Source organism: Ptychodera flava, chromosome 20 (assembly GCF_041260155.1).
Source record: "Ptychodera flava strain L36383 chromosome 20, AS_Pfla_20210202, whole genome shotgun sequence".
Taxonomy (NCBI): Eukaryota; Metazoa; Hemichordata; class Enteropneusta; family Ptychoderidae; genus Ptychodera; species Ptychodera flava.
Genome location: NC_091947.1, coordinates 28,332,754 through 28,404,842, shown reverse-complemented (window position 1 = coordinate 28,404,842; position 72,089 = coordinate 28,332,754). Strand labels below are relative to the sequence as shown.

The window sequence follows — 72,089 nt, the reverse complement described above, 5'->3', positions numbered from 1 at the left end:
TGCGTGCAGTGTGGATTACCTTCAGAATGTATGTTGATTTTCCAATCTACCACCCTAGACGCCCTGCAAATTATCCCGCCATCGTCTTATCACCACCTTGTTATCATATCATGCATATTAGACAAAAGATGAAAACACTGAACAATGCACTCTTCGGCATATAAGAACTTGAGTAGAATTTCTTTGAAATTCAGAAGTTCATGCCTATATTAAACAGATAAAAAACAGCAATGCACCTGTCGATAACACAGATCATACAGATAATGAATTTGAGATTTCCACACACTTGTTTGTAGAAGAGCTTTGACTATTTCATTTCTTCTTGAACTACAATGCCACAGAACAGACAAGGAGACACATTTACACTGTAGTTTTACTTTTTGATTGAGAAATCTCTTTTCTGAAACCTTCTCTACGCTATGAACATGTCGAACAGATTTAGATTACAAGATGCTATTACTTCTCATAATTGCACTCTACAGAGATCAATGCATGTAGAACACTGAATAACACTGATTTTACGATTAACACAATCATAATACTTTGTTGTTTAAGCCACCTGTCTCATTCCCTAGTCTCCCAACCTGGACCCTGTAATCATATGCTTGGACTTAGATAAACTACAGAACCATCCTAAGTTTAAATCTTAAATGAAATATCTAGCGATACTGAAAATGCACCTTACAAAATGTTATAATTCAGACTTCACACTGCACCTAGTGTACATATTCTGCAGGAAATGACATGAATATTTCCGCTTAGAATGGAGCAATAGTCGCCATTGTACTCTTGACAAATCAAATACAGACAAGAAGACGTCTTACTCTATCCAAAGGGTAGTTTAACTTGTAACATACATTTTGTAAACTTTGTAAAGTTTAGAACTGATGAAGGTTAGAGATGCTATCATTTAATAATTTGACCGCTGAGTCCTTAGTATTCCCTTTACAGTATCCTTGCCTTCCATAGCCCTGATGGTCTACTGAAGTGTATTGCTATTTCCTCCCACCCTTCCATAGATCACATGGTTCTCCCCAAGTGGTAAAATTATAAGCATGTTGTGTCTTTGTTAGTAAATTTCTTGTGACTAATAGCTCTTGAAATAGTCGCATGAGACATACCGGTACAATTCTCAAAAAAAGTAATTTGTAAATTTCAGTACGAACTTTGTGTTGATCACGAAATCAGTGTTTAATTACCACCTGCCTATATCTGTTAATATGCACCTGTATATACTGCAATAATTAACTGATAGCATCTCTAATCTCAATCGGTTCTAAACTTAACAAAGTTTAGAAAATACTTATGACAAAGTAAAGCTAACATTATGTGTCTTCTGGTCTGTTCAATATTATGGCTGAAATTGGTGATTGGTAGCAAGATACTTTCTTGGACATTTACAAGTATTGACACTTATGTTAGAGACAGGAAATCAACAATCCTTGACACCTTCAAATTCATCAGATGGCAGTCCTATCATCACAAAACCACTTTGATCGATTCAATATACCACATCATTAACCAAGGTAGAAAACGATGTGTGAAGTTGCACTCATTTTCCTTTATTTTGAAATCATCAGCTCCTAGAAATCTTGTTATTGTTGGAAGGACTAAAAGAAAGTATTTCAGGGATGGCCAAGAACAAATTGGTGGCATAGGCATTTTTCACCTCTCTGAACCCTGTCTTAAATCCTGTGATAGTTTCTTTCTACCCATCTCTGGTCACAGTTCCTGATTAAACCGATAGAATGTCCAGGTGCACAATACAGTTCATCCACTATACTAAAGTTCATGTAATTGATTAAATTATGTAATGCCTGTTGTCTGGGGTCCCACGCTTAGCTTACATTCATATATAGTCTAATGTTGCAGTCTGAAGTCCATCCTGTTGCTATGACGATGACAGTCTATTCAAATAGGAAAGCTATTTTACTCTCAGAATTTTTCCAGACGATCCTCCCTGGGTAGCAGTAATTGATTGGATGATAAACTGATACTGACACAAACATCTCCTTGGCTCTCCACATACAATCAGGGCACACGATAGTGATTCTTGATAGAATCACCCTGTACAAGTGTAACTGGTGGGTTAAAATTATCACATCATCACATAATGCTGATTGACTTGCCACAGTTCAGTGAGTGATTGGTAGCAACTTGAGGTACTTTCTTGAACATTTATTGACTGTTATGTTCGAGACAGGAAATATTCAATGAATTGAACTCTCTGCATCCTGGCTATCAAAAATCTATGACACCTGCACATTTATCAGATGGCGGTCTTATCATCACCATGTCGTATTACACAAGAGATGATAAAGACTTAAATGACACACGATTGTAAAATAAAAAGTCCTGCACTGTAGATCAGAATATCATGCAAAAATTACTCTTTGAAGGAAGATGGTCACAAATTTATCTCGATGAAATGCATAAGCAAGTCTGCATAATTTAGAAAAGGTACCTTGCAAAATGTTATAATTCAGACTTTACTCTGCAGGAAATGAAATAAACATTTCTGCTTAGAGTGGAGCAATGATCTCCATTTTAATCTTTCTGAATCACATTATTAAACATACAAGAATACGTTTTATTTTGTAATGTATCTTTTCTAAACTATGTAATTAGACATGCTATCATTTAATTATTTCAGTATATACCAGAGTGCATATTACCGATTTAGACAGGTGGAAAAACACTGATTTCGTGATTAACAGACGTTTGTACTAAAGATTTGTATCAGGTACTCTTTAAGAATTATCAGTCATACAAAACTGTTACAAGGGCTGATTGTCATAAGATACGTTGCTATACTAAGGGTTGGACCATTTGATATTCCGTTGGGCCTTGGAACATTGACCCTGGGATGTTTATTTTTTTGTCCCTGCTTAACCAGGAATTTTTTTTTGACTGTGTATATGTGAATTTGGGCAGGATTTTTTTTCTTGTGCACATGGGCGATTTAAAGTGACAATATTTGCTATTCTTTCTGTTAAGATGTTGTTCTTCATATGACATGAAAAAGAGTACTGGGAGAGAACTTTAAACCAGCACAAAGTTTACATGGAAATATAGGCAAACAGCATCTGCTTCAGAATGCTGGAAAGTTGGAAAGAAAACAGAAGCATCCTTTAACACAGCAAAATTACTGAGGGAGATAATAAAAAGTCACCGAGGTCTCAATCTGTAAGAAAACTACAACCTGCTGTTAGTAATAAGGTTTGTTCCGGGTAGCATGCTAAAAGCATGTCATGGCATATGGACATTGAAAGATACTATAAAATTGGTGCACCCAAGGCATGCCAAAAATTACAAATATTATAAAATGCTGTGCCAAATATTTTAAGCAGAAACTTGAGACTTAAAGTAACTGTATGTGCATAATTTTTTCCTTCGTAGCTGCTAGCAATCTATTTTATTTTTCTGCAATTCTTGGTAGGAATTTTTTTTTAAAACGCAACCTCTCGTGATAATTTTCCCCCCAAATCTTCCAAGCCCTCCCCCCAAGGATATCAAATGGTCTACCCTTAACAAAGATACCACACACACAGAGAACTATTCAAAGGGGAGAACCATGTGATTTGCAGAAGGGTAGGGAGGAAATATTATGTGAACAAGTTTTTTTCCCAATCATGGTAGGTTTGTGTTTCCAAAGTCTTAGTCAGCCTGTTTTCTTGATGTAAAATTCAACTGCTGGAACTTTCAGGTTTAAAATATGCAAAATCAATAAATTTTTGCTCTTTGAGTGATTAAAACATTTTCATTCTCTGAATCCCCACCTCCAAACCAAATGGTTCTTACCTAAACAGTACGAATGACCACTCTGCCCCTTAGAAAGCCTGTCAACATGAATTAACTGTAAATGCCGATCAAGCAATAGCTTTGCAACAACAACATCTACTTTTCAAAATTCTACAAATTTTGGAGAAGCCCCCTTTTTCAATTGTGACATCTGTACTGGAAATTCCAATTTGGAATTTCCAATTTGGAATTTCCAATTTGGAATCATTCCAATTTGGAACCATTCCACTCCAATTTGGAACCATTCCATTCCAATTTGGAACCATTCCAAAATGGAATGGTTCCATTCCATTCCAGGTATTATCACATGCCGTTTGGAAACTATTAGTATGTGTACTAAGTAATATATTGTCTCTTCCAACCTTCACCGCTCCTTCTGATTGTGTGGTCACCGCAACCTGTAGTAATTCATTGTAAAATATGCATATTACCTGAAAGTTCAAATTATCAGTGACTGTAGCTTTTATATATATACGGTATATCTGCAGCTGATTTTTTTCAATGACGCAACATCATCACAAACAGACCACAGAATCGGCAAAATGAAGTTGTTGAAAACAGCCTTTTTGACTGGGAAAAGGAAAAACAATTAGCAAACAAAGGAAATCAGAATCATTTTAAATCAGCCAATGTACTTGAACAAATGGTACCATTTAGAAACATAGTAGTGCCACAAACTGATGATGTCATACCTGCTATAGACAAAAGCACTGTAGTCCATAATGGCAGGACTATATCTACAATGTATTGTGAGTTCCACTTCTGTATATATTGGTGCTTAACAAATTTCTAAATCCCTTTGTAAAGGCTTAAATGACTGATTTTGGCAATTACATAGTCATGTTTGGGATGTTATTGGTACCTTATATAGTCCAAGCATAAACCAACCTGTGTGCCCATCTTCAACGATACTATGATAGCATGGTATAATTTTAGTTTCATGCAGTGAGTGAGAGAGAGAGAGAGAGAGTAGGTCAGAGTTCTCTCATGCATTTTAGTATGAACACAAAGTTTCATGACCTTTTATCAGCACACACTGGACCCCAAGTGTCTGCAAAGTCACCTCTGCAGGCATATTAATGTACGATTTGTTGGAGTAAAATGAGTAATAGTGTATTCAATACCCTTTAGGAAATAATGAGATAACATCACATCCCTTACAAAAATATCCTATACCAGTCCTATAGGGTAGAGGCATGTAGGGTCTTATAGGACATCAGGCAGTAGTAGTCTTACAGGATTTTGGAACGCAGTCTTACAGGGAACCCTATAGGGAGCCCTATAGGGGGTCTTATAGGGAACCCTATAGGGGGTCTTATAGGGGCCCTATAGGGGGTCTTATAGGGAACCCTATAGTGGTCTTACAGGGAGCCCTATAGGGGGTCTTGTAGGCAGCCCTATAGGGGTCTTATAGGGAACCCTATAGGGGGTCTTGTAGGCAGCCCTATAGGGTACAGAATATGCTTTACATATTGTTATCATACTTTCTAAGAGATTGAACTCACACAAGGCAAACAAACTTCTGTAAAAGAGTGCAGAAATTTTGTTAAGTAAGGAATAACTCCTTCTGATTTTGCTATTGGTACCAATGCAATGAATAACTGCAAAACTCACAAAAAGTCAGTCAACTTACAAAACAAGTAATTATAAACATGTAGTTTATTTCTAAAGGAATAAAGATTAACAATCAATCAAAACAGAAATCAATGCAACATACAGGGACTACAAAATATAAAGCAACCTATACATATGAATGCAAGGCCTACCTTTGACTTGTCACCTCAGCCAAGTGCATTATTAACTGAATAGATGTGTATCTTAACTCACGTAATTAAGAGGTCAGTTCAGCTGATGCTGCAATGTCGATTCTTACAGTTGTGACATATTAGTGAGCTCCCTTCTCCATAACACTGTTAGAATCTTGGTAATGGACCTTGGATCCTAATGTTCCATGCAATTTGGAGTTGAACTTTAGTACTTTTCATAAGAGCCATGTGCACTGTGGACTGCTTCAAGTTCAAATGAATAATGCGTGGCTGTACTATTATGTAATCAGCCCATTGTAAATGCAGGAAACTATTTACATAACAAAGCAAAGGCACAGGTCAGCTCACTTGACCTTGGATCTAACAAAGAGAGTCTTTGTCTGTGTACAGCCATGACATGTACAAATGGCAAAAGGAATATGGTATGTTCCTGGCATGTGTGTGTAAATAGAAATAGCTTTTGAGAAAGGGTATATGAGAATGTGTGAAATTCTACAGACTATTTTCGTAAGGGAATAATTATAATTATAAACATTACTCAAACATTACTTGTTCAGTTTTACAGTCCTAAAAGTCAGGCAGAATCATCTTGTAGGGTGTCCTATAGGGCACAAATATGAGCCTATAGGACTAGTACGAACCCATAAGACATGACACATAAATCCTACAGCACAGGTGTTGTCCTATAGGACGAGTGCTATAGGATGGAGGTAGCCCTATAGGACTCCTGCAGGGATCCTTGGGTCCTACAGGGATCCTGTAGGACTTTTTTGTAAGGGATATAGATAATTGCATTATTAAGTATTTGGATCAATTATTGTACACATATGAGCTCCCACACTTATATGTACATAACATATTCAATTTATCTTGTTATTTTCCAGAGTTCTCTGATCATCATCATGGCTGCATCACCAGAATTTGAAGAAAATCTGTTGACCAACATTGATGACAAGGTACTGCAATGTGCTATTTGTATGGAACGTTTCAAGTCACCGAAAATATTACCATGTCAACACACGTTCTGTGAGCTCTGTCTGACAAAATGGGTCAAATCAAACAATGGCCAGCTAATCTGCCCAACATGTAAGAGGACATGGCCTTGCCCTCTGGAGGAGTACCTGCCATCACCAACAATCGATTTATGAATGACCTGATGCAGGTTATCAGTGATATCGGCCAACAGGATAGAAGTAAGGCAAAGTGCGATGGATGTCAGAAACACGCCATGCAACTGGTGTGGGCGATTGTGGTGGCCATTTTTACTGCAGTGTTTGTATCAACACTCACAGGACTGTGACAATCTTAAAAGCTCACAAACCAATGACAGTTGAAGAACAATAAGATGTCAATGCAGCAGTTCAGAATGGTACAACCACGATTCTGTGACAATCACCCTGATGCTAAATTAGAATTCTATTGTGATACTTGTCAAGTTCCAACATGTCAAAAGTGTGCACTGGTTGAACACAAATTAACACATCATGAAATAATGTCACTGGAGTCAGCCTTAGAGAAGCACCTGCCAACTATGAAGGCAAATACTGTGAAAATTTCTGAGAAAATCAGAGACTTAAAACACAGGAAGCAAATGTTATCGCCACCAAAAGGAATTGGTGCAAAACAAAGAAGGGGCCGAATTACAAATTAAAAAATTGTCTGAACAGGCTATCGCTGAAATAAAGAAGCAAGAAATGAAATTGCTTGGTGATGTTGCTAATATGTACAAACCAAAATGTAAACAAATTGATTCCAAGATTGAACTTCTTGAACACAAAATTGCCAGTGCAGAGAGTATCCATCATATTTAAATCATCTCCTGAACTTTGGTGGAAACGTAGACATCATGACAGCACAGAAACAACAGCTATCATGAAGACCTGACCAATGTACAATGTGATGATATTAACAGTGAATTAGTTTCATGGAAAATCCTGACTGTCTAGAGATTGTCCTTGGCATTGTCAAAGGAAATAACTCAATCCAAAGAGGTGTGCATTTTCTATTTTTGAAACTTTAAATTTAATGATCATATCAAGCGCTGCATCTCACATTTGTGACCTTCAGGGAATTTGTCAGTATAGTTTTATTAGCTAGTCCCCTATGACACCGTCCGGGGGGGGGGGGGGGGGGGGGGGGGGTCACTTACAGGTTTGTGCTGTCCATGCGTGCGTCCATCCGTCCGTCCGTTCACGCAGATATCTCAGAGATGCCTGGAGCGATTTCAAACTTGGTACAAGGATTACTTCATATGTCATATATGCACGTGATTCAATGTTTTGTGATATGATCCAATAGGTCACCATGTGGCCATTTTATTATGATTTTTTCATGTACAGAGCCATAACTCAGACATGTTTCAGCCGATTTTATTCAAAATTGACCGGTACAAGGACATTAACCTATATAGTCATATATATGCACGTTAATTTGTTAGTCCCCATGGACACCGTCCGGGGGGACTTATAGGTTTGGTCATGTCCGTGCGTGCGTCTGGCGTCGTCTGTGCGTCCGTCCGTCCGTTCACGCAGATATCTCAGATACGCCTGGAGCGATTTCATTCAAACTTGGTACATAGATTACTTCATATGTCATACATATGCACGTCGATTTGTTTTTTGATACGATCCAATATGGCCGCCAGGCGGCCATTTTATTACAATTTTTCATGTACAGAGCCATAACTCAGGCATATCTAAACCGATTTTATTCAAATTTGGTACAAGGACATTGACCTATGTCATACATATGCACGTTGATTTGTTTTGTGATACGATCCAATATGGCTGCCAGGCGGCCATTTTATTACGATTTTTTCATGTACAGAGCCATAACTCACACATGTTTCAACCGATTTTATTCAAAGTTGGTACAAGGACATTGACCAATGTCATAGACATGCACGTCAATTTGGTTTGTGATACGATCCAATATGGCCGCCAGGCGGCCATTTTGTTACGATTTTTTCATGTACAGAGCCATAACTCAGGCATATCTCAACCAATTTTACTCAAAGTTGGTACAAGGACATCGACCTATGTAATATATATGAACATTGATTTGTTTTGTGAAACGATCCAATATGGTTGCTGTGTGGCCATTTTGTTACGTTTTTTTCATGTACAGAACCATAACACAGACATGTATCAAGCAAATTTATTCAAAGTTGGTACAAGGAGATTGACTTATGTCATATATATGCACGTCAATTTGTTTGTGATACGATCCAATATGGCTGCCGTGTGGCCATTTTGTTATGATTTTTTCATGTACAGAGCCATAACTCAGGCATATCTCAACCGATTTTATTCAAAGTTGGTACAAGGACATTAACCTATGTCATACATATGTAAGTCAATTTGTTTCATGATATGATCCAATATGGCTGCATGGCAGCCATTTTGTTACAATTTTTTCATGTCTTTAGCCAAAACTAGGGCACGTCTCAACCGATTTTATTCACCGATTTTATTCAAACTTAGTAAAAGGACATCACAGACCAAATTCATGAAGAGGACTCTATCCTCTCTGAGGGCTTGTAATCAAAGTACCCATTAACAAGTGGGGACTGTGTCATCTACGATGACTTGTTTCATAATATGATCCAATATGGCTGCATGGCAGCCATTTTGTTACAATTTTTTCATGTCCTTAGCCAAAACTCGGGCACGTCTCGACTGATTTTATTCAAACTTGGTACAAGGACATTGATTGACCTATGTCCTACATATGCACATTGATTTGTTTTGTGATACAATCCAATATGGCCGCCACGTGGTGGCATTTTGTTATGATTTTGTTACGTCCAGAACCATAACTCAGACATGTATCAAGCGAATTTATTCAAAGTTGGTACAAGGACATTGACTTATGTTATACATATGTACGTCGATTTGTTTCACGATATGGTCCAATATGGCCACATGGTGGCAATTTTGTTATGGTTTTTTTCATGTCGAGAGCCATAACTCTGGCAAGTCTCAACTGATTTTATTCAAAGTTGGTACATGGACATTGACTTATGTCATACATATGCATATTGATTTTTTAGACAGTAAGATCAAATATGGCTGCATGGCGGCGATTTTGTTACGATTTTCTCATGTACAGAGCCATAACTCAGACATATTTTGTGGAAGACAACTGCATTTACCTCATTTCTTTACTTGCCGCAAAATAACGCTGATATATCACGTTTCATTAAAACATTCGGGCCAATCAGTAAGAAACATTCACATGATGTATGACATCATTGGGCCACTGTGGACTCTTAGTCTTAGATTTGATGTAAACAATAATGGCGGTCTCAAGGTCTCACACGTGTGGTAGAAGTCGCTTTGGTCAGGTGGTGTTTTTCTTCCAGTATACTATTTATCTTCAAATTACTGTGACAAGTGTAACATTGGTGAATGTAGCTGTAAAATTGTAAACTTTGCTGTGGTTGAACAATTGGAAGCATGCAGGATGCAAAGCAATTTTAACAATTTCCATACTACCACTGTAAACATAAATGGTGGGAACACAGCTGTTATTCCCATCAGTGGTATAAGGGAAAAGTGTATGTTTATGCAAACAGGTGCAGATGAGCCCCTTGCTTATGTAAGTAAATTTCCAAATACATGTGAAAGAGACTAGGACAGCCAAGTTTTGTAAAACTAATGAATCTGTATTGTAGGTGACAAATTCACCTACCATTGACATTTATAATCTGAATGGAGTTTAAATGATATATGGTTCAGTATTAAAATTCCCCTGTTCAAAATATTGTAAGAAAAGACCTGAAAATATTTCTGTAGCATGACTTAAGTCTCTATTTCTTTAATGATTCTGAAAAGAATACGATTTTTGACTAAATATTTTGCTGCAACTATAGGTTCATGAATATTACTGGATGACTCTTGAAGGGTGAACAATTACTATTATAGTAATAAGTATTTTTTGCCGAAAATGTTATTGTGTTTTCTGTCATTCAATTCTGTGTTACAAAAGACAGAACATTTCAAGAAATTAGTAAAAATACCTTAGGCCTTTTAGCAAAACATGTTTTACAGTTGAAGTCTGTCAGTATCAATCTTGTCGATGTATTATTTTGCCAGCTCGCTGATGATCTTTTATTGTGAACTTTGTACAAGGCACACACGTCATTATATAATACGTCTTGCCTGAATATCATACAAGCCAGATGGACTTTGTGCAAGGATTGTACAAGGTAGCCAGATTCTTGTAGATTTCGCGGTGAGGGTTTTTACAAAGATTGGCAACTTCTAAGTCAGTATCAGGCAGTTTGTCAAGGATATGTCACAAAGTCAATGCTATATACATTGCAGTTTGTTGGGGCAACCTTGCAAGTTTCATACGGGATATTTCAAGAGTAATATCCTGAAGGCCAAAACATGTCTTTTCACATAGAGGGAACAGCAAAATATGAGAAAATTAACAAAATGCCAAAGCAAGAATGTCGAGTTCTTAATAGAGCAAAAACAATCAGAGCTTTCTTTTGACACAGAGAAGTTGGAGGTCGACTCTTACACATGACCATGTCTTTCAGTCTATATGATGCCAAAAAAAAGACCACAACCAGATCAGAATTTGAAATACAAAACTTGCATTAATTATCCAAGACTTCATGTTGCTTTGGATTATCAGACTATATGCATGTCCACCATGTGTACATTCTTAGACAAGATTGTACAACGTTGTTAAGCTTATAATTCATACACTAAACAATGTCCCAATATTTTCCACCCTTTCCAGAAAAAAATCCTGGCAATTTTATTGTTTCTCTCTTATAGAACATTTTTAAGGCACTTAATTTTGCTGATTATAAGATCACCTACAATGTTTCCCCTCACATGTGCCAGGTACAACACACTTTACCGACAAAACTCCACCAAATAGCACCTGGAATATAAGGTCATATAAAATCATGGCTAGAATGAACTGAAAAATCCACACACTGTTCTAGTGTGGATATATCCATATGGTCATGAAAGACTGTTGATGACAAATAGTTCTTTTTCACAGACTTTCACAGCTTACATTTTTAGTGGCTTCATGATGAGTGCATGCTGAATTATAGACATGCCAAGTTTCGCTCAATTCACCAGCTCCTTCCCAAGTGTTAGACAATGGAATCTTTGCATGGTCAGCACCAAGTGACAGACCACTTGATCCAAAATCAATTTTGTTACACATGTTCAGCCTGCTTGGAAGATGCCCTCTGTTGATAGGCTTTCTGTTAGCAGATTCTCTTTTTCTTGCCCAACACTTTGTTGGACTGTGTCATCAATGATGACTTTTATTTTCCAAGAGTCAGGGACCAGCCACTTTTATGTCCACAAAAATCCCCTCGACAACCCAACCCCCCCCCCCCCCCCCCCGGCCAAAAAACTTACCTTTTAATACCAATAACTTTGGAACTTGCAATTTTTCCCCAGATACTTCAGCACACCTACATCAACAAGTTCTTCAGCAAGAGCCAATGACTTTACATTTTTCTAGGCAAACATCTCCACTAGCAAATCAACCAATGAATGCCATGGCATCTGATCATGTGATGGTCTCTCAATCAGCAAAGCAACCGATTAATTTCACTGGAGCAGCTCAGATGATATCTCAATCAACAACTCAACAAGGCTCTTTGGCAGAGTACTCAGTGATAGTACAAGGTGTACCGCAAGACATATGCCTTGAAACCGCACGACAAAAGTTAACCACTCATTTTCAGAAGATCCATATCAGGAGGAGACGAAATCAAACTTGTTGAAGCAGTTGATGAACTTTCCAGACACCTAGTGCCAGTGGCAAAATTCTCAAATCTCGTATTTTCGTTGTTGTGTTTAAATCATACAAAGGTAACTGCGAGTTAGGTTACTCTTCCACTTTGATGCAAATATGGGTGAAGTTAATCAACTTTACCATCTGAAGATGCCTCTTCCAACGTGTGCAATGTATCGAATTGTGGAAAGGGCCCAACTGATATACTATGTCAAAACGTGGAGGCAAAACCCTCAGAAGTTTGTAATTATAACCTGTCCATAATAATTTCTGCATGGTACCCCAACCTATGGAAGTTACATATGAAATAGCTAGTCGCCTTAGGACTACTGATGAACCATTAACTAAGAAGTCTTTTAATGATCATGGTCATACCTTGCTAACTTTCATCATTGAAATAAATAATAATCCTCATAATATCATATTTCTTTAAGACCATCTTGTTACAATATGTAGACAACCTACACAGATCTGATGTATTTTTTCACTTGCTAAAGGACTATTCCTGATAAGGAATATGCAAATTTATGTCCAAAAGTATTACGAATAAATACATACATTACTACAAATATGTATTTGTCTGTATGTTTTGGCAAGACATGTGCCTTTCAAAGAGTATGAAGAGTAATATATATATATATATATATTATATATATATATATATATATATATATATATATATATATATATATATATATATATATATATATATATATATATATAGGGACTGAGAAAAGTGTTCAGAAAATTGAATTGGAAAAGGGTTCAATGAAGAGTAGGTTTCTAGTGAAGACAGATTTCACTGTGTGTGTATATATATAAATATATAAATATATATATATATATAATATATATATATATATATTTATATTTATATATATACATATATACATATTCATGTCTTTCAAAGAGTATGAAGAGTAATATATACATATACCAGTATATATATATATATATATATATATATATATATATATATATATATATATATATATATTTGTATAAATATGTATATATATATGTATTTGGTATAAATATGTATCACTCTATAATGTTTCAGGCCAGTCTCTCTGCAGAATCAATTAAAAGTCAAATACTATGTTGCTTGGAACTTCTCCCCTTGATAGTCCCACCGTGTTTTAGATTTTTGATAAAGATAGTCCATACAGCTGTATAATTGTTATGTTATTTTTTTAACAGACGCAGTAGCCAGTGCTCTTTCAGCAGAACGAAAAGCCCTCAAGATTAAATTTAAAGAAGGTGGACAAAAAGTCAAGCTTACTGTGAAACCATGTTCACCAGAATTAGAGGCCGCCATTTTGAAAACCAGGGGCCATGATGAAAGTAATCCTTATCGTACAAATGAGGTCAGATAAAAGTTCTGTTCTATTGAAATTGAATCCTTACTTCTCAACATAATATTAATTCCTAAATCAAAATTCTTGATAGAATTCAAGATTAAGCTAACCATGACAATTTCCTAATAGTGGTTCATCAGTTCTGTTTTCCTTTACAGAATCCACTCATTATGCTGTAACAATAATTTCAGTTTGCTTTTCTGTAGTCTATCACTGTACTCTTCCAGGAAGTAGTTAAAATGAAAGAAAAACATGCAGCTCGATTTAACCAGAGACTTGCCCATTTTACAGTACCATGTAATCTTCTTCACGATGATACTGGTGAAACCTAATGTGATTCAAAAGTCACAGATTTCAGGGCCAGTATATGTTAACGTTGTGATATTTTTCTTAATTGTGATTTTGTATATCAATTGAAAGTTCTTTTTCTACTCCCCAAAGAATCTTGAAACACTCACTATTTAGCTTGTCAACTTAGAGTAGGGTATATATATATAAAATGCATTGCTTTTGTTTACACTAATTCTAGGTTGTCAGAACCAGCAATCACTTTTCAACACTAACAATGCAGTTTACTCATGTACTGGCTCAGGTGACAAGCTGAACACGGTGTATATCAATATGCCTTGTTGAGGAGAACAAGGGACAAATATTGTGAAAAAAATATCAAAAGTTAGCATTATTGGCCCTGTAATGGACACCATTTTCATTACACTACTTAAAGTAGTGATTTCAAATGACTTATTTTCTACATTCTTGTCTTTTGTGGAATTTAAAGTTGCAATATGGGTCAGAATTGACCTTTATATTTCAGCAGTTTAACTTTATACAAAAATCTGTAACAATTTTATTTGCAGATTTGACCATTTAGAGGAACACTGGAATTGAAATGATAATCTAGTAAGTAAATTTCCTTGCAAGACAATCTGATACTGACATGTATGGCCTTTAAGTTCAGACATAATGATAATTAACATTTAATGTAATGATATACTGAGTCAGCTTCGTGCAGACAATTGAATGGTATTGACCAGACCCTACCAAATTGCAAACCAAACAGAACATATAGGAAATGCCTTTGACCATGATTTTCTTTCATTTCAGGAGAAGCCTAGCAAAAACAGGAATGGGGAAGTGAATGAAACAGAAACTCAAAACATATCAACAGGAAATGATCAAGCTGGCTTGATAGACAAACAATACAATGTAACCAGTAACAGTTGACCCAACTCAACCACTGGGTGATCTGAGATCTACTCTTGCCATGACATCTCAACAGATTTTGCTAATAAATGTCTCTTCTTACATGACCATGGGTCAATCAGCAATTCAACCAATGAATGCCAGTGGGGCTGCTCAGATAATAACAGCTCAATCAGCAAATCAACCGATGAATTCTTTATTTCTCAATCTGTACCACAAGTGATACTGATCTCCTTGGTCTTCGGCAAATTTGGGATCAATCTGATCAGCAGAATTCACAGGCACTGATAAGTCACAGCAACCAACAAATAAAAGGAGAAAACAGTTTCAAAGGAGACAATTTAGTACCACTTGGATTTAGGAGAATTAATGGACATTGGGATGCACATTTTCCAACAACTGATTACATGAAAAAATTCATGCAGATTTTAAGCATTGAACAGTGGCAACTCCTTATGGATACTGCTGAAAAAAAAACCAAATTTTCAGGAGGGTCAGCATTCCAGTCTCCAAGCTCAGTATGAAAGTCTGAATCAGAAGCAACATCTAAGCCAGATTGAATGCTTTAGCTTTTAAGTGGGGCATTATATGTTTTATAACATACCAGTACCATATGCTCATGCTCTTACTCTCAGTAGTGTTCTTTAATGCAGTGATGACAATGATGTGTCCCGTGATGCCCACAAGATATTTCAATGAAAGTCATTAGTTTATCAATATCCTGCTCTTCTCACACTCCTGTGAATCACATCAAATTGTTTGAACTTGGTGCAGGTCTACTTATACAGAAGGAGAGATCTTCAAGATTTGGAATGCATTCGCTTGGTAAGGTAGAAATTGGTTCACCTTCAACTATCATAGCAAATTAATAAGTAATGCAAACTGCACATGTAAAAGTGATGTCTGCAAGTGTATTATGGTTTAATCTTGGGGAAATAGAGAAAAAGCGCTACCAAAGCATGCAAAGAAAAATGTTTTAATTCTGAAATTTGTCATTTGTGTGACAATTTCACCACAAAGACATTGTAGTTTAATTTAGTTTATAGGAATTGTATCAATGCCCATATTTATTGACACATACAACATCAAAAACAGCTGAAAATTAAAGAAAATATAATAGTTATTTCTATGCTGTTATTCTTTGTAAAACTTTTGCAGCACTCACAAATTTTACAACAAAATCTATTTTGTGGACTGGAAACGTCTTTCCATATCACTGTTGCCTGTGCCATCTTTTGAAAAGTATAAGTTTCTGAGTACAAAATGACTGAGGAATGTCAAAAAAAGAGAGTTTATATACTGTATTTAAAGTCTAACTAGGACACAAATGTCTTTATGGAGGGTGATTAAAATAGGTGATATATACACAATTAGATTAAAAGGGGTTGGTATGTCTCTATTCAAGATGTTTTAACCCTGCTGGATGAGCCATCATCACATGTTATGATGTTATCACGGAAATTACAGCCCTACTAAGCCTTCGCCGCTAGACTTATGGTTTATCTCAGTTGTTTTAAAAAGGTTGGTTGGACCTGTATACTGAGAGATGGAGTGAAAGGGTAGAACTTGATGGAAAGGAATAACACTGCACCTTGTCAAAGTACAACTCAGGCAAGTAGGTTATGCACCCTACTCCACTCATATTCTCTGGATGGGTAGGATGAAATATCATTGCAAACTAAGCAGAGGGAAAAAGATCATGAAAAAGGTACATGACAGTCATTAAATCAGATGGGTTGAGTAAAGAACAATTGTACTAAGTATCCACATAAATAAATTACCAAGTTTTAAAAACTTCTAGACAGTTGAAAAAAAAATAATCCATGAATTCGCATAGACTTTCAAAACTGTGACAGCAAATAGTAAAAAAATATCCCCATCAGGGATTATTTTTGATGTCTATTAACAAGATTTAAATAGGTGATAATCGAATTTCAAAAACCATCAGAAGAGAAGGTCTCTTGCTTGCTTTTCAGAATGATTGTAAAAGGCAATATGTCCGATTTGTGAGTGAATGTTGTGTTAAACAGTACTGATCTATCACTACACTGTGGCATAATTTAAAAGAACATAAGCTGTAACATGTGGCAAGTTTTCAGTATTCTGCTTCTGTATATCAACTGCCGTGTCTGACCTTAATTCGTTTGTCATGCTGAAATTTCGAGTATTATTTTTGTCAACACAGCTTGTATGTGTGTAATGATCATTGTTTATTGTTTACAAATGAATTCTAGGCAGGACTTCAATGCAATTATCAACAATAACAATGTATATTATACTCATATAGGTTATGTTGATATGCTAAATACTTGGCATTAAATACAGTTTAGGGGTTCAATGCAGAAAGTGTAGGGAAACCACAAAACAAGAGTTCTGAAAAAATAACCAAAAGATACAGCTTATGGAGCTTTAATCACGGTCTTTGTGGAGGGACCGTGCTTTAATGTAGCAGAGACACAATTTATCTTGATACTGACGACAAAACGAAAATGATTTTAAGAATGTCAGTCTTTGAGTAAAAGGTCAGTCTTACCCTAGTGTAAGAAATCAACATGGCAGTTCCAAGTTACAAAATTGTAAATATTGAAACTTCAGCATATAAAACCCTGTTTGGCTGTACTAAGTGTCTGTTGTACCGGCTAACTAAATATTGACTATTCTGGTTTTACGCCTGGTTGAGCTTGAATTGTTCGCCTTTGTGTCTCTTTTTGGATTCCGTTTGATGTCCCCTTTCTATTTGAGATTAGAGGTGATAAGAAATCAACAAAACAGTGATAGTTTTCGTCAAGCTCACGTTGGTATTCACGCTGATCTGCTCCAATGAGGCTCCTGCTCTTACGGATTGAATCACCACACCTGCAACAAGGAAAACATAAAGAAGTGCCAGGTTATATTCTGACTACAGGGCATGAACTATCTTAGACATATCGAACGATCCACTTACACCATACATAATATACTGACATCGATATTCAATATGTGTTTGGAGCACAAGCCATTTCTACAGCCGTCACCTATGATGATGTTTGCTCTGCTTTTGATAAAAGTTACTAAACAGTGAAAATGTTCTGGGAACTTATCAACCAAACAGAATCTGATTATGATATATTTTACTGGTAGCGCTTAATCAGAAATTCTGAATGACGATGTAAACAGTTACTGTTCTCATCATTTGCTGATTCCTGATTTCCTGTGCAACTCATTATTGTTGATTTTCACTGAATTATAAAGAAAATAATGACAAGGATATTTTAACCCTTTTTACAGTTCTGTGATAATACTTCCTACAAACATAGTCAAAATTCTTTTCTATTTGCTTGCGCCTTGAACATTGCACATTGATTCACCTCGTACTATCTGATGACAGTATAGCTGTGGGTCCATAGCTGTGGTGTTTTCAGACGGGATTCATGCCTTTTACGGGCCGGTTTTGACTTTTCCGATTTTTAACCCCGCCACCACAGCTATGGGATATTCCATAGACTAGCGTCCAAATCCGCCGCAAGCACCCTTTGCGCAAGTTTGCTCGACGATATTTCGAAAAATTTTCCATCCAAATTACAAATTGCCAACACTCATCGACAGCTTGGTTATTAGGGACTCACCAGACCAGAAATCCGCTCAAAATTCACTGAAATATCGCCTTTTTTCTAAGTTTGCGCGACATGACTACACGTAGACCGCCATTTTGCTAGCGTAAAACTGTTGGTCGAGGATCCCTGCAGTACGTCACTACAGTGACGTAGGGCCGTGACCTCTCAACTTCTAAACACAAACTGAGAGATTCATCGTGTGATATCGATGACCATCGTTCGTCTTATGGACATTCCCAGTCTCAACAAACTGAAACCAAACTTTTACTTTGGGAAAAAAGTTCAGTCCTAGGGTCTATAATTATTCGTGGCGCGCCGCGCGGATGCTGGCCGTAAGTTAGTTTCATTAACATCACTATCTTTCCGATGTTGACCAACCTCTGATAAGTCCACGGATTAGCATAATTAGTCGTGTTGACTAATCAATTACAGCATGTGTGTATGAGAGATATACGTCCTTGTAATGGGGTGTAAAATGAATAAAGAGTCAGTAGGTTAGGCTATATAGTCATTTATTTTATTTACTACGATCAGTCAGAGCATGAAGAAAAGTAGAGGGGCTGACAGTGACACAGAAAACTGAGAAAAACTCAATAATAAGCTTATCAATATGTATGGGCCGCCTATGTTCAAACCACAGGCGACCCAATAAGTACTACTGAGTTTTTCAGTGTTTTCTCTATCATTTTCTCTTCTTTCTTCATGCTCTGAATGATCGGAATAAATAAAATAAATGGTTTATATAACATAACCTAGCCTCTGTGACTCTTTATTTATTTTACACTCCATTACAAGGACGTATATCTCTCATACACACATGCTGTAATTAATTAGTCAACACAACTAATTATGCTAATCCGTGGACTTATCAGGGATTTTACGGGTTGGTCAACATCGCGAAAGATAGGAATGGTTACTAAAACGGGAAGGTAAGAAGCTCTCCTGAAATGTGTCCAGAAATTACCAAATTGCGGCCAGTCATGACCATTTATCCAAAATCTACTGCAGCCAATGTATTTCGATGGCCGAGGGGAGCCAGCTACTCTTATTTCAAACGTTTAAATGGTCGCGAACAGTGCAAACCCTGCCAGTGCCTTGCCTGCAGTTCATGGCATGAGGACGTCCGTAAAGCAGGAAGTCGGAAGTTGAAACCTTTGACCTTTACGTTGTTTATATGTGGGCAAACTTGTAAACTATTTCCCAGGGACAAGCCTGATTTTGACTAGGGTCAAAGTTCGTGTGGTTAAGCGTGGTTCTCTCAATCGGGTGGTGTTGCTAAGGTTTTGTCTGCCCACCGTCCGTGGGTGGAGGGACGGTGGTCTGCCTAATGTCTGCTGTGCGTTCTCGATAATTTTGCTGTATTTTTTCTCACAAACATTGGAAATTCGTTTAAGTTTTAAGAAACATTTCGTTCATGTAAGGAAATCATATAGCAAGTATTCTTGCGCTGGTGCAAACTCTACGAATATTATGATATCAACGATGTTTTCCATGATAGTTTACAAGGTTTCTTGTCTAAATTCGCGGAAATCATCAAGAATATCTAAAAAATACTACACGTAATTATGACTACATTTTGTATGTGTAGAGGTGTTGTTTGCCGTTCCGAATGTATGTTCTACACGTACGCGACGTATGGTTATCACTGATCAGCTGATGATGGAACGTAATTACGTGTAACTAAACTTCTCCATAACGATATGTTACCGGCAGACATGGAGATAATAGCGAGTGAATAGAAATGACGGTGACTGGTTTAAAAAATTCACAGTGCTGGTAAAAATTCTCACAGGCTTCTTAACGTAGTGGCCGACATCATCGGTGATGTCAGTTTGTGTTTCGATGTTGCGAGGTCACCGCTCAGGTGACTTTAGAGACGGGCTACACTGAGCCTCGTCAATCGCTTGTACGCCAGAAAAAGAACGGTCTGCGAGTAGCCATGTCGGAAAAAGCTGGAAAAACGGCGATAGCTTGGTGATTTTCGAGCGGATTTCTGGTAGTGGTAGGCTCCTAATAACCATGTTGTCGATGAGTGTTGGCAATTTGGGTGGAAAATATGGACCCAAAGCTATAGCCTAACAGTATAAACGAAGTTTTATAGCCCGTGCGCCGCTTCTTTCGGGAATTTTGTGCACTAACACTGCATAAGGCACGATTGAAAATCGATGAATTCCTTAGACTAGTAGCGACCATGGAGCTAGAAACTAGCTCTATGTAGCGACCAACTCTCTTTTACTATGCGAAAAAAGTAACCGGCGACATTAACTCTTTGACGCCGTACAGTCATTCTAGTCATGAGCTTGGTTGCTACCGTACACCAGAAAATAACCGACTTTGACGTCAAAGGCCTGTTGCTGGTACGTACTTTGAGACAGAAAATAACGATATGTTACCGGTAGACATGGGAGTTAATAGCGAGTGCAGAGAAATGAAGGTGACTGGTTTAAAAAATTTACAGTGTTGGCCAAATTCTCCAGTGTGTGCTCCTGCTAATTAATGTGTCACCATTGTGCCTTGAATCACGACGCGGTTTGTAAATTATACTTGGTATATCATAGACTCTCTATTCTCGAGAGTCTATGGTATATACACTCCCAGAAAACGACGACGTGAAACATACATCTATATAATTTTGTTGAAAAACTCGAGCTCATGAAACGGCAGCTACGGCGATCTTTTTCTGCTTGGTCGGTCGATACTTTCTGGGTGGCATTTGTTACATGGAGCAGGACCATGTCTGCTTAGTTATGTTAGAATTTGGCGCTTGGCAACGAAAAGCATGCGCGTTTCCAGTGTTCCTTTCGATCTAACTTCCCGTTTATTTTTGAATAATGAGCAGTGTTTGTTTGCGCATATCATGAATATATAAGCGTCCACTAGGTTTACGGACGTCCTCGGGACACGTTTCCCAAGATCTTCATACCTTCCCTTTTTCATTAACATCACTATCTTTCCGATGTTGACCAACCTCTGATAAGTCCACGGATTAGCATAATTAGTCGTGTTGACTAATCAATTACAGCATGTGTGTATGAGAGATATACGTCCTTGTAATGGGGTGTAAAATGAATAAAGAGTCAGTAGGTTAGGCTATATAGTCATTTATTTTATTTACTACGATCAGTCAGAGCATGAAGAAAAGTAGAGGGGCTGACAGTGACACAGAAAACTGAGAAAAACTCAATAATAAGCTTATCAATATGTATGGGCCGCCTATGTTCAAACTATGGAGTAAAGCACGCAATGGCCCTATCTACATGACAATGAGCACAGCGCGTGCCCGATTTAAGCAAGCAGTACGTACATGTCGACGCCGTGAACAAGGGCTGATGACGGTTCTGGCTGACTCATAGTTGGGCAGCATTTTACGAGTGGTGTAGCCACAAACTGATGACGTCAAAATCGCCGTACACAAACGCAGACGTCCCGTAATTGCGGCACTGACTAACTAATAAGGTTAAAAACAATACAAATTTGCACTTTCTTCAAATCAGTGTCACCATTTCCTATACTGCTTAGTTTTTGTATCGGATGAAGCACAGTGGGAGCCAGGAATTGGGGTTAGCTGACCAAATTTTCGGAACGAAGCGAGCGTAAGTCCACCATTGCTGCAGATCCGTAGCCCTGCCACTCCATGGCTGTTTGTATTGAGGAATGGGCCCCACTGTCTGGGTATGTGGGTCGGACGGCAAATACCCAGGCAAAACCTCGCGCTATTGTACTGCAGCTATGGGCATCATTTTTCAAGTTGTACAGCCACAAACTGATGACGTCAAAGATGTGCGTACTTATGGAAATGAGGTCAAAGGTTACGTTCCAAAAGGGGCGAGAAATTATTTTTGATTTGTCGGGGAAACTTATATTATCGTCTATAGGTCAATCGGTTATTATAGTCTGTCGAGACAAGTTGAGAGCATATTCAATATTCAAAGTGGGTTCATATTATCTATCATATGTCAGTACACTATCATATGAATGTATCTTTATATAAAGAACGGAAGAATTTGAACTTTCTGGACTCTGTATTCCACTTCAAATTCAGAATTTTGGGAAAGCACAGTGTGGGTAATTTTGCTAGTGTGATGAATAGTGCATGTCTTGCTCATGATATATGATTCGAAAATTTCGTACATTAAATGCAAGTCATTCTATACAGCAGTGAACAGTCTGTAAGATCACCTTCTTTGAAGTATGACACATACGGTTTGAATAATCCCCACCAGGAGTAAGAAACGTTAGTCATAGAAGGTGAACTTTGGTCAAACAAAACGTGTGTCAGCCTTCAAAACGACTTGTCAAGGCATCTTAGTTACTTTAAAAAACACTAAATGATCCCATTGTGAGAAGGTACTTTGACTTGAAGAAACTATACAAGAAACACTCAAAGACAAGCAAAAGACGCGACCATACTAGCAAAATAATCTTCCAACGACATCACTACAATATACTCATATAATGATTAAATTGAATTTTGGTCTTTTCTAGAAAAAATGTGTGAACAAAATTAGCTTTAGCAATTTTCTGGCTATAAAATTGTCACTTTTACTTCCATTTGTAAACCGATGTTGTAAATTTGTAAATGGCAATAAATGAATGAATGAAAATTATTCTGTCATGATCATTGAACGGGTCAACTACCTGACAGATTTGTGCGACAGAACAGACTCTTTACCAAATTATCAAAATTATGAAGAATTAGAAATATTAATGAAAACAAAATACCTACCGCGGTACCCGCTTTAACAATCTCATCAGCATACGCATTTCGTTCTTTAAATTTATCTTATGTGTGTATAAGCAGACTTGTGTCTTGTCTCTGGAGCTGCCGCCTACGGTGGTTAATTACCACCCAGCTTTCATAGATTGTTTGATAATTAATCTGCTGCATAGGATATATGGTATGAATAGGTTAGTGGAAATATACGAGCAGAAAACTGAGTATGCATGGATGTGTACTTGTATACTACACTGTTATTTGCAAGTTGTTTACAAATGCATTACTGCTAAGCGTAAGATAATGCATCGTCAATGTTTGTCAAATATCAGTTTAATTCGTATGTGTATGTTTTCTTTTCAACTGATTTTTCAGGCGGTTTGGAGTTGAAAACTTTGTTTGAAATATCATAGTTAAAATTAATTAAATCATATAAGGTAAACCGTTGCACAAAATACCCATCCCTCCCCATGCACCCCTCCCCCACCGTACCCCAGGGGACTTACTGCTGTGCCCTGTGCTTATATTTAGAGCGGAAAGCTATAAGGGACTGTGAAGCAACCTTCATTGGTACAAATCAAACATAATTGTTTGTTGTTGTGCTGTGCATGTGATACTATAGTTTTGCCAATCAGCGATTTTGTCTTTTCTAATCAAAAATTGTTTCAAGGTAACCTATGGGAAAAAATTTGCTGCCAGGATGAGTAAAACAATTGTTGCCATGACAGAAATGACAAGAGTTCAGTTCAAAGTTTGAAAACTTAGCATACATACAGTATGTACAAAGTGTTTTGTCAGTGCTAAACACTTTAATTTCAGACAGGACTGACTTTCAGTTGCTACCTGTATGCATTTAGGCTATCATAACCAGCTAATCACCAGGCTTTTCAATATGTCTTCAGCAAACAGAAAAATCAGTCAAGAATCAGGTTTTTGTGATACTAATCTAGTGAAAATTACATATTACACCATGATGAGTACTGAGTCTCTTTTCAAAAAATACTTGTGTCTGTTGGGAAAATGTTTTCTTCCTCCTATTAAAGGATTATTGTTTTTTTCTTTTCACCTCCACCTGCAGATGTTGGCAATTTTTCTTCCCAAAATTCTCCATCATCCTTAGAAATCAAATGATTCTCCCCGAAATTTACAGTCTCTGTACTCCGCTGTGCAGTCTTTTTGCTGTAAAGCGTTGCGTCATCGTAAAAAAGTTTTGCTGCGGAGTATATGCTAAATGTCGTGCGGGGATGTCATCACTGGAAAGTGACTTTAGTTGAGATATGATTCATTTTATGTTGGTGGATATCGAGCCTCGTGAGCGCCCGCAAGACAGGTCATTGGGCGTAAGTTTTTTCCAGGGGTCACATCGGGACAACCGGGAACCTTTCCAACCCTGCAAATGCGCATGCTCAAAGTTGATACGGCAGAAATTTGCGGCAGGTAGTTGATACTGCAGTACTAGTTTGCTTGTTGCTACGGAGGCAACGCAAAGTAACGGAGGGCGATATTATTTTGGAAACTTGGGATCCTTGACGCGGAAACGAGCTTCACACTTTGCTGTTCACGGTAAGGTTATAATCACTTTCAAATAGCTGACAAAACGAAAGAATATTTGAATCATGTAAGACTAGTGGGTTGCATTTCCAATGCGCAAGTTCCGGGTTCGTCCTAAAATTGGCAGTCCGTAATCCCTTAGTAATTGTGTGATGTTGTCCTCTCTTGTATATAAAGTTTGTATCCAGTTCATCACTAACAAAACTGCCCCTTTAACAAACTCCGGGAACACTGCAACGTACTCCCTTACTCTTAGTAAGGAGTCTTAGTTCTGCACCAAGTGCGCCGTATCCGTATCAATTTCGCTATTTGCTGCGAATCCGTAGCCTCTGCCACTCGGGTAGCTTGGCCACTCCCAGTAGAACACGTCAAGGAATGGGCGGCAGGGCTCGTTTTCGCTATATGACAGTGATGTCGCAGTTGCATGATCTGATGATCGGTCTCGTTCTGAATATAGTCCGTGGGCTGGAGGGGCCCACCGTGCACCCCCCCCCCCCCCCCCCGACATCCCTACTTCTTGAGTATTTTTTTGTTCTTTAGGACCTGCTGAACAAGAAAAAAGATGTTAACATTGGATATTTTGGGATGCACTACCTATCTGGGCTGGTTTTTGATTTGCATGTACCGCAAAAAAATGGGTAGGGGTAGGGGGTACTATATCCTCCCCTACATTGAGTAAACTAGCATGAAATAGCACAAACCATACATTTTTGGAAAGCTGAGATTCTGCTCTTTATGAGAAACACCAACTTTAGCAAAATTAATTTGTGTACATAGAATAGGACGACTTTAAAATGAATTTTTTTGACAATTTTGAAATTTTTTACCCAAAATACCATGTAACAATTGTGATTTACTTGTTATTAAGCAAAATTTTGACAGCTTTTTGTGTTTGAATTATTTATTCCCACATATTAAACAAGAAAAAAAGTGTTAACATTAGATATTTAACTATACACTACTTCTCTTGAGTCAATTTTGAATTGCGTGTATCTGTATGGGGTGTGCAAAAGCTAGGGGTAGGGGTACAACATCCTTTCCTTGATGAAGTAAACTGGCTTGAAATGCCATATACCTTATAGTTTTAGAAAGCTTAGATACTGGTCTTTCTAAAATGCATAAAGTTTTAGTGAAAAAATATGACGTCATAGAATTGGATAACTTTAAATCGATTTTTTCTGGTAATTCAGTATTTTTAACCAGAAGAAAATACGATAACTATTGTTCCTCCTTATGAAGCAAATCAAACACATTTATGGATGTTATTTACTAATTGCAATGTGCTGAAGAAGAAAATAAATGTAAAAATTGGGTATTTACCATGCATTATTGTCTCTAGTCACTAAAATAGAAAGTTTTTCTACATTGGTAAATCGTGAATGGGCATTTTATTGTTATGCAATGAACTAATGCACAGCCTAAAATAGAAGACTCGAAAACGTGCACACATAGTCATATTGCCATTTTCTCCTTCAAGTAAATAGATAATTGACGACTGTCTATTGTTATAATTTAATTTTTAAATATTTTTCTATAAAATAATTTTGTTAAGGCGTATTTGGAAAATTGTCTATGCCTCCTTGTCTTACTTTATACACAGCAAGCATTACTAACAATCTATTAGGCCGAGGCTAGAGGGGCGTCTACTTGCACCTCGGCCCCCCCCCCCCACCCCACCCCACAGGATAACAAACCTGTAATTTTCAGAAGCCTTGGGATCCCTAGAATAAGAAATGGGATTTTAACAGACAAAATATAGGGACTCAATAGCTGTTACGGTCTAGTTTTGAAGGGTACCACAAAATCACGATTTTGTGACGCATGTGGATTTTTGTCAAACCTGTCTTCTTGTATGTGATCTGCTGAGCTTACTGTTTAAACATCACCTAGGTTATAGGGTATCATTAGAAAGGTGATTTATTTTTCTTGAAAATGGTATATAGCAATATGCAATATCTTCTATAGTTTTCATGAAATAGGGCCATAATTTACCCCATACCCCAAAGTTTTATGTCACAAATTACTGTCAAAACTAATCTAAATTCCAACAATTATTTACCTATACATAATACAAAAGGCAATACTGTGTATTAACTTGTGTTATTTGCTACAGGTACATGTTAGAAACTTGGAATAAACTTTTAACAGAAAAAATATTGGGATCCTGTAGCTGTGACAGTCATATTTTGAAGGGTACCGAAAAATCACAGTATTACTGACTTGCATTCGTTTTTGTTAAACCTGTCTTCTTGTAAGTCTTCTGCTGAGCTTATTTTGAACATAACGAGGCCAATGGGGTACCATTAAAAAGTTATATACTCTTCTTTCAAATGATCTGTTGCAATATGCAATATCTTCTATAGTTTTTATGAAATAAGATCAAAACTACCCCATACTCCAATGTTTTATGTCGCAAATTACCATCAAAACTAATCTCAAATTCTACCAATTATTTTCCTAGACACATTACAAAAGGCAATTCTTTGTATAAAATATATTTTATTTGGTACAGGGACATGTCAAAAATATGAGTTAGACTTTTAAGAGACAAAATATTGGTATTGAATGACTGTTACTGGCATGTTTTGAAGGGTACCGTGAAGTCAGAGTATTACCGACTCGCATATGTTTTTGTTAAATGTGTCGTCTTGTAAGTTTTCTGCTGAGCTTACTTTTACCATAGCCTAGATTATGGGCTGCCATTGGAAAGACAATTTATTTGGCTTTAAAATGACATCTTGTAATATGCAATATCTTCTATAGTTTTCATGAAATAGGACCAAACCTTACCCCTTACCCCAAGTTTTATGTACAGGTAAATGTTAGTAACTTGAAATAAACTTTTAACAGAAAAATATCCAGATGCTCTAGCTGTAACAGTCATATTTTGAATGGTACTGCAAAATCACAGTACTGCCAACTCGCATACATTTTTGTTAAACCTGTCTTCTTCTAAGCTTTCTAAAACTATAAGGTATATGGCATTTCAAGCCAGTTTACTTCATCAGGAAAGAATGTTGTACCCCTACCCCTAGCTTTTGCACACCCATACAGATACACGCAATTCAAAATTGACTCAAGAGTAGTGTATAGTTAAATATCTAATGTTAACACTTTTTTCTTGTTTAATATGTGGGAATAAATAATTCAAACACAAAAAGCTGTCAAAATTTTGCTTAATAACAAGTAAATCACAATTGTTACATGGTATTTTGGGTAAAAAATTTCAAAATTGTCAAAAAAATTCATTTTAAAGTCGTCCTATTCTATGTACACAAATTAATTTTGCTAAAGTTGGTATTTCTCATAAAGAGCAGAATCTCAGCTTTCCAAAAATGTATGGTTTGTGCTATTTCATGCTAGTTTACTCAATGTAGGGGAGGATATAGTACCCCCTACCCTACCCATTTTTCGCCATTTTTTGCGGTACATGCAAATCAAAAACCAGCCCAGATAGGTAGTGCATCCGAAAATATTCAATGTTAACATCTTTTTCTTGTTCAGCAGGTCCTAAAGAACAAAAAAATACTCAAGAAGTAGGGATGTGGGGGGGGGGGGTGCACGGTGGGCCCCTCCAGCCCACGGACTCATAGTAGTGCATCGTCTGGTCTGCAGCTCGCTTAAGCTGAAGGAGAGTCCAAGCCCGAATGAATTCCCTCAGCTAGCGAATCTAAACAGTCTAAATGAACATAGAGGGAGCTAGAGCCAATACATCATGTCCCCATACAATCTACCTAAAAAGAGGGCAAAAACTGCTGCTTGTGAATATTGAATGCAGAGAATAAAACCACGGACGTAACTTTGGGATTCACATCGTCCGCTCGCACGGTTCGTTAGCCAGACAGGAGTCTTCCACTAACTAACGGGAAGCATCCAGCTGCCGAACAGCAGGCCTTGACAAGCGAAGATGTGGGATTCAACACAGGTGCTTAAATCAACCAGTGATCGCGAAGCCTCCTGTAAACGTACTATTTATGTACGTTTATAGGAGGCTTCGCGATCACTGGTTGATTTAAGCACCTGCAGGATTCAACCCTCCGTCGGCACTTAAACACGTAGGAGAAACGTGGAAATACGAGAGCTATTAAAAACAACCAATCAAGTGAGGGAAAGCTCGAACTCATTGAAGAGTACAATTCATTCCAGCTGGTGCTAGAGTACCAAGTTTTAAAAATTGTTGTTCTACAAACCTGTCGCCTTGACGACATTTTTGTAGCATTCTGCACCGTTTACATTTATTTGTACAATAAACAATATTAAGATCCATCTGCTTCAAAAAAGTTTTGATTTCCTGAAGTGAAAGGACTTTGTACGTCATTTGAATACCGGTATATACCGGTATGTATGGGAGTGTTTTCTAATAATGTAGCCTTCTGGGCATCAGTGAAGGTAGCCCTGGGTTCCATCGGCGTGGGAGTTCGAGGGCGCGTTTGTGTGTACGGTGACGCTTCTATGGCCTCTCACACCGCCGCCATGGTGCCACCCGTAGAAAAAACGGCCAGCAATTTTGTATTTTGTTTCATCTGCGCATGCACGAGGAGGACATCAGCAACGATCTCATGACGTCAGCCCCTGGGAGGCAGCTCGAGCGTTGTGCCCTGCCTGTAGGCTGCCTCCTATTTGTCAAAAGTCTGTCGGCGTGTGTCATACGTACGTTGCCGTTAAAAAATGGAAAGTTGTTACAACTGTAGTATTGATATCTTCAACTGTTCCTTTTTTAAGGAAAAATGAAATTCAAATTACTTTTTAACTTATTTGAAAAATTCTTCTCCCCACGCATGCGCAGATGAAAGAAAATTCAAAATGGCTGTCCGTTTTACGTTAGTCGGCAGTCGCAAGAGAGATGTATACATGTTAGAGTAAAAGGAGGTATTTATTGAGGAAGTAGCAACAATATTTTGTATTTTCAGGCACTAGTACATCATTTCAGGTGCTTTTCCGCATTCGAAAAGTGAGCGCAGCAAAGTGCTGCGCGCTCGCCGTTTTTTCTAGGGGTGGCACCATGGCGGCGGTGTGAGAGGCCATAGAAGCGTCACAGTACACACACACGCGGCCTCGAACTCCGCGCCGATGGAACCCAGGGCTACAGTGAAGGTTGATGGCCTCCTGCGTAGTAACTGTGTATTGTATTGTATGTTAACCTAGCCCCCCCCCCCCCCCCCCCCCCCCCCCCCCCCCCCCCCCCCCCCCGACAAAAAATGGAAAGAAAATTCTGAAGTGTGAGGACCATACGTCTCAGATGTCTATACATGAGTACTGAAGTTATTAGTCCCCACGGACACCGTCCGGGGGGACTTATAGGTTTGGTCATGTCCGTGCGTGCGTCCGTGCGTCCGTCCGTCCGTCCGTCCGTCCGTCCGTCCGTCGTTCACGCAGATATCTCAGAGATGCCTGGAGCGATTTCATTCAAACTTGGTACAAGGATTACTTCATATATCATACAGATGCACGTTGATTTGTTTTGTGATACGATCCAATATGGCTGCCAGGCGGCCATTTTATTACGATTTTTTCAGGTACAGAGCCATAACTCAGGCATGTTCCAACCGATTTTATTCAAAGTTGGTACAAGGACATTGACCAATGTCATAGATATGCACGTCAATTTGTTTTGTAATACGATCCAATATGGCCGCCAGGCGGCCATTTTATTACGATTTTTTCAGGTACAGAGCCATAACTCAGGCATGTTCCAACCGATTTTATTCAAAGTTGGTACAAGGACATTGACAAATATCATAGCTATGCACATCAATTTGTTTTGTGATACGATCCAAAATGGCTGCCAGGCTGCCATTTTATTACGATTTTTTCATGTACAGAGCCATTTCTCAGGCATAACCGCATGTTTCAACCGATTTTGTTCAAAGTTGGTACAAGGACATCGACCAATGTCATAGCTATGCACATCAATTTGTTTTGTGATGCGATCCAATATGGCCACTGTGCGGCCATTTTGTTACGATTTTTTCATGTCCTGAACTATAACTCAGACATGTATTAAGCGAATTCATTCAAAAGTATTTTTATCACAGAACTAATGAAGAGGACTCTATCCTCTCTGAGGACCTGTAATCAAAATACCCATTAACAAGTGGGGACTGTGTCATCAACGATGACTGAAGTTATTCATAATGCTGTGAATTTCATGTCCTCTTAATAGGGCATTAGTAAAAGGTATATTATAGTGCTGCACCTAAACGAAAAAGTTATCTAGGTTTGGCCAAAAGTCGATTCTTCTGCCCATCATGTTTGGAAATTATTAATATGTGTGCTAAGTCATATTGTCTCTTCCAAACTTCACCTCCCCCTAGCTCCTTCTGATTGTACTGTCACCGTGAAAGGAGACCTGCAGTAATTCATATGCAAATTACCTGAAATTTCAAATTCTCAGTGACTGCAGCATTTTTACATATATCTGCAGCTGATTTTTTTCAATGATGCAACATCATCACAAACAGATCACAGAATACCAAAAAATGAAGTTGTTGAGAACAGCCTTTTTGTCTGGAAAGAAGAACAAATTTAGCAAACAAAGGAAATCAAAATCATTGTAAATCAGCCAATATACTTGAACAAATGGCACCATTTAGAGACACGTGCCACAAACTGATGTTGTCATACATGTACCTGCTATAGACAAAAGCACCGTAGTCCATAATGGCAGGAGTATCTGCAATGTATTGTGAGTTCCAATTCTGTGATGGTGCTGAACAAATTTCTAAATCCTTTTGTCAAGGCTGACATGACAAATATTGGGGTAGAACTCTTAGCAATAATACAATAGACACATTTAGGAAGTTTTTTAGGTACCTTATATAGTCCAAGTATATGGATGTTACCATGTATTAAACCAACCTGTGTGCCCATTGCTTCAACGATACCGATAGTATGGTATAGTTTTAGTTTCACTTTCATGTACCGGTAGTTTGTAGGTCAGAGTTTTCTCATGCAAACTATGAACACAGAGTTTCATGACCTTTCATGATCAGTCTACTGGACCACCAATTAGTGTCTGCAAAGTCACCTCTGCAGGCATAATGTACCATTTGTTGGAGTAAAATGAGTAATTCAGTATTCAATACCCTTTAGGAAATAATGAGGGAACATCGCAAATAGATAATTTCATTATTGAGTATTTGATAAATTATTGTATACATAATCACTCACTTTTACATAACATATTGAATTTATCTTGTTATTTTCCAGAGTGCTATTTTCATCATGGCCGCATCACCAGAATTTGAAGAAAATCTGTTGACCAACATTGATGACAAGGTATTGCAATGTGCTATTTGTATGGAACGTTTCAAGTTGCCAAAAATACTGCCATGTCAACACACATTCTGTGAAATCTGTCTGACAAAATGGGTCAAAACAAACACTGGCCAGCTAATCTGCCCAACATGTAAGAGAACGTGGACTTTGCCCTCTGGAGGAGTACCTGCCATCACCAACAATCGATTTATGAATGACCTGCTGCAGGTTATCAGTGATGTCAGCAAACAAGATAAAAGTAAGATAAAGTGTGCTGGGTGTCAGAAACAGGCCTGCACACACTGGTGTGGTGATTGTGGCGGCCATTTTTACTGCAGTGTTTGTATCAACACTCACAGGACTGTGACAATCTTAAAAGCTCACAAACCAATAACAGTTGAAGATTACAATGAAAAGATGTCAACACAGCAGTTCAGAATGATACAACCACGATTCTGTGACAATCACCCTGATGCTAAATTAGAATTCTATTGTGACACTTGTCAAGTGCCAACTTGTAAAAAGTGTGCACTGGTTGAACACAAATTAACACATCACGAAATAATGTCACTGGAGTCAGCCTTAGAGAAGCACCTGCCAACTATGAAGGCAAATACTGTGAAAATTTCGGAGAAAATCAGAGACTTAAAACACAGGAAGCAAAATGTTATCACCACCAAAAAGGAATTGGTGCAAAACAAAGAAGGGGCCGAATTACAAATTAAAAAATTGTCTGAACAGGCTATCGCTGAAATAAAGAAGCAAGAAATGAAATTGCTTGGTGATGTTGCTAATATGTACAAACCAAAGTGTAAACAAATTGATTCCAAGATTGAACTTCTTGAACACAAAATTGCCAGTGCAGAGAGTATTCATTCATACCTCAATCATCTCCTGAACTTTGGTGGAAGCGTAGATCATCATGACAGCACAGAAACAACAGCTATACCATGAAGACCTGACCAACGTACAATATGGTGATATAGACAGTGAATTAGTTTTCATGGAAATCCTGACTGTCTAGAGATTGATCTTGGCATTATCAAAGGAAATAGCTCAGTCCAACCAGGTATGCATAATCCCCATTCTTACTTTAATTATGCATCTCACATTTATAACCTCCACTGTCAGCTATAGGGAATATCAGATAGTTTTATTGCCTGTGGTCCATCAACTTTATACATTTCTTCCATGAAACCTCTGGTCAGAAATAGTCGTTCGACTGAAATTTTCACATGCAAGTGTTTGAGATTTTTAGCTGCGCTGGCAATGACATGGAGCAAATCAGTCCATTGTCTGTCATCAGCATCTGTCAATATTTCAATATCTCTCTGTGGCCTCTCCGCTAGGCGACTGATGCCGTATGTTGTGGGTTCGAACCCAATTGAAAACTAGCCGTATTCTCTACCCTGGGTTGGTAACTCTGCTGGTGGACAGAATTGTCCCCGAGGTTATCGTTCGCCCAGTTAAAGTGATGAAATTCGTTTCTTCGCTTCGATAAAGTGTGTATGTGCGATGTATGATAGTGAGCATGCGTGCGTGAGTGCTTCATGAACTCTACAATGTGTGGAGCGGTCTCAGTCAGAAAAATGTAACAACTTAGCTGGCTATTGAACCACTCTTTTTTGGGAGTGGGGATTAAGCCGATCGGTTCCCTCTGTTGCCTCTCCGCTAGGCGACTGATGCCGTATGTTGTGGGTTCGAACCCGATTGAAAACTAGCCGTATTCATCTTTTCAGAAACTGTTAATAATCGATTGCTTTGAAATTTTGTTTTTCAAGCTTTTTGGGTTGACCTACGTGAGAATAATTCAAATTGTGGCAGAATTCCCATATTTGTATCTTGGGCAATTTATCCTGATTTTGGTTGAGAAAATCTCAAAAATTGCTCTTCCATTGTTCTTATATGTGTGGTATGCAGGTTGCTATGGGTTACCTAAGTTAGATCGTTTAAGTTATTGAAATATTTGCATAATATATTAAATTTGTATTTTTGAGGCAATTTTTAGCTCCCATATATGCATATATGTATATGTACCGGTAAATGGGAGGTATTCTTATAAGGTGGCAAATTGTGTCTGTGTAGAAGTATGTATGTACCGTTATGTATGTATGTATGTATGTATGTATGTACCGGTATGTATGTATGTATGTATGTATTTATGTATTCTGTTAGTCCATCCAGATCAAAAACTCCTAAATCACAACAGCTGCAGTCTCAGTATTTGGTGTACATGTGCACCCAGCAGTGGAGATGTGAATTTGTTCAAATGAACATGTCAGTGCCAAAAATATGCAAATGAGGGGGAAAAAGGAAAAATCCTGCAAATGGCTAAAACTCAGTAAGCATTGGTCAGATTGGGTTGAAACTTAGTATGCAGATTCCTTTAGGTATTCTAAATTATGTGTGCACAAATTGGGGTGAAATTTGCATGTTTGTATTTTAAGGGTATTTTTTTCTGTTTTTAGTCAAAAAATCTTGTTCTCTGAAATCGCTCGTCTGATCGCTCTGAAAGTTAATATTCATGTTCCTCAGGATGACCTTAGTCAAGTTTGTACAAATTGTATTGATATTATCATATTTGTAATTTTGGGGCAATTTTCCCAATTTTTGGTCAAAATTTTTTTTATCCAAAACTACTGATCTGATAGCTTTGATATTTGGTATACAGGTATCTAAGATTTATCTCGATATAATGTATTGAAGTTAGGTTGAAACTGGCAATTTTTTAATTTTTGGGGCAATTTTTGCCTTTTTTGGTCAAAAAAATTTTCTCCTAAAACTACTGATCTGGTAGCTTTGATATTTAGTGTACAGGTTCCTAGGGTTTATGTTAATAAGATATATTGAAATTAGGATGAAATCTGCAATTTTGTATTGGGGGGGGGGGGCAATTTTTCTCGTTTTTGGTCAAAAATTTTTTCCAAAATTTACCAGTCTGATTGCTTTGATATTTAGTAAACAGGTTCTTAGGGTTTATGTTAATATGACGTATTGAAATTAGGTTGAAATCTGGAATTTTGAATTTTTGGGCAACTTTGCAAAACTCTCAATTTTACAGGGATATTTTTCATTTTGTATTTTAAGATTTTTGGGGCAATTTTATACCTACTGGAACTAATTATATAATGTGGTGATTTAGTAAGCATTTGATATGGTAAACGGTATTTGGTGTTGAAATGTGGTAAAAAAATTATAAAACATGTTTAAGAGTATCAAGGTTGTAAATAGTTGACACACTTCCTGCCATCTGGTCATTGTATATCTCATGCAAAGATGGTTAATACAAAGGGGTGGACCAATTGATATCCTGGGTGGGGGGGGGGGGGGTTCCTGGCAGATTTTGAAAAAATTCCAGAGAAATGTCAATAAAAATCAGCCAGATAAGGTTTGACTAAAAGAAAAGGTGGGAGAGAGGGAAAAAAAGAATGTACAATGGATCGGATAAAAAATATAATGAACCTCATCAATCTTCCAGATACCCCCCCCCCTTTATCAAATGGTCCACCCTGATGTATTTTTGTGCGCAATTAATCATGCAGTGTATATTAGGTTAACTTACAACCCTTTTCAGAATTAGAGCGCGAAGCCACTGCAGTGAACTGCAATAAAACTGTTCACACTAATTAGTTTCAGCTGTAGCCAGCTGGCAAAGTCGACAACATTGTATGTCCCATGCAGACAGTTTGTCTGGGAAGTTGAAATAAAAAAGATTTGTACATGGACCAGTGCATGGTAATGTTACATTGTATCTTAATCTTGAACACAGGGTGCCAATCGTAAACTCTCATTTACAACTCGAGCCTCAGACAGAGCTAGTTTTGCCTGTGTACAAGCAGACTTTTTGGTCTTTATCAAGTAGCCTTGTTCAACACCAAAGTGGCCACGGCTACAGCTGAAACTAATTAGTGTAAGCAGTTTTATTGCAGTTCACTGCAGTGGCTTCGCGCTCTAATTCTGAAAAGGGTTGTAAGATGTCAAGTTAGGTACGGATTTGAAAGGAGTAGTCAAGTTCACCACAGTTAAATTTCTAACTTTATCTCTTGTGTCATCATCCTTGTGTAATTGGTTAAGTTTGTAAGTTGTTCCAGATGTGGATGCACCAGTTGTTCTTTAAGAAAACAATGTTTACTTTTCCTGTAGGGTTTCTGAGTTAATGATTTTATGTTGAAATCGCCCTGTATCTAGTGTACGGTATAGGCAAAATGTAAACATTGGTTGCATGTTATGTATTTCAGTCTATATGTCAAATATTGTAAATGAAAAATCAAGAACAGTTTGCTGTGTGCTTGTAAAAGATAACATATTTGTCAATACATAAACTGCCTCATAGATTGATTGTCTTAAAAATTATCACAGAAGTAGAAAGGGAAAAGAAACTAATCAAATTGCTGTAACATATATTCACCCTGAGTGCCTGTAGGCCTGTACTTAAATATTTTATCATTACATTCAGCTGTTTGTTATATCTTTATCACTCTCCATGGGCCAAGGCACACTTAAGGGCCGATGTCATCACTCTGTGCCAGTCTGTATATGTTAGTCTGTCTGTATGTATGTCAATGTTTCATACAATTGTTGGCAGTGTTCCCTCAAAGGTTTCGAGAGGGTGCGCAACTTGAGATATGCCTGATTGCCTCACAGCTTGGTGCGTTCATATATATGCTAATTTATTGAGGTACGTCACAACGTACAATGAACGTTGGTGGCAGCTGCGCCGCCAATGGGCGCTAAACTCGAAACGTGGAAGTAAAATCTACGCTGAGATCGCACATTTCGCCCTGAGTTATCGTTTCCAAAACTAATAACGACTGAAATGACTGAGACTAAAGTTGCGCAAAACATGAAATATCACTACGAGAGCAGTCAGAGACACTGCGCAATTAGCGCACAAATAAGCCTTAGCGGGAACACTGATTATGGGCTTGTTTTGATAACTATATGGGAGCGAGCAGTGACATTGTCACTATTTTTCCAATGTTTGGTAAACAAATCTTCTCAAAAACCACTTGTCCCTGATATTTGGTGTGCTGATTGCCAGGGGTGACCTAGTCAGATTCGTTCAAACTGTTGAAAATTTGCATATTTGTATTCTTGGGCAATTTTCCCCATTTTTCGTAAAACACTTCTCTGAAACTGCTTCTCAGATTGCTTTGAAATTTGTATGTAGGTTGCTAGGGTCGACTATAGTCAGATTTGTTCAAATCAGGATGGAATTTACATATTATTGGTATTATTGGAGCAATTTTTTATGGTTTCTGTAAAAATAATCTCTGAAAGCACACGTTTGATTGGCTTGAAATTTGGTTTGAAGGTCGCTAGCGTTGAGGTTAGTTTGGTGTGTTCAAATTGTAGTGAAATTTGCACATTTGCATTTTTAGGGAATTTTTGCTGGTCTTTTTCAAACAAAACATTTGCCTTGACAGTTGAGCCATAGTTAAAGTTTCTTACTCAGGCAAATGTGGCCAGCAGTCACAGCCAGCACTGGTGTATGAACTTTCCCATCCATATGTCCCATGTTCATCAGTATTCCCTTAAAGATCCATTAGCTGTAACTTTGGTCAGTTTTTAATTTGGTTTGTTAGTCCCCACGGACACTGCTGTATTGATTTGTTTTTTGATACGATCCAATATGGCTGCCGTGCGGCCATTTTGTTACGATTTTTTCATGTACGGAGCCATAACTCATGGCGGCCATTTGTTACAATTTTTTCATGTATGGAGCCATAACTCAGGCACGTCTAAACCGATTTTATTCAAAGTTGGTACAAGGACATTGATTTATATCATACATATGCACGTCAATTTGTTTCACGATATGATCCAATATGGCCACCATGCGGCCATTTTGTTATGATTTTTTTCATGTACGGAGCCATAACTCAGGCACATCTTAACCAACTTAATTCAAAGTTGGTACAAGGACATTGACCTCTATCGTACATACATGTTCACTCGCCCCGATCCCTAAATATGGTAGTGCTCATGAATATTAATCTCAGGTCAAAGGTATGGAGCTGTCCAATCAGGTTGGTGCGCAGACTGTATGCGCATTGGTCGTGACCCACTTCTTGTGTGTTTTGATTTTGCTCGCCGAGAAAACGTGCTCGCCGTTGTCCACTAAGGTACGTATTTGTTTCTTTTTAAGCGTTTTCTTTGTTCTAACTGTGCCAGATGTACAAAGCGACGGTTATTGTGAAGCAAATTCCGGGACAGGCTTTGGCATGCGCGCGATCGGCAACACTTTCAGGTACGATGCTAATGCAACTGCCGATGCCGAGCGTATCCGGCACGCTCGGTCAGCACTCATTTCATGTACAATCAAAGTTATCCTGCAATTCCGACGAAGAATCATAAGCTTGTTTTCGTAGTCTTTTCTCCGTCTGATAATCCCAACAATGTATGACACGATCACACGTGGCGCCTATTTCATAATTTTACAATGAAAACGAAGCTGTGAATGCAAAGTTACACAACGTGGCATGGCACTATCGATATCGCATGATCGAGGTGTAACGTTGTTGAAATGGTTACATAAAACTGTGTCCCTATTACAAGTAAACTCTGTACAGAGGGAGATACGATAGTTGAAATGGACCATTCAAAATAGTCATGAAATATTTTGCTCAAATATAGCTTTTGACATCAATAACAATGTAAGGTCGCAATATTTAATAGCCAAATTACAAACACTTCAGCCCGCGTCCTCAACAGATTGCCCCTGTCACGGATTTTTTTTAGCTTTATGGTTACACGCGTATCGTTTTCACGTTCACAGGAAAACAGTATCCGATACCATGAACACAGCTACTATCAGAGTAAAGAGCACTGTCAGCGGGTAAGTTGTATTATATTTATATGCTATCGAATTTTAAAATCATTATACTAAGTTTTCGCAGTATCTAAGAACATGGAAGAGGTAATGACTGCAGAAACTACAGCATCAATATCATTATTTTTCCTGCAGGTACCACTATTTTCACATCAGACCACACCTTGACGTGCCATTATTGGTGATGAAAGAGAATAATCCTAGGTACCCGACAGCATTGTCTGTAAGGATGCCTGACTTGAAGGATATACCTGAGGAATTGTGGGATGCTGTGACAAGGCCAGGTGACAAGAAACACAAGACACAAACTGTGAGGGGAATAGCAGGGTCTTAGGTTGGCTGCGTTCCTGCTAATTTGTGTGATGCACTCTTCAAGCTATTGGACTTGTATGCCTCAATTACTTGGTAAGTGTCAGCCTTTCTTGATAACAAAACTAAATTGGTCATCTGAAATGCGTATGCTGAGAACAACTGTAGTAGGTATCCTGGTCAAAGCATTTTAGAAAACAAATGATTTTCATTTACGAATGCATAACAATGATAGTTTTGAGTTAACTCTCAATACAGTGGACACCAACCTACATTTTTTTTATGTTTTCCAGCCACTACACGGGCCATGTATCGATAAGCAAAGTACCTGACGTGAAGCAGAAGTACAAGAAAATGGAATACAAGGATCGACAAGGCGGTGGTGCAATCCTGTCATGTGAATATCACATCAAAACTACACTAATGCTAAAAGAGGAAGCTCTATCCATCATCACAGAAGCCATACAAAAAATGGAAAGAAACAGAAACTTCATCATTGAATAAAACTTTATTTAAATGAAGTTTAAACACTTACATTTTGTGTTCTACCTCAGAATAATTTAAGATAAAGTAAATTTTATGTGCTGCATTTTCATAACATTAATGATATATATGTAATAAAATGTTGATAAAGATACAAGGAGTGAAATTGGTAAATACTTTGTAAAAATGAAAGTTTGAGTGTAAATGTAATAGCACCATCACTAAACTTTCTGCCTGGTGAATGTGTAAAGTGACTGATTTCAGTACTGTATGCGAATGACTGAATGTGTTTATGATCAAACACCTGTCATGCTTTAAAATGCCAATCCCTGAGAAAAACATGGTATGTAAAAAATTTTATATGCAATGTTTCCCTGAGAAAAAATTCAATAGATTATATTAAATGTACAAATATATATTTGTATATTAACTCTTATATAAATCAAATATTCAGTTTCACAAAAATTGTACTTCAATGATATGTCAATCTGAAAAATTGCATTGTACATCGAAACTATAATTGTTCCTGTAGTACTACCCAAGACAAACACTGTCAGTGTTGTCGATTTCAGTTTCATTGCACAAAATTCTCACTTCATTGAGAATCTCACATATCTCAGCCTTTGTTAAGCCAGTCTTATTCATATTTTCAATTTTTGTCTTGAACTCACATAATGGTAATATCGACAAAAGGATCTCCATTTCCTCAGATAGTTGCTTTTTAGTCCCCACGGACACCGTCCGGGGGGACTTATAGGTTTGGTCGTGTCCGTGCGTGCGTGCGTCCGTGCGTGCGTCCGTGCGTGCGTGCGTGCGTGCGTCCGTTCACGCAGATATCTCAGAGATGCCCGAAGCGATTTCATTCAAACTTGGTACAAGGATTACTTCATATGTCATACAGATGCACGTCGATTTGTTTTGTGATACAATCCAATATGGCTGCCAGGCGGCCATTTTATTACGATTTTTTCATGTACAGAGCCATAATTCAGGCATGTTTCAACTGATTTTATTCAAAGTTGGTACAAGGACATTGACCAATGTCATAGATATGCACGTCAATTCTTTTGTGATACGATCCAATATGGCCACCGTGCGGCCATTTTGTTACGATTTTTTCATGTACAGAGCCATAACTCAGGCATATCTCACACGATATATTCAAACTTGGTACAAGGACATTGACCTATGTCATACATATGCACATCAATTTGTTTTGTGATACGATCCAATATGGCCGCCAGGCGGCCATTTTATTACGATTTTTCATGTACAGAGCCATAACTCAGGCATGTTTCTACAGATTTTATTCAAAGTGGGTACAAGGACATTGACCATGTCATAGCTATGCACATCAATTTTTTTTGTGATACGATCCAATATGGCCGCCGTGCGGCCATTTTTTACGATTTTTTCATGTACAGAGCCATAACTCAGGCATATCTCAACCAATTTTATTCAAAGTTGGTACAAGGACATCAACCTATGTCATACACATGCACATTGACTTGTTTTGTGATACGATCCAATATGGCCGCCGTGTGGCCATTTTCTTACGTTTTTTCATGTCCAGAACCATAACTCAGACACGTATCAAGCAAATTTATTCAAAGTTGGTACAAGGAGATTGACCAATGTCATACATATGCATGTAAATTTGTTTTGTGATATGATCCAATATGGCTGCTGTGCGGCCATTTTGTTATGATTTTTTCATGTACAAAGCCATAACTCAGGCATATTTCAACCAATTTAATCAAAGTTGGTACAAGGACATTGACCTACCGTATGTCATACATATGCACATTGATTTGTTTTGTGATTCGATCCATTATGGCACCATGTGGCCATTTTATTACGATTTTTTCATGTCCTGAACTACAACTCAGACATGTATCAAGCGAATTTATTCAAAGTATTTTTATCACAGACCTATATGAAGAGGACTCTATCCTCTCTGAGGACCTGTAATAAAGCACCCATTAACAAGTGGGGACTGTGTCATCAACGATGACTTGTTTGTTTATTCTGGTCAGACTCATAGTATTCCTTTTCTTGTTCAGTTACATAAACTGGGGGACAAAATGATCTTTTCCCTGGATAGATGTTTGGAATCATGTAACTATCAATCACCTCAATTTGCCTGACTTTTCCAACTGAAGGCAGATTCAACAACTCTGTACATAACTCCCTACCACTAACAGACACAAGTTGCCTTCCTGGCATAGGCTTTAAATATTGAGTATCCCTGAGAACAAATTTGAATCTGGTCAGTTCCTGTTCATACCCTTGATAGTTGCGCTGACGTTTTTCAGTGCATGGCAGAAGGAGATCTTTCTGCAACTTCTCTCTCAATTGGGAGAGAGTGTCATGGTTTCCAATCACTTTCTCCCACATTTTATAGTTTGCCTGGCCTACCATCCACTTTTTCACATCCTTATTATATTCTTCCAATACAAAATCAGTTCCCTGGTGTGCATTTGGTATCCCTGACCTGGAAATAGATTCATATTTCTCAAGAATTTCTCTCAATTCAGGTGGGTACTTCACTCTATCAAACTCATCCCATGTTTCTATTATTTGGTATTTTGTATGGTTTCTACCAAACCAGATTGGCATGAACAGTCTACGACCTGTTTGTATTGTAATTGCATTATTATTGCGCACGCCTTTGCGGAACAACCTAATACCCATCATGTGAGGCACAAGACAAGATACAATGAAATCAAATGTCTTGTCAGAAACTTTGCTCGATGAAACCCATGTCATGAAGGAAAAAGCTGTTTTATCTTCACAGTTATTTAAAAATAAGTAAACAAGCTCTTCCATTACTCCATCACAAAATTTGAGGAAATTATCATATGCCTGATGATGGTCACCACAAGATTTACAGAAGTGAAGTGATTTCTCTGAAATGAAACCTTGTGACTTTGCAAAATCCTCATAGATTAATGCCCAGCATAACTCAACAAAGGCCTTCAACATGTTCATTTCTTCATGACCTAAGCCAGTGCGAAGAAGAACCCAGTCAAACTCTCCCTTTCCCTCTGCGACAACCTTCTTTACTAAACCATACGGAAGACCATCACATCTAACAATTACCCATTCTCTCTTTCCATCTGGTACATAAGATTTAATACCAGCATGTCTGCCTATGGCCCTTAAGACAACTTTTATCGCTTCTACGCTGCTGGGGTTTACAAATACTGGAGGAATCAGAGATATTTTAGGTGATTTAACTTTAACAGTAGTCTTATCTTCACAGAGTTTTGAACCATTGGTACTAACTTGACCTTTCTCGGCCTTGTAATTGTGGAAAACAAGTCCCGTTTTGCATTTTTCCTTCCTAACAATTCTGGTATCCAACCCATCAAAGGCTTTTTGAGTTTTTCTTTCTTTTGCCATCCAAACACCACATTTCTCACATTTCTTTTTCTTTTTTGGATTGGAGTGTTGACATTCTGAAACTGGGCAAACATTAAACTTGTTCTGTTCTCTCTTCTGTGATATTTCAATTTCTACAAAGTCAGTAGCATTTTTCTGGTGTTTGTCTATCTTTTCTTCTATGTACATTTGCAATTCCCTGTCATACAAAGCTTTCATTTCAGAAGTAAGCTCACATATCCTATGGGCCTCTTCAGGAGGGGTGTTATAAAATTGCAAGGCTTAAAGTCGACATTCTCTTGTATATTGCATTCAGGATCCAACAACACAACTATTGTATTAGTTAAAATTTCTAACACTTGCTTGTTGCCATTTCTGCTGTATCTCGTCTTAAACAATCTCTGCTCATTATCAAATGCATATTCTATAAGTCCGGAAGGGGCATGATTTTCTTCAACTTTGAGGTCAGCTAACATAGAAAATACAGTGTCATAACTTCCTCCTGGAATAACATGGCCAACTACATCAACAACAGATTCACTCTGACTAAGAGAGTAAACAACAGATTGAACAAGTCTGAGAAAGTCACTGATGTAATTTAAATTTCTACCACTGTAAATACATTCAGTTGCGACCACCTTTCTTATCATGCTTTTCATCTTGGCAGACTCTGTACCTTCACCTTTTTTCTCACAAAACGCATCAATTGCTGCTGTTACCACGGGATTTCTGCTCTTCATAATGTCATCAACATTTTGTAACAACAGTTTTTTAGGTGTTCTTGTTGTTTTGTCACTGGCCAAGGATACAGAATCTTCATATATGTTTTCATTTTCGAGTTGTGCAATCGTCTTGATGGCTGCTATGCGCTTCTCCTGTGTGCTGTATTGGGTTTCATTGGTTTCATGTAGTTTCCTGATTGTCTCATCACGGTCTTTGATGGTTTCAGAGTGACTTTGAAGGGTGTGTTTTAATTGTTCAATTTCTCGTTTGAGTAATTGCACGCTGTCTTTGTCTCCAGTCGTGTCGAAGGTACAAGCTGATTTCTCGTTTTGAGGTGTAAACAGCTGCTTTCTAACATTGCCATTTTCTTTTACACTTTCCCTGGCTTGTATTTTCCTTGGTGGGCCACTTTTTGATGGGCTTGGGCTTGCGTTAACTCCTTTTTTTCTCTTCAGTAAGGAACATGTTGAATCCTGTAAAATGGAATATCAAACTTGATGATGTACAAAAAGTTTGCAAGGAAACACAAATGAACACAAAACACAAAGCATGGACGTACGTACAGGCGAGCTCCTTCCATCGTCGAGATTTATACCTCCATGCAGCAAGGTTCAGGAGTCTGTTTCGTCGCGAAAAACGTAAACTTTTAAAAAAGCATTACACTTAAAAACAGACTCTAACTCACAAACATATACGCCTTTAAAGGATAAGCATCATCGCAACTACTTTTATTTGAGCGCCTCGTGAATGGAAACCTCATTTTTTTGAACCCGGAAGTTAAGAGTGCTCAACATACCTTGGCTTTCGACAGCGTCATAAAGTCTCCAGGTTCCATATGTGCTGTGTAATCACGTTTCTTCGGGGCTAGTTCAACGCAATCTGTGCAAAATTTGGGGCCACGTGCTCCCATCCGACGGAAAACCTCTCTTATTTCAGCACGTACGTAGTTGACCAACTTAGGATTTAGATCCCGTAAATGTGTTGTCCATGCATCGTGTTGAGGGTTGGCGCACTGAAACACGAACCTCCGCCCGCCCGCGTTCCGATAACCCGCATACAAGAGGCATAAGACCACCAGAAAGATTGCTAGAAACCCGAAATTCAGCTCTGTTGTCGTTTGTAAGTTGATATCGTTGCTTGTTTGAGAGGTTTTTCCGGGATTGGGAGCCATGGCCATGCAAATCTACACTTTTCACTGCACTGCGCCCGTTTGGATCGCCTCTAAATCACGCAAACAATACACAATTGTAAAACCCAATACACAGATCGTGGGCAAGGGTTCAAAGATCATTATTCGCGTACAGGCAAGATCTTTCGCCAATGAAATCTTTCGTTTCAAAGCGTTAAAGTTGGGGATAGGAAATTTGTGTAGCTAGAAGCTTTTTTGTTTATATAGGACCTAAAAGCTGCTACCTGATTGGCTCAAAGGTTGGTATAATGAGAAGGCGCTGTCCTAATTGAATATTCATGAGCACTTCCATATATAGCGATCGGGTAGAGTGATGTATGCATGTCAATTTTTTCACTATATGATCCAATATGGCTGCATGGGGCCCATTTTGTTGCAATTTTTCATGTCCTTAGCAATAACTTAGACATGTATCATCAGATTTTATCAAGTTGGGACAAGGACATTGACCTATGTCATACATATGCACATCAATTTGTTTAACGGCATGTAGCAGTATCATGTCAATTATTGAATTTTCGTAATTAGTCTGATATGTCAAGAAATACTGCATCAAGTTTCATGAAACTTGGTACAGATGTTAAGCTCACATTGCTTTAACAGTGAGAAAGACATTTATCAGTGTCATTTTAATTAATTGTAATTGCATATGTAATGAACTTTCCTAATTAGAGTGATATATCCACAAATACTGTGTTAAATTTGATGAAACTTGGTACAGATTTTGATCTCATAGTGTTGTAAATACAAATCAATGACACTTAGTGGTATCATTTATATATATAAATTAATTGCTAGTTTGCATTTACATAATGGATTTTTGTTTTTAGGGTGAATGTCCAAAGTACTGCATCAAACTTTATGAAATATGGTACCAGTGATAATCTGTCAGTGTTAGGATAGGATGCAAAAATGTTTGGCAGCATCCTGTTGATTAAGTACTAATTGATTCATTTTAATGACCTTTTGTAATTAGTATGGCGGCTTACATTGGTTTTATGTTTTCACCACCATGGAACTCATTTTTGGCCATTAAGCCCCATCTGTATCGCAGTATTTTTAATCACAGACTTAATTAATGAAGAGGACTCTTTCCTCTCAGAGGACTTGTAATTAAAGTACCCATTAACAAGTGGGGACTGTGTCATTGTCAATGACTTGTTCTGTGTATCATCTGCAGTTTCTGTTTGAATCCCTGACCATGGAGAAATTCCTATATTTAGCTCATAAATATACCCTAAATGAGTTTAATCTGCATTGTTATTGCTCAAATTTTGTATTCAGGTCCGGACTAGAATACATTTATCAATAATAACAATGATCATTCACAATACAGGCTGTGTTGGCAAGCAAGACACCGGGCATTGGCCATGATGATCGGATAACTGTAAAATTCCATAGCTGATACATTGAAACAGAGTAGTGAAAAAATAGTCAAAAGTTACAGCATGTCCCGTTAATAGACAAACTGGACACCCTTATCTGAATTATCTTAATAATATCATGGAGAATTAAAGCCATATCAGTTGGTTCTTTACACATATATAGTGATCTAAATTCTTTTTAAATTATTCTTCTCTGAAAGTACTGATTTAAAATCTACCAAATCTGCTATATTATATTATAAATGTACATTCTGAGGGATAATTTCATTCAGGTTGTAGCTCAACAGTCTGCTGTTGTCCAACATCATCTGTCATCTGTCATTGTTGTTATCATCAGCATTGGCATCAGTGTTCGCGGTGACTTTTTTCTCCTCGCGTACGGCATACGCATTAGTCTGCTAAAATTGCGTAATGGCTGGATTGAGTGCGTAATTTCACTTCCGCACTCGATTGATGAAAAAAACTGACAGCAAAATACAATGTGCCGTTGAATAAACCTACACTACATATTCGGATTGTACGATGTAACATTATTTTAATGAAAACAGTTTAACGAACAACTTGAACAATGTTGAAACGTAACAGCGAAGGGTATACATGCAACCGTCACAACACATCGGGCAACCCAAAAGTTAGAGTTATGGCAGCTTATCCAGACGGTTTCTGGACGTTTCGGCACCAAGTCGTTTCGGCCCAAGACGTTTCGGCCTTCCAATTTCAGGCCCCAAGTCCGAGTCGTTTCGGCACCGCAACCCAAGACGTTTTGACACCACTGAAGGCTACCTGTGGGAACTAGTGCTGGAGCGTAATGTTACAAATCAAAGTATTAAAAAGTATAGTGTCAACTAACATTCACATATATGCTTAATCTTTGTGAGAACATGGGAAGAGACCGTAAGAAAAAACTTCATATCATTTTCAAATCTGTGACACAAGTTTATCGATATCAATAGCCGCCGACACGGAAAAGTTTGAAAGCGGTGAGGAAACAGCACGGCAAAATTTTTACAAATGCAATAAAGTACTGGTCAGAACGCAAAGGTCACGCTTACGAATATGACGGATCAGTCAATTACTAAATAGTTTGAAAAAAAATCGAAACACAGATGCCGAAACGTCTTGTGGGCCGAACGACTTGGTGCCTGAACGACCAGTTACCATCCAGACATTTCTGCAGTGTTCAAAATTTATCGGGATTCCGACGAGCTCTACCAATGAATCATTTTTTTCACGGACTCGTAGAGCAAAGTTGAAAGAAATTAAAACAGATTTGTCTGCTTCGACGCCATGCTGCATGTGTGCTTGATCAAAATTTGGGAACTACGCGATGATCGTGCACGATTGGCATTTATATAATTTGTCGCAACATTTCTGTCAATCACTCACTTTCAGAAACTATCGCTCGCCTGAAAATTAGCAACGTAATTCATAGGCACAGCTGACATGATAACGTGCCTAACGTGATAACGTGTGGACTACGATGCCGATTTTTCAGACAACGCCCAGAGAATCCGAAACTTTCCACACAAAATGAGTGATTGACAGAAATGTGTTGCAACAAATTTCGTCTGGTTGTCGCCTAAGCTCAGTCGTGGGGAGTGCTTTCGGTGTTATCCTTTGCGTATAGAAAACGCATAATGATGAAAAAAATGCGTAGAGAGTCAATTTCAATGCGTAAATACGCACGATTTTTGCGTAAACGCGAACTCTGTACATACGTCAAATTTTCACATTCCAATCTTCTCAAGTTCTCCAAAAGAGCTGGTCCAATGCTATGAATAGGAAGATTCTTTTAATAGTCCGTGAGCCAGACCCCCAAATTGGTCGATTGGTACCATTTGGGTGGGCAAATTCCCCCATACATTTTCTGAAAGCCTGAAATCTGAACTTTCTGAAAATCTTTGGTGGACATGTCTCAGAAGTAGCTTTCTGTCTCAAAGTTGTTGTTATGGCAACCATACTAAAAATCTTAAAAGTTAAGAATACTATACAAAACTGACTATTTAGTGAACAGCAAAAGATATTTACATGATTTCATGACACATACTGGTACCTCACATTATGGCCTTTCAGTTGACCCCATGACCTTGAACATTCTGGGTCAAGGTCAATAGGTCATGCCCATAACATCTCAGAATTTCTGTAAAATCAAGCATTTTTCACAAATACTTTCTGCTACGTTTACATAACATATAATAGAAACTCAAAAACTTGCTCAACAATAGCCACAGATGTGTGCTCTTTGAAATTAGTATGTTTTGTATCAGGGATGATGTCGTTAGTGAGTAATTACCAAGGCAACCATATGTGTTTTTCAGTTATGCATGTAGCCTATGAGCCAGACCCCAAATTTTGTCAATTTGCTTCCATTTGACTCAAGTGGGGAACAAAGCCGCCTTTTAACCTGAAAATCTGAATTTTGAGAAAATCTCCATTGGACAGTTTGCTGAATACGCTTTCAGTGTAAATATTGTTGTAGTGGAATGAGCATTCAAAAGCATTAAAATTAAGCATACTATGTAAAATAGATTATCAAATACACGACAAAAGATATTTGATTGATTTAAGGATGCATATCAATAGTTCGCATTGCTTCTTAATTGACCCCATGACCTTTAGATTTGTAGGTCAAGGTCAATAGGCATTGCCTTCAGCAACTTAGAAATTGTTTGTGGGATTTTTTTGCAAATAGCTTTGCAACATTTTTACCAAACCAAAAGTACAAACATGAAAACCTAGTTAGCTATAAGAGCTAATGCGATCTCTTTAAAATACTACTGTTTTTTATCATATACCTTGTTGACAGGGCGGCAATCACCATAGCAACCATCAATGCATTTTCAGATACAGTAATAGAGCGACATTGGACATACCTTTGCACGTATATTAATGGTTATAAAATCATAACTTTTGTGTGCTAAGTACACAGCAATGTCAACTAAAGTCATATCGACAGTAAAAGAGGTCAAAAGGCAAATATACGTAAGTGAGTTTGATTGTTTAAAAACAAAATTTGGCAAAGTTTTATGTTTTTGTTTTCATGATTGAAGTAACATGTTCACTTATCAAAAATGAGTATCTGTGTCGGACCAACGTAGTTAGTGGGAGATGATTATAAGCTTGTCAACGAGTAGACAAGTAGTCTGATTCAAGAGATACCGATATACTATAACTTTTTTCCGGATTTCATGTTGAGCTACCCTGTATCTCCAGATAAATGCTTTTGGTTGTTATTTTCCATTGGGCGGAGCTTAGGTCACATGGGAAAAGCTTTAACAAGAGGCCTAGCAGCCGATAGACTTCTGCTGTTATGTATTGCTTAAAAATAAAAAAGGTCAGGTTTTGTTTGTAAATAAACTTTGTAATACTGATACATCTGCTTATGTTGATTTTAGGAACACTGAACAAGGACATCCTTGCAAATGCATGTATTACTATTATATAATAATGGGCTCTTGTTTTTCATCTCTACCATAAATATGCAAGTATCAGCAAAATTTGAAGAAACTGAAGTAATACCTAGGAACCTTTAAAGATAATTGTGAGAAAAGTGTGTTTTTCAAACAAAAACGCAAAAAGGCCCAAAAATTTCAAGTACGAAACTTTTCTTCTCAACTTGAATAAACCTCACTCAGGTTGTCCCTAGGAACCCATATAACACATTTCAAAGTTGATAAAAAGAAAGAAATGCCCCAAAATACAAATACGAAAATTTCACCATGATTTGAACAAATCTAACTGAACTCAGCCAGTTGCATACCAGTATTAAAAGCAATTAGACCAGCAGTTTCAGAGAATAAAACAATTGTTGATAGATGACGGATGACGACGGACAATCCACCTATCTGATATGCTCCACGTCACTGACAGCGGAGGTAAAAACTGCGTAACCACCTTAATTCCTGAAAAATGATCGCTGTGTCGTGAATATCTTGGTCCAGTTAGTTGCGCTGATTTAATGACTGTCGGTTCAATGTTACACATGTTGCTAAAGCAAGTAGAATTGCAACTTCAGTTCGCCTTTTTTGAATCTATCTATTCGCCTTTTGTTGAAAGTTTTGAATTTTGTCTAGGCATGTACAATACACATATCATGCGCATATAATATCCGAGTAATTAAGTAACAAAGAAATCATCAACATATAAAATAATTCAGCTTCATGCGATATTTCTCATAAAACTGGAAAAGTGAGTTGTGTAAGTAATAAAATCAAACATCTTGAAATTAAACTTCACTAGTACTCCAAGGGAGTACTATTCATTTGTTGTACATCCTATTGGTTTTGTGGTCATATACTCACTTATTTTTTCAGACATGGAAATTCACTTAACCTTTGGTGATTAAAATACAATTAGTCACCTCCTAAATAATCTTTAATTTAATATATATTTCAATAAAGTCAAAAAGATTGGTGGCATTTCTTTTTTCACGCAATATCATTGTCTCGATTGAGTTTGTGAAAAATTTGTTAAATCTATGTTTCAGAGGATGTTAATCAAAACAAGCGGGCGAAAAATGTGCAAATATTACGTCCACGTATCATTTAAGGTGCTATGACACACATCTTAATAAGCTCGGGAACTCAATTTTTGGAAAGGTTTGTTCAAAGCAACCAAAATTTGCAAATTTGAAACTGTATTACATATTGTATAATCTAGACCGCGGAGAAAAAGTGTTCCCAGGCTTGCCCCAGGCCAGCTCAGGCTCACATAGGCTTGCCTGGGTCTGCTACAAAAACCTTGATTTTACAGAATGCACAGTCTGAGCTTGTGTTTGATAGCTGGCATACCTTTACCAACATTACCTTGTCGTGATTGGCGACAGCAGCTGGAAAATTTGTCGTATCTTATGCTTCGTTGTTATAATATTCGACAAATATTCGATATAATGGCTAATATGAACACATCTTGTAAGACTGAAGGACAGCCAGGGGCGTAAACAAGTGACAAGATGGAGTTCAGTTCAGATACAGCGCTGTGATGGAGATACTTGTAGAGTTCAGTAATTTTTCCCCACATAAATGAAAATTGGTCAAGGAAAGCATATTGGTCAAGGAAAGAGCCGATACCGTGCAACAAAATATTTGAAAATGGAATTCGATTGTATGGTCGTAAATGTCCAGAGTCGTTCATTGCCGTCCACACGACGTTAGGTCGTTATCGTTCAGCTGCCAGTGAATCTGATTCCGCTGGAGCCATTCACGTCATTTCCAAACCCGTCGGGGATATGTTCCGACGAAGATTCGCCCAAGAAGAAAATATTTCCTTCCTTCGCTATATATGTCGTTTTACGTTTCTGCCAAGTTTTCTTTTAAAAAGTACGCCGAAGTTTTCTTTTTTTGTTCTTTAAATCGTATGGACAGGCATTATTTCTCATCTCAAAATAGTATATGTCCCAGGACAATAGTTAAAAAAACCAACCCTAGCTGTCTTTATTTTTTGGCACATTACTAACGCTAGGATTTTTTCCAGAATCTGAATAACAGAACTATTATTGTTCAGAGTTTTCCACTGACTTTTGACAGCTAGGGCGTGATATCTGGCCACATTTTAGGAAACAGAAAAATTTGTGTAGCCTGTCCATTTACCACTCAGGCTTCCGTTAGGAGATGAAGCCATGCAAGTGGTTCCGAAAGTTTATTTTTAATTTACTAAACAACAGACATCAAAACAGGTCCAATAATCATTATCATTCAAGGTAACTAAGAAATTTACCAGGTCCAAGGGATATATCAAAAAATGACAAAAGCGATGGGGTAATTTTGAACCACGAAATACTTTTGGTACCACTTGTCCAGAATGGGTACGCGTGCCCTGCCAGCTAGCTGCCCCCATCAAAATAGACCCAAAGCGACAAATCTAATACAACGTTACAGAAATTTGATAAATATCTGATAAACATTACGTCGATGCGCAGTTAGTTTGTTCAAGCGTTTGGTTGACAGTTGATGTCTTGATATCGATGATATAATGCGTTGATATGCAGTCAGCAACAGGCTGCCCTGGTTACATTGTCCGCTGGTTCCGTAAAATTAGATATTAAATGTCTAAACCTTCGCCAATTTCTACAGCTGAGTAGCATACACGCGCAGATCTAGATCGCTTAAATTTGATAATTTTCTCTTGATACATTTTCTTCAGCATTCCCTTGTCTTACTTGTTCGGTGTCGATTTTCATGATGAGCGTCCATTTTTAGTAATCCGCGTTAATAACCCGAGGAGCCCTATACATGTAATTATAGGAAATTCGTCGATCCGAAAACCACTGGCGCAACTGGGGCAGCAACGGGTTGTCTGATGAATCTGATTAAAATCAGATGTAGATACGCCGACGCCTATACGGTATTCTGCTGCTGTTACCTCACAGCACCAGAATACCGTTTAGACGTCTGATGACCTCTTTAAGGTGGTGTGGCATGAAAAAATGTGATTTTGGGCTATTTTCACCTTTTTTACATAAATCAGTACGTCATATACTACCACCTTGTGAGGATTGCCTTTACATGCATGCTTTGCGTGCAAACTATCAGACTGCTGTCTGGAAAGGAAGCCTTGCTTGTCATCCATATATACTAAATTTTCATGAAGGGCATGGTTGGGTTATTGAAGACCGTCGTTTGTCAATCAAATCGATAAGGGGCATACCAGGGTTGTTGGAGTTTGAGGCATGTAAATGTTCAAAATAGTGCAAATTTCCGCCATGTCAATGTCTGGTAAACGGAATAAGGTATACTCCGGTATATATAATCTCCTGACATATGGAAATATTGTTGAGTTTGAAGAACAGCTAGGTTACTGATGATGATGATGATGATGATGATGATGATGATGATGATGGAGAAGAAAATAATAATGAGGATCAATGTAAAGATTGTTACCTAGATATTACTACTTTCTTATGAAATGCTTTATAGTGTGTTAGTGGTGGTTGACTAATGTACGTAAGAATTACTGGTACTGTATTTTGATAAAACCCATGCCAGGGAAAACGTAGAGGATCATAGAAAGTCAACATAACATTGGTCGTTGGTCATTTGTAATTAGTAAATGACGATGAATGTTAATATGTTTGTTTTATTTAGTGCTATTTACTTTTGATCAAGCGATTCAAAACAGTAGTTTTATTATTAGCTCTATCAGACACATTTCATTTTGTTATCTTTCGTTGATATATTTACGGCTGATGTCCAGCAGCATTAAAAACTTATTTCTGACTGGTCTATTTCTTTGTTAGATCAGGTGCGGGCCACGCATATAAAGGCATAAGTACTGAGGCTCAGTACGTTGTTCAAATTGTCACATTAAGTTCAGATGTCATGTCACTAATGATTTTGCTTTTACGTAAACGTTCGAAAAAACATTAAAATGACACATGTTTGTTTACAGTAGTATGAAAATTCTGAAGATGTACATTATTGGCCAATACGTATAGTATAGCTAATAGCTGTAGGCTGTTAGCTAAATATAAGCTTGTTGATATTGCTTATCATTGATAATTATGATGTTTAATACAAACTGGTACCATAAAATACTCTTTCCGTGTAAAAACATACATGTAACACCATAGAAATCACCATTTTATTCTATGTTTAACCTTGTTCTTTCATTGACCTTGACCTTGGTTTGGGAAGAGCATCAGACAATGTGGTCAAATTTAATACCGGTAGAAGCACATGTATCGTTTGTAAAAGACGAGAGTGCATCTTTGCTGACAAGAGTGCACCTTGCTTTAAAATGTCAAAAAGTGCACAACAAAAGAGACACTATTTCTGTGCATAGCCACCTGAAATGTAAACTTTCAATGTTTTGAACTTTGACCTAATTTGGTCATGTACGCTTGACCTTGACTTTAAGGTCACATCTTGAGTGAAAGTTAGAATGTGTAACATATCCTATTTATGTTATCAATTTTGGTATGAACATTTTCATAAAGCAGGATATTCACTTTTGATACAATTGTACTTTCTAAATAATTCAGATGTTTGTTTCTATGGCAACGGTTTTCATCCATTACTAAGCTACCAAAACTTTTCAGAAAATTCAGAGTTTCAACTTTCAGAAATATATAAAGTGTGAGATTGCCCTCTGCTTGCCCCAAATAGTACCAATTGACCATAATTGGGGCCTGGCTCATAGAGTACATGTATAACTGAAAACACACAGATGGTTGCCTTGGTAATTACTCACTACCAACAACATCCCTGATACATAACATACTAATTTTCAAAGAGCACATATCTGTGGCTATGTCTGAACAAGTTTTTGAGTTTCTATCATATTTTATGTTAATGTAGCAGAAAAGTATTTATGAAAAATGCTCTATTTTATCGAAATTCTGAGATGTTATGGGCATGACCTATTGACCTTGACCCAGAATGTTCAAGGTCATGGGGTCATTTGAAAGGCCATGATGTGAGGTACCAGTGTCTGTCTTGAAATCAAGTAAATATCTTTTACCGTTCCCTAGAAAATCAGTTTTATCTAAAATTCTTAGCTTTTAAGATTGTAAGTATTGTTGCCATGACAACGACTTTTGAGACAGAAAGCTACTTCTGCGACCTGTCCACCAAAGATTTTCAGAAAGTTCAGATTTTGGGCTTTCAGAAATGTATGGTGGAATTGCCCACCCAAATGGTACCAATAACCTATCTGGCTCATGGACTATAAAGGGTGATCTTTGTGACTTTCAAAATGTGCATATTTGTAATTTGTTGGCAATTTTACCAATTTTTGGCCAAAAAGTGTTCTCCGAAAGCTATTGTCCAAAAGGTTATTATTTGAAATGTTTTATTGGGCGATCTAGGTTCAGATTTGTTGAAGCTTTTAATAGCATACGGTATTGCATGATTTTATTTTGGTGCAATTTTTCCAATTTTTGCTAAAACATATCCTTTTCAAAAAATGTTCATTCTTTGCTTTACAATTTGGTATGGAGGTTGCTAGGTGTCACCTTAAGCCAGGTTTGTTCAAATTATGGTGAAATTTGCATAAATATTTTGGGCAACTTTCCTGTTTTTTGTCAAAACGTCTTCTTTTCTGAAACTAATTGGTTTGAAAATACAGTAGATTTTTGATCTGATTGATACTCACAACGTACAGCACCCAGTCACCTAGCGAAGACATCACAGTCCAAAAACTGCTAGGCCAAATCACGACTCTTAAAAAATGTGGTTCAATAACCGAGCTAAGTTATTACAATAATTTTTACTGCAAACCTTCCACATGCTGTAGAGTTCATAAAGCACTCACACTCACATAATCCCATAGTATCACACATCGCACATCTTATCAACGCAATGAATAAATCACTTTACTGGGTGAAAGACTTAACAGCCTCGGGGACACTTCTGTCCATCAGCATAGCTCTCAACACTGGCTAGAAATACAGTAGATGTTCAATCGGATTTGAACCCACAATGTATGGCAACCAGTCACCTAGCGAAGACATCACATTTAAATCACCTGGCCAAATCCAACCCTTATAAATAATGGTTCATAACAGAGCTCAATTGTTACAACATTTTTGACTGGGCCTCCACATACTGTAGGGTTGAACTCGCACTCACATTCTCCCTATCACACATTGGACACAAACTGTATCAAAGCAATGAATACACTGCTTTACTGGAGGATAGACCTGCATCAGGTTTGTTCAAATTGTCGTGAAATTTGCATATTTGTAGTTTTGGGGCAATTTTTGTTCCCATTTGCCATACATGTATGGCAACTGGGAGATCATATGGTGGAAAAAAGTCTGTATGTGATATGTATGTCTGTATGTATGTATGAATGTAAGCATGTACCGGTATGTATGTATTGTATTGTGTGGAAGTATGGATGGAATGTATGAATGTCTGTTCATCCATATCAAAAACTCCCAAATCACTGCACGTGTTAGGTAGGCTGATTTTTGGTATACTTATGCTATATGCGGTGTAGATGTGCCATTGTTGAAATGAACCTGTCAGTCCCATAAATATGTAAATGAGGTAGAAAAAAAGGCAAAAATGGTCAAAAATCAAGAACTCAGTCCAATAATGTCGCTTATAGGTATGGTTTATTGATATATATCGTATAACTCTGTATTGAAATTCTGGCATGGAACGTCAAAAAGAATTTTTTACTCATGGCGAGAGCTTGCATCTGTGCCAACCCTGCTATATCACGAATATTATACCATGGCTCTTTTCAAGGCTTAACTAATCAGATTGGTGCATTTGCACCATCAATATTCTGGTATGGTATTCCTATATTATATCATACCAATATATTGATGGCACAAATACTGTGATCTGATTGGTCGAGATGCGAAAAGAACCACAGTATATTGGTGATATACCACGGCTGGCATAGGCGTGAGCTCTCAGCTTGAGCAGAAAGACGTTTATGACATTCAACGCCAGAATTTCAATATGCTGTTATGATATATTAACAATAAATCACACGCAGCGACGGTATACCACTGGATTTTGACCAGTTTACTTCATATATGCACTTGCTATCGCTCGTGCATACATGTCGTGAACTGGTCGAAATCGAGTGGTATACCATCGCTGGTTGTGCTTTATTGCTTAAATATCTATAATATCTCAATAGTAAAAATGGTCATAAAATATATTAAACATTTTATGATTCACCAAATCATAACATCTACTAGTATTACAATAAGCATTTATATGATTACCTAAAAAATACCAATACAATAATAGTAAATGACAACATCTAAAGGAAATAAAATTCAATTTGCTATATCTGTTTAAAAGAATCTGAAAAAATCGATTGCATTACAAATTCAGAAAACAGTCCTAACAAAAGCCTCAGCAAGTAACTTTTCTATGACTTCTTAACAGTTGATATCAATTCATGTGTCGTGCAGTGCATGTTTTCTTTTAATTCTTGTGAACTGGACACTTTTTAAAGTCTTTGAAAACGCTTTCCAGTAGTTTTGACAAGCTTCTCTTTGCAAGTCGTAAAATTTAGACACAACACAGTAGTTTCCCCAAAGTGTAAACTTGTGGTTGCCATAAGGTGCAAGTCCAGTGGTGGGATTACAATAGGTTACGGTACATATGATTTGACTCCACGGCCTTGCATAGTAGCATTTGCATAAGGCCCCTACCAGTAAGCCTTATTTCAGTCAGGTTGTTGTGAAATCAGTATCCCTGTTTCTCTCAGTATCTATTCAACACATTTAGCTCCTTAATTTGTTATTAGGCAGTATATGTTTGATGGTCCTGCAGCTGAATTATAATACAGATTATGCTTATGTGCTTCAGTCACTTTTCTGAAGAGTCAAATATTGTAAGGTTATTCCCAAAATACCAGGATTTATGTCCGAGTACATCGTGTAGCGGAGGTACCGAAGCGTACGATGTACGAGGACATAAATCCCGGTATTTTGTGAATAACCTTATTATTATACACCTTTTTTAGTCCAATTTTACCTCGAAAAAGTCAAAATTAAAGCTTTTTTAGGATGCCCGTCCCGCACTGCACTGAGCGATCGCGAGCAAACTGAGAACGCGTTCAGCGCGTCCGCTAAGCGCACAGAACGAAATTTCAAACCCGCGCAGCGCAGTGTACGTGATAGAAATTGTAGGTCAGCAGCATAATTTCACTCAAATTCACAGGTTTTGATTCACACTTCTAACCTTGTGAAGTACTGAATGCTAAGAAGTATATATTTCGGGAAAAATGGAAAATTGTATCTTCCTTTTTCCCGTGTTGACGTGAAGGTGTTTTGAGGTCAAAGGTCAAATAGCGTCCAATAACACCTAAAGTTATTGTACTCCGCGTCAAAGTTATTGGACAAAGTTATCTGTAAGACCAGCAGATCCATGTTGGTTTTGGAGACTGCCCTAATACCTAGTGTGTTTTGCTCATCTACATTTTTACAATAGGGACCCTAAAGATGTTCAAGTCAATGAAGTTGACCATTATACCAATCCTTTTAATATAAAGATATGATCCAAAACACTGTTAAATGTAAACTTTGCAAACTTTTTTTTTGATGTAATGCAGATAATGTAATTGAGGATGAAGAAACTGTGAATGACACGATAGAAGTTACTGGATTACACAAAACAAAAAACAATCTGGAAGTTCTTCAGCTTTACTTTGAAAGTAAAAGATCTGGAGGAGGTCCTGTGAAAAACATTGAAGAATTGGATAAAGGGAAGAAGCTGCAAATCACATTTGAATCTGCTGAAGGTATTCAAACTTTTATTGCTGGCGCAAATAAACTTGGAACACTGAAGTCCCTATATACATAGGAAAACCGCTGGGCATGGGAATATCCCTTTATCGCCAAGTAATCAGCCAACAGCGGTATCGCTAGTGCATTGGATCATCTTACACTTTGTTTATCAAAACACTGCGGGGTGCCCATGCTGTGTCTCTTAGACAAAACGCCTTAGCAGAGGCCGTTCATTTTGCGTGAACGATGGTAGAGAATTGACGTTTTGAGTAAAGTTAGGGGCAACATCAAAAGTTCAATATAATAAATCTAACTTAATTGCTTAAGTTTGGCCTCAGACCCCCCACCCCCCCCTTCTAACTTAACTGACCTAAAATTGAAAAACATTGCGGACTCATACCCTGTACTAATTCTTTCAAACGACATACCAATGTACCATTGAATTAAATAAAAATTGAAAACCATTATAAAGTAACAAAAATACAGGTGACTGGATCGGTTTTAGCGTACAAAAATCAGCCTTGAAATCGTAAAATTTGCCATAAAGACGTTAAATCGTTTTTGACTGCACAGAAATTAATTTGGCCAAAAACCCCCCACCCCCAAACTTAAGCAATTAAGTTTTTTTCAAACATCGATCTTTTGACGTCGCCCCTTACGTTGGTAAATTTCAATGACCAGGGAACCTACATCTGATTTTAGTCATATTGGCCCGAAACCAACTCGCCCGTTGTTTGAGATTACACGTTCGTTTGTACCGCGTTCTTTGTGTTAAAATTCACATCCCCCTGTCGATTTAGTCTGTAAATATTAATTATGGATGGTATAATCGAGACTGTCTATGATTTTATCAGTTGGAACAAAAATATTTCGATAGATTGACTAACACAACCCAAATTTTAAGCATTTTTCTTCAACTTTAAAAATAAGTCATCGCCTGGACATCGCCGTTTTCGTTGAAAATGCTCCATTTGGCATTAGTCGAATATGAACGCTCAGGTTTACCTTGGCCGTGTACTGCCTGAGAGATAGCTACTTCTTTAGCTATTTTTTTCAGTTTCGGTAAAGATATCGCCAACTATTCCTTTCAGTGCACAGTGCAAGTCTGTTTACGTTTGCAGGAAAAATATATCGTTGGCTCGCCCAACAAATTGAATTCGGGCGAGTTGGTATCGGGAATCTGGGTGGTTTGAAAAGGTACCCGTTTTGAAGCAAAATGTAGGTTATCAACATCATTGATGATATGCCTTTTTTCTCACCGTGTTGTCTCATTTCTCTGTAATTTTTTGGTGATAGCGATTTGAAAATAGTAATTTCTTGTCCGCTGATCGTGGTGATTTGATGTAGCTCTCAGAATTCGAAGTACGAAACGTCGACGTCACTGGCTAGGCTGCGGGCCATGCCGCGGGAGATCAGAAAATACATTTTCAAACTTTGGGTCAAACTAAGTTTACGTTCTCGATCGGATAACGTTGAGGTCAAAAAACAAACTTTGCCATAGCGATTAAAATCTGCAGCATTTCAGCATTCTTTGCAATTCAGATGATATGATTGAAACATTTTTATTTAGCCTGTCCTTTTTCATCGTACGTTTCTTGAGAATAGTATGTAGGCCTACCACTTCAATCGGATACCCCTATGAATAATGATATCATCTGTATGACGCACGCAAATAAATGTGATTGAACTATGACTTTCTTGTGTCATGTCAAGGCCGAGACTCGGACACGGTTTACGTCGCCTTTGCCTCTGAGGAGAGGTTTTCAGAAACAAAGCCGAGAAAAGGTCTAGCTTTATCTACGGTTTACTTTATTCTTCAAAATCACGAAAGCCGTCGATGGCGACCGTAGAGGTTATGGCCGACAGTTGGATGCTTGTAACAGAGATTCCCCGCCACGCCACGCCGTGCGCCAGCAGCAACAAGTCGGACCATCCACGCTCGCGCTTTATTTCAACTTGATAATCAGCTGATACACTGAAATTCTCCGAAAACCGAAACCTTGCCAGTATTAGTTCTCACAGAATTTCGCTACGACATGTCGGATAAAAAAACGTCAAAGCCAGGAAGTTTTACCTAGCAACTCGCATCGGTGCACGGCCGATAACGTACCGGTACCATTGGTTATTTTCACAACCGTCTATTCCTCACTTAGAATACACATCTACTTTACACCCCGGGACTTTACACCGGTCGACAAACCATAGATCCTCGAGAAACGAGGGTCTATGGACAAACCGGTTTCTTCGAAACGAAATTAGAAATTTAGCGACTTTGAATTTCACTCAAGGAAACACTGTCGCTTTGAATGGAAATTGTCGAAGTACATGCTCAAGATATTACATCGCTCGATGGGTGTAAAACGTGAATAAAGGTCCATGTACAACATATAAGAAAGAGACGCACATTTTAAACCTCAACGTAAGCTGATCACTTTATAAAAATGAAAGTTAAAAATACAGATTTAACCACAATGCCGGGCGTAATTTACAATTTTTGTGAGATAGTGGAAATGACGGCATTTATGATGACACGCCTGCACAACGAAACGAAGCCAAACGATAGCGAGCTCCATGACAACACCTACCGTTTTCTCACCTGCACTCTTTCTTCATTTTGAGGGAAAGTCTGTCAAAACGGTTGCTTCAACACGGTTCCCTGCTCATTTAAATTTACCCAAGTTACTTTACTCAAAACGTCAATCCTTTCTTGTACCATCGTTCACGCAAATTGAACGGCCTCTGCTATGGTTTTTTGTCTATGAGACACAGTATGGGCACCCCGCAGTGATTTCGATAAACAAACTGTAAGATGATCTAACTCACTAGCGATACCGCTTTGGCTAATCACTGGGCGATATAGGGATATCGCCAGCGGTTTTCCTGTGTATATAGGGACTTCGGTGTTCCAAGTTTATTTGCGCCAGCAATAAGTAATGTGGGAGGAAATCTCGCGAGATTCCACGCTATTCTGCTTCCTAAAAACTTGTGGCGAATCAGCGTTCAGCATAGTGCGCGAGAATTCTACACAGAATTTCGGCCAATCATCTTCGGTCGCTCAGCAACGTTCTATTCGCTATAGTGAACACAGAACACAACAATTGCAGTAGACACGTCTTCTCAGTGACTGTGTATTTCTGTGCTGAATTATCTCGCTGCATTGCAGAATTGTTGTACAAAATATAAACAGCTTTGCAAATTTCAAACTATTCATACTATTCTCAAGAAACGTACGATGAAAAAGGACAGGCTAAATAAAAATGTTTCAATCATATCATCAATTGCAAAGAACACTGAAATGCTGCAGATTTTAATCGCTATGGCAAAGTTTGTTTTTTGACCTCAACGTTATCCGATTGAGAACGTAAACTTAGTTTGACCCAAAGTTTGAAAATCCTAACAAAGCCTTATTGAATTGTTACATGAAATTGCAGCCAATAAAATTATGTTTTGTCTAGCATGGTTACCGTTTCAGCCAGTGTCGTGACACTTTTAACAGTGTCAACTAATGACAGGTTAAAGCAGCTTACCCTTTAGTTGTAACCTTATTGCCAGAGATTTCCAGAGCCACCATATAGTTTGAGTGATGGGAAATTCCGGCAAGATCCTGTTTATGCATGTATGTTCACAGTATATTTGGTTCAGCAATTTGACATCGAGGTAGTCAGAGGATTAATGACTGAGCCATATTACCTTAGACACTGGAGGGTCTATGGCCACAGCACTTGGAATGGTATTACAAGGGACTTCATGTCCATCATGGATTTCACTTATGACGCATAGTATGTGGAATAGCTGTAAAGCTGAATATAGAATCTGTGTATGCTACTCTATAATAGACGGTGCTTTTACATTACAGTTATACCCAGAGTCTTGGAACGTTCTCACAAATGTCAAGGTGTACAACTGACAGTCACTCTTGCTCCAAAACAAAAGAAGAAACGCAAGCTCCCAAGAGATACAAAAGCTATCCTACTCAAAGGATTATCTGATGATACAAACAGAGAGACCATTGATCTGTATATGGAGAGCCGTACTGGTATTGAAGAAGCTCCTTTGATTTTTTTTGGTGACAAACGTGGCATTGTGCTCTTGAAATATCCCAAAGCTATATCAGGTATTATTAGTTTTATAATGAGCAATATTCAAAACCTGAATTACAAATTTAACAGTTTTTATGTAAAAAATCATTGCATGTCTCAATCTTAAAAGGACATGTACTTTCACTTAATATATGTTGATTTTATGTTAATGTAGGCATTTATATCCCAGGTTTTTAATTTTCTCATTGCAGCATCAATTCCTTTAAAAAATTTACTGCAGTCTAGGTATATCCAGTTACGTATAACAACAGTGTTAGTGAGCATTTTACTTGATGTGTAGTTGTGCAAATAAATGGTTTGTCACTTCTCTTGATTTCTAGATTTTGAAAGTGTTGTCCACAAAGTTTCAAAGAAAAGACTGAACAAAGTGAAAATATCAGCAGAGCCAGTGTACCTGACTGACAGCATACTTGCTCATAATGTACCTCCAAATGTAACTGAAGGTGTAGTCACAATGTACTTTGAGAACTCGGCCAGAAGTGGCGGTGGTGACATTGACAGTGTCAGATTTAATAAAAGAAGTGTCTGGCAGTTGTGTCTTTTAGAGATTACAGAGGTAGGTGATGTAGATCTTGTTGACTGTTGTTAAATTACCAAGACAGATTTCAGTCATATTTTGCACTTGAACCCTTTGAGAAATGTGAGTTGATGTATCTAAATCATAATGCATTCAGTAACAGAAGCTGACACACAAGTTGTCGGTTGTAAGCACCACTTTAGATCTTTGTCATAAGAATTGGCAGTGTCATGGTGTTCCAGGTCTGAATTTTCATTCTACCCTTGCAGTGTTTTCTCCAGGTTTCTCACGAAAGTAGGGGAATATACGCTTTGCTTGAAAATTACAAGGGGGATGGAATGCGTTTGTATGAGTGATCTGGCTATATTATATGGTTAGACCATTATTCATTTGATGGCTTTGATGTTCATGGCACATGTGTTCCTAGAGATCAATTGTTCATTTTTGGGTCTTTAAGTATTTTACATACCATAATATTTTTACCCCTTGTTAGTCAAGTGTACTGATGTGGACATGCATGTACTGGATGTTCAGTTTGGCAAAAAACAGTTTGCCATTAGGTTAATAAATACTTGCTGGTAATGTGACAAAGGAAATGTACAGTGTGCATACCAAAACTAGTTATTGAACTGATAACAACACTAAGAGCTGGCTTTTGACTTTTGCTAGATAAAACATGGTTCATATTTATCTATTAACCACTTGTCAGAGATTGTGACATTCAAAGTCCAAAGTACCGGTACCACCTGGGGCCAATGTTAATACTTGTACACACTACATCCTTGAACTTATATCCTGACAGAGATAGACTAATTAAGATACAAAAGTTCCACTTCACATGGGGCTTTAAACATTCATCCATTGAATGTTTGTTTGAAACAACCCAAATCAAAACTAATTACAGTATTTATTACAATGTATCAGTTTATTGTTCAAAATTTTACACAAATGATTTTAAAATTGCTAATAAATTTATTATTGAAAGTATGATTCAATTATCTCTTTCTGCTTGCTGACATGCGATAGGTAATATGAACTAATTCTGAATCATCATTTCTCGTTTAATAAATGAGACGGGTGCAACCTAATGGTATGATGATGCCCTTGTTGCCTCAAATAAAAGTCACAAAATCCAATGCATAGGTTGCTCAAGTCAGTTGACTGACTAAGAAGTAGAACAGCCTTTGCACCTCCTACAAGAACTTCAATCAGGAATTTGATTTTGCGCATGTCACCCTGAATATATTGTCTGCAACATTCTGTAAATAAAGTCAATCTGTACAGTACCTTATTTAAAGTAGCTTGAGCTGTTGCAATCTCCATAAAATTGTTGCTATTTCCTTAGTTGTTGACAGAGTTCTGGAGAGAAATCACTACTTGAATAATATAAGACTGAATGTACAGCCATACCATGAATGCCTGGGTGTGAAAGCATTGACAGCTGTGATGAAGACACCGAGACATCTCTGTCACTTAGCAGTAGGCGATATACCAGCCAATCAATGGAAGGAGAGTTGTCCAGACAACAGAATCCATCTTCTGGGGATGTAGATCCTATTGGCAGGATGATACAAAGAATGAAGATTCAGTTTTAAGCCCTATTCTACTGACATGTGTGTATTTGTTTTGAAAGAAATAATTAGTTATTATAGGAAACGAGGTAGCAATGTTATTATTACGTTTATGGATGCTTCTAAAGCATTCGATCGAGTTAATCACTGGACACTCTTTAAAAAGCTGATCTCCAGAAATGTACCAATTCTTTTCGTAAGGTTTCTCCTTGTCTGGTACAGAACTCAGAATATTTTCATTCGTTGGGCCAATTGCCTATCTGACAGTTTTACAGTAGTCAATGGTGTTAAGCAGGGAGGAGTTTTATCTCCGAAGCTTTTCAATGTCTATGTTGATCATCTGAGTACAAGACTAGTTAATTCAAAAGTGGGATGTAACATAGGTGGTGTTTTCATAAATCACTTAATGTACGCTGATGATATCTGCTCGATCAGCACTTCTGTCGAGGGAACTCAAAAACTGGTTGACATATGTAGCCACTATGGCGGCCTGCATGACATTACTTTTAATACGAAGAAAACACAATGCATGTGTGTCATTTCAAAACGCACTCAGATTGTATACACTCCATCTGTTTATCTTAATGGTATGAAAATTACATTTGTAGCAAAGAAAAAGCATCTTGGGTATTTGGTGACGGACCAGTTTAGCGATAATGAAGACATTGAGCGTCAAAAGAGAGCATTATGTATCTGCAAATATGCTTTTGAGAAAATTTTCATTATGTTCATTGAATGTAAAGTGTAACCTTTTCAAAGTATATTGTTACCAATTATATGGTGGTAATCTGTGGGTTAATTATACTGCTGGTGTCTTGAAAAAAGTGAAAGTTGGTTACAATAATGCAGCTCGCATTTTTCTTGGCTATGAGAGACGCAGTAGTGCAAGCTCTATGTTTGTTTCTAGATAGGATTGATAGTTTTGATGCTCTTTTACGAAAGCAAATGTATAGTCTGATGAAAAGAATATCTTACAGTGAAATACAATTGTAAGAATGGTCAATGATGTACTGTTTTACAGTTCTGACTTGCGTAACCTGTGGAGAAAGTCGATCTTTCATGGTTAGTGAATGAATTATTATATGGATAGTTATATATCCAACACCATTTTTTTTTGTATCACAGTTTCTGTATTTCCTTTGTGTAATTTATATGGACTAATGTTGTCCGAAATAAACAAAATAATAAAAAAAAGAAGAAGAAGAGAAAGCCCTCCGAGTTGCCAAGAGACAAAACATCAATGATCTTGAAGGATCTACCTGATGATACATCTGCAGATACTATTTTACTTTACATTGAACGTTGCACTCATATCGAGGAAGACCCTGAACTGATATTTGGTGAAGAACCTGGTACAGTGATGGTCAGATATGATGAAGATGTGAGGGTAATCTTCTTTTTACTTAAAATTTCTTCCACTTCATTATTAAATTATGATGCAACTATATATATAAGCTTAATGTCACAGTAATTTAGGTCTCATGTGTCGAGATGGGACAGACATTGTTTATCTGCTTCCCACTGTTTATACTGCATGATTTTTAGTCCCCACGGACACCGTCCGGGGGGACTTATAGGTTTGGTCATGTCCGTGCGTGCGTGCGTGCGTGCGTGCGTGCGTGCATCCGTCCGTTCACGCAGATATCTCAGAGATGCAGGGATGAGCGATTTCATTCAAACTTGGTACAAGGATTACTTCATATGTCATACAGATGCACATCGATTTGTTTTGTGATACAATCCAATATGGCCGCCAGGCGGCCATTTTATTACGATTTTTTCATGTACAGAGCCATAACTCAGACATGTTTCAACTGATTTTATTCAAAGTTGGTACAAGGACATTGACCAATGTCATAGATATGCACGTCGATTTGTTTTGTAATACGATCCAATATGGCCGCCAGGCGGCCATTTTATTACATTTTTTCATGTACAGAGCCATTACTCAGACATGTTTCAATTGATTTTATTCAAAGTTGGTACAAGGACATTGACCAATGTCATAGATATGCACGTTGATTTGTTTTGTAATATGATCCAATATGGCCGCCAGGCGGCCATTTTATTACAATTTTTTCATGTACAGAGCCATAACTCAGACATGTTTCAACCGATTTTATTCAAAGTTGGTACAAGGACATTGACCAATGTCATAGATATGCACGTTGATTTGTTTTGTAATATGATCCAATATGGCCGCCAGGCGGCCATTTTATTACAATTTTTTCATGTACAGAGCCATAACTCAGACATGTTTCAATTGATTTTATTCAAAGTTGGTAAAAGGACATTGACCAATGTCATAAATATACACATTGATGTGTTTTGTGATACGATCCAATATTACAATTTTTTCATGTACAGAGCCATAACTCAAGCATATCTCAACCGATTTTATTCAAAGTTGGTACAAGGACATTGACCAGTGTCATACCGGTAGATATGCACATCAATTTGTTTTGTGAAACTATCCAATATGGCTGCCATGCGGCCATTTTATTACAATTTTTCATGTACAAAGCCATAACTCAGACATGTTTCAACCGATTTTATTCAAAGTTGGTACAAGGACATTGACCTGTCATACATATGTATGTCGATTTGTTTTGTGATACGATCCAATATGGCCGCTAGGCAGCCATTTTATTACGATGTTTTCATGTACAGAGCCATAATACTCATTAAGCGAATTTATTCAAAGTTGGTACAAGGAGATTGACTAATGTCATACATATGCATGTCAATTTGTTATATGATACGATCCAATATGGCTGCCGTGCGGCCATTTTGTTACGATTTTTTCATGTACAGAACCATAATACTCAGGCATATCTCAACCGATTTTATTCAAAGTTGGTACAAGGACATTAACCTATGTCATACATATGTAGGTCAATTTGTTTCATGATATGATCCAATATGGCTGCATGGCAGCCATTTCATTACAATTTTTCATGTCCTTAGCCAAAACTTGAGCACGTCTCAACTGATTTTATTCACCAATTTTATTCAAACTTTGTACAAGGACATTGACTTATGTCATGCATATGCACATTGATTTGTTTTGTGATACAATCCAATATGGCTGCCTTGTGGCCATTTTTCCCGATTTTTTCATGTCTGGAACCATAACTCAGACATGTATCAAGCGAATTTATTCAAAGTTGGTACAAGGACATTGATTTATTTATATGTATGTATGTGGATTGGTTTCACGAGATGGTCCAATATGGCCACATGGTAGCAATTTTGTTATGGTTGTTTCATGTCGAGAGCCATAACTCTGGCAAGTCTCAACTGATCTTATCCAAAGTTGGTACATGAACATTGACTTATGTCATACATATACTTGTTGATTTTTTAAACAGTAAGATCAAATATCGCTGCATGGCGGTGATTTTGTTACAGTTTTCTAATGTACAGAGCCATAACTCAGACATATTTCCACCAGTATCATTCAAAGTTGGTACAAGGACATCGACCTATTTCATACATATGCTCGTCAATTTGTTTCACGTCATGTAGCAGTAACATGTCAATTATTGAAGTTTCGTAAGTAGGCTAATATGTCAAGAAATACTACATCAAATTCATGAAACTTTGTGCAGATGTTAAGCTCACATTGCTTTAACATTGAAAAAGACATTATCAGTGTCATTTTAATAATTTGTAATTGCATAAGTAATGGACTTTCCTAATTAGAGTGATATAGCCACAAATTAATACAACGTCAAATTGATGAAACTTGATACAGATGTTGATCTCATAGTTTTGTAAATACTGCATCAAACTTTATGAAATATGGTACCAGTGATAATCTGTTAAGTGTTAGGATTGTATGCAAAAATGTTTTGCAACATCCTGTTGATTAATTCCTAGTTGACTCATTTTATGAACTTTAGGATGGTGCCTACATTGGTTTTATGTTTTCATCACCATGGAACTCATTCTTGGCCATTGAGCGCCATCTCTATCAAAGTATTTTTATCACAAACCTAATTAATGAAGAGGACTCTATCCTCTCTGAGGACATGTAATCAATGTACCCATTAACAAGTGGGGACTGTGTCATCAACGATGACTTGTTAGTCAAGGATTTTGAGAAGATCACTCATCGAATAAGTAAGAAAAAGCTCATGCAGCCATGCCAATGTGACTGTTCAGCCAGCCTATCACACTGATTGTGTACTGGTTGAAGATTTGCCCCCAAATGTTTCTGAAGACGGTCTAGCACTATACTTTGAAAGTGTGAAAAGAAGTGGAGGTGGAGAGGTGGATGATGTTGATCTTGATGAAGAGAGGAATTCTGCCAAAGTGTTCTTCAAAGACTACAGAGGTAAGATGCTGGTTAGATACATTGACCATGTAAAGTTTTGCCTGCTTTTATTTTGTGAACAAAACAAACTTTTGAAGTGTGTGAAGCTGCATTAATGACATACCATTTGTTCAAGCCTTAGTATTTATATGGATAAAGGAAGTCATCAATCGTTCAGGTTTTCAAAAAGTCAAACCTCAGTGATTTTTTGAAGATGTGAAAGATATAATTTCTGATGATGATATTCTCATGGCAATTTAGTTGATCATTATACAACACTTTTCTATAAATGATTCAAAAACAATGCAACTGTTTGTTTTTCTTATTAGTTGTAGAAAATGTACTTCATAAGACTCATGAGATCAACCAAAGACAAGTGACTGTTCAACCATTCTATGCAAATCTTGGTTACATGTTGTGCAGCAGTGAACTGGCTCCCAGAATTCCAAAACCTGTCATGGCTACAATCACAGTTTTAGAAGGTATCTGGTTGCGGGTCAAAAGTGAAGTTGGATCCTTGGTTAATGCTGGAGATTCTGTTGATTTGCAAATGGACCAAACGTCATCCACAATTCAAATCACTGGCAGAGCAGTAGATGTCACAAGACTCAAAGACAGGATCGAGGAGCGTATCAAAGACATTGAAGATGAAATTCAGAAAGCCAAACAGAGAATCACAGAAAATGTGGACATCAAAGACCCTTTCCAGATACAACAGCTCCAGATGTTCAGATTTTCAAAAGCTACATATGAACGTTTTCCTGGACTTCAAGTGAAAGTTGCATCGAAGTCTCAGAAAGTCATATTTGAGGGATTACCAACTGAGATCACAGAGGCAAAAGTTTACATGTATCAGACTCTGAACGGTCTACCTGTAAGAAAATTCAGACCAGCTTCTAGGAATGTGAAGGAATTTCTAAAAGACCGAGATGTTGCCAAGAAGATATATGAAACCTTTAAGGGAAGAAATTTCAGAGCTACGTACATGGTATCTGAAGAAGACGTCGTCTGTTCTTCTTCTACTGAAGATGACATGGAACAAGCTGTACAGATTTTACAGAACAGCATTGCAGAGCACTTTATTGATATCAAACCACAGTTCCAGCCTGCAATACAGAAAGAGGAATGGAAAGAATTAGTTGGTAGACTTGAAGACGAGGAAAAGGTCTTCATACTGCCCTCAGTGTCTGGTCAGAGAAATGCTGTTATAGTCGTAGGCTTCAAAACTAGCTTAAGACCAGTGGTTGATAAACTTACAAATTTCATCAAATTACACACAGCAGAGTTTCCCATTCGCTTCAAATCTCCTCAGACTAGCTATAATTTGGCCAGAAATCCTCGATATTAATAAGCTAAATTATGAATTTCATAAGTCAGGTCAATGACAAACTCATTCATATACTACAATTTGTGCAGGTTCTTGAGGATCAATTTCAAACCTGAATCTTTAACTTCCAACAAATTTCAAAATCTGTTTGTGTAAAATAGAAATTATAGAAGGAAAAAATGGTCATATTTTGATCGACTGCATTCTTTACACTTATGGACTTCTAAGGCACAACACCACAGAGACCATTGCCAAAGAGTACTGGTATTAGTTTGGAAATAATTACTTGGTAGACATGAAGAATTTGATTTAATTTACACAAGTCAACCTCTCAAACCCTGATTCTGAAACACGATGTCAATTGTATAATGTATGCAAACGACTCAGCTGTACACATTACCCATCACAACATGCAATTACAAAGATCTTATAGGTTGAAACTATTCACAGAGCATTTGTAATACATGAACATGGTACTGGTATAAATAGAACAAACTTCAACTTCTTGATGACAAAACTGAAGCATCTCATCTTTTTTTAAAACATTGCCTATGCTACAGGTCTTTCAGGTTGACTTTGAACAATATTGCATGTTTGTCTCACACATTTTCTTCTAAAGTACACACAGAATGAGTGGATAAGCCAGACATTAAAGTTGCCGACTCATTTATCATTGAGTAGAAAAACAAGAAAGTCCCTCAGGTCTTAGGAAAGACATATCCCTACTAAGAAGAACATATCAAGGGTCTTAGAGACTGATCACTTTTGTTGATTTGCATTTTTAATGCATGTTTGTAATTATGCAATTTACCTGTCACGTGATAGTTATGTAAACAATGGTGACACTGTTGTTACCAAAATGTTCCTCTATATATCTAGGCTTTCAGAAAATGTACTATTTACGGGGCTTCTGAACTTATTAACTACCAGAGAATTGTTAGATTATGTCTTGGAACCCTAAACAATTGCACATATTCAACATATACGGTACTGTTCACAATCAGACCTTACTGAGAAATTGGTTGAAATATTTTTATATTCAACTTGGTTGAAATATTTCTCCAAATTTAAGATTTATACTCAAATTTAAAGTTGCAATATGGATCAAAATTCTCGATTTTTTTTCGTAAAACTAAAGCAAATAGACCATACTACGTTGAAGTACTCTTCTTAGCTAAGCCTCCTACCAATCCCGGCACACAAATACGTTCATTTTGATGCGTTGCGGCTGCCTAGAAAAGCTGTTTTGTAAACAAACTTTCAAAACAAAAACATTGGCGTTTTCTGCTGTGCACGTGACAAGTACCATTAAGAGTGATGATGTCTCAATAGAGTGCACGTTGGAGGGGCAATGTTGACACGATGACAGAGCTTTACATACATAATGATAATTCATTGTAAATTTTGCGTTTGCCTAACTTTGGTAGCGTCACAATGTTTCAGAAATATTAAGGCTTATGATGAACAACGAAATAGATGCTTTGCGAAATCGCGAAATAAAGAAATTACAACATTTCCACAACCCCAAATTTTTTCTTCAATTAAATCTAGTATTTAATAATGTCCGAGACCGCAGCAGTTGGTTTACTGGGTTTAATGAACGGATTAGGTATGTAATGGAATATTTTGAAGTGACTTCAATCACGGTCGAACTACAAAGTGATACATGGCGAAATCATGGGCCGCCATGAAAATATCAGTATGAACACGTACTCCCACAGTCACTACAGTACCT

At 37.5% G+C, this 72,089-nt stretch overlaps 3 protein-coding genes and 1 long non-coding RNA gene across 5 annotated transcripts; 3 read left to right on the top strand and 1 right to left on the bottom strand.

The window, feature by feature from the left end:
• Nucleotides 1-24,620: 24,620 nt before the first annotated feature.
• Nucleotides 24,621-65,879, top strand: LOC139120516 (uncharacterized). Of its 2 annotated transcripts, none has more exons than XM_070684980.1 (6): nt 24,621-24,775; nt 31,973-33,089; nt 58,347-58,535; nt 62,378-62,635; nt 62,942-63,177; nt 64,484-65,879. In XM_070684980.1, exons 4-6 carry the CDS (start codon nt 62,542-62,544, stop codon nt 64,517-64,519), a joined length of 366 nt encoding a protein of 121 aa, XP_070541081.1. In that variant the 5' UTR covers nt 24,621-24,775; nt 31,973-33,089; nt 58,347-58,535; nt 62,378-62,541; the 3' UTR covers nt 64,520-65,879. The 2 variants fall into 2 exon arrangements, 1 of the variants encoding a protein (XP_070541081.1); XR_011549110.1 differs by having other exon boundaries at nt 24,674-24,775.
• LOC139119646 (uncharacterized) lies at nt 36,385-39,228 on the top strand. Its single transcript, XR_011548966.1, has 3 exons — nt 36,385-38,145; nt 38,799-38,858; nt 38,988-39,228. It is a non-coding gene; the product is annotated as an uncharacterized lncRNA (long non-coding RNA).
• Nucleotides 43,244-45,013, bottom strand: LOC139120507 (uncharacterized). Its single transcript, XM_070684969.1, has 2 exons — nt 44,548-45,013; nt 43,244-44,224 (listed from the first exon to the last, which is right to left on the bottom strand). The coding sequence occupies exons 1-2, from the start codon at nt 44,926-44,928 to the stop codon at nt 43,244-43,246; spliced, it is 1,362 nt and encodes a 453-aa protein (XP_070541070.1). The 5' UTR covers nt 44,929-45,013.
• Nucleotides 65,880-68,443: 2,564 nt separating the features above from the next.
• On the top strand, nt 68,444-71,845 carry LOC139120498 (uncharacterized). The gene is made up of 2 exons (XM_070684959.1): nt 68,444-69,048; nt 69,357-71,845. Exon 2 carries the CDS (start codon nt 69,440-69,442, stop codon nt 70,373-70,375), a length of 936 nt encoding a protein of 311 aa, XP_070541060.1. The 5' UTR covers nt 68,444-69,048; nt 69,357-69,439; the 3' UTR covers nt 70,376-71,845.
• Nucleotides 71,846-72,089: the final 244 nt, after the last annotated feature.

Coding starts and splice junctions, on each gene's coding strand:
- LOC139120507 (XM_070684969.1), bottom strand. CDS start 44,928: ATGGCCATGGCTCCCAATCCCGGAAAAACCTCTCAAACAAGCAACGAT. Junction 44,225..44,547: donor TGACGCTGTCGAAAGCCAAG/GTATGTTGAGCA, acceptor TCCATTTTACAG/GATTCAACATGTTCCTTACT.
- LOC139120516 (XM_070684980.1), top strand. CDS start 62,542: ATGGAGAGCCGTACTGGTATTGAAGAAGCTCCTTTGATTTTTTTTGGT. Junction 62,636..62,941: donor ATATCCCAAAGCTATATCAG/GTATTATTAGTT, acceptor CTTGATTTCTAG/ATTTTGAAAGTGTTGTCCAC. Junction 63,178..64,483: donor GTCTTTTAGAGATTACAGAG/GTAGGTGATGTA, acceptor CTATTTCCTTAG/TTGTTGACAGAGTTCTGGAG.
- LOC139120498 (XM_070684959.1), top strand. CDS start 69,440: ATGTTGTGCAGCAGTGAACTGGCTCCCAGAATTCCAAAACCTGTCATG.